This window comes from Entelurus aequoreus, linkage group LG06 (assembly GCF_033978785.1).
Source record: "Entelurus aequoreus isolate RoL-2023_Sb linkage group LG06, RoL_Eaeq_v1.1, whole genome shotgun sequence".
NCBI lineage: Eukaryota > Metazoa > Chordata > Actinopteri > Syngnathiformes > Syngnathidae > Entelurus > Entelurus aequoreus.
The window spans coordinates 49,277,744-49,349,832 of record NC_084736.1 but is presented as its reverse complement, the minus strand read 5'-3'; the positions used below and the strand labels follow the sequence as shown (position 1 = coordinate 49,349,832).

Genomic DNA, 72,089 nt, shown 5'->3' with positions numbered 1-72,089 from the left:
TTGTTGTGGGGCATTCATCCTTCAATGTTGCCATTTTCTAATACAAAGTAGCATACAGTTCTAACATATACCTGTCAGTAGACTCGCTATGGAAGCGCTAAAAATTATCGGTACAACAAAGATGATGGGGAGAAGACGCCGCATCCTGAAGAGACAGTCAAAAAGTTGTCTGTAAAACATAATCTATGCAACATTTTGACCAAAGAACCACCATCACATGTTATGTAGACCACAAGGATGTGTATTAAATGTAGAAACAAAAATCATAATATGACCCTTTCATGCGCCTTATAATCCTTTTATATGAAAATAGACCTGAATAGACCTGCTCATTGGCAGTGCGCCTTATAATCCGGTGCAGCCTATGGTCCGAAAAATAGGGTATATTACCATTAAATATGTAGAATATGCTTTAAAAAAATCTGCAACGTAGTCAAGCCGCAATGTTTAAAGTGAGATTTGGCATGGGACAACTGTCATTAAAGCACAGCTGGTGCAAACAGAGAACACAAATTCCAACCCACATGCTGAATAATGAGCACAAACAGAAAGGCCATTGTGTGGATGCAAATAACTAATCACCACTGCACATCAGTCTGTTCAACTTGTATTTGATAAGCAGATGTAGTACGTCATCACTGTCTGATGTTGTAACTTGAACACTACTTCAGCCCAGGCTTTGGATTTTCATGCAAACCTCTTTTCCTCAAACAGGCCTGGCAACCCCGAGGAAGCACCCACACTTACCAGACTTCTATATCGACGAAAGAGAGAGTTATTAGTCTGATGCTCAGCATTGAGCATTATATGTTTGGCTGTGGGTCGTTAATCTTAACTCTGCTGCAGTTAGGGTGCCTGATACCGGCGGAAGATTACCAAAACGCTCGGAGCATGGTTGTAAATCACAAGAGACACCCTGGACGCTTCATCCAAAGTTATACTGTACTGCATGGAAGTGCAAACTGTAGAGAAGTGATGGCACCAGATTGCACTGTTTTGTCTTTATATGCCACAGAGCAGTTATTCAATTGTACAATTGTAGTAATATTTGTTGGTTCTTAAGTTTATTATTTTATTTATTACTATTTTTTAACTTTTTATCCCTATAATTGTATGTTTTAATTATGAGTTTATATATATATATATATATATATATATATATATATACACTACCGTTCAAAAGTTTGGGGTCACATTGAAATGTCCTTATTTTTGAAGGAAAAGCACTGTACTTTTCAATGAAGATAACTTTAAACTAGTCTTAACTTTAAAGAAATACACTCTATACATTGCTAATGTGGTAAATTACTATTCTAGCTGCAAATGTCTGGTTTTTGGTGCAATATCTACATAGGTGTATAGAGGCCCATTTCCAGCAACTATCACTCCAGTGTTCTAATGGTACAATGTGTTTGCTCATTGGCTCAGAAGGCTAATTGATGATTAGAAAACCCTTGTGCAATCATGTTCACACATCTGAAAACAGTTTAGCTTGTTACAGAAGCTACAAAACTGACCTTCCTTTGAGCAGATTGAGTTTCTGGAGCATCACATTTGTGGGGTCAATTAAACGCTCAAAATGGCCAGAAAACTCGACAGTCTATTCTTGTTCTTAGAAATGAAGGCTATTCCACAAAATTGTTTGGGTGACCCCAAACTTTTGAACGGTAGTGTATATATATATATATTTATAAATATGTATATATATATATATATATATATATATATATATATATATATATATATATATATATATATATATATATATATATATAGAGTACATACATATATACATATACACAGTACAGGACAAAGGTTTGGACACCCCTTTTCATTCAATGGGTTTTCTTTATTTTCATGACTATTTACATTGTAGATTGTCACTGAAGGCATCACAACTATGAATGAACACATGTGGAGTTATGTACTTAACAAAAAAAGGTGAAATAACTGAAAATATGTTTTAAAGGGAAAAGCGGTAGAAAATGGATGGATGGATGGATGGATATATATGTATACGCTGAGATTATTATTCATGCGTTCGTTACGTCTCGTCTCGATTACTGTAACATATTATTTTCGGGTCTCCCTTTGTCTAGCATTAAAAGATTACAGTTGGTACAAAATGCGGCTGCTAGACTCTTGACAAGAACAAGAAAGTTTGATCATATACTGGCTCACCTGCACTGTGCACTTAAGATGCGACTTTAAGGTTTTACTACTTACGTATAAAATACTACACGGTCTAGCTCCATCCTATCTTGCTGACTGTATTGTACCATTTGTCCCGGCAAGAAATCTGCGTTCAAAGAACTCCGGCTTATTAGTGATTCCCAGAGCCCAAAAAAAAAGTCTGCGGGCTATAGAGCGTTTTCTCTTCGGGCTCCAGTACTCTGGAATGCCCTCCCGGTAAAAGTTAGAGATGTTACCTCAGTAGAAGCATTTAAGTCCCATCTTAAAACTCATTTGTATACTCTAGCCTTTAATTAGACCCCCTTTTTTAGACCAGTTGATCTGCAGTTTTCTTTTCTCTTTTGCCCCCTTGCCGGGTTATTCCGGTGACCATGGATGAGATGCTGGCTGTCCAGAGTTGGGACCCGGGGTGGACCGCTCGCCTGTGCATCGATTGGGGTCGTCTCTGCGCTACTGACCTGTCTCCGCTCGGGATGGTCTCCTGCTGGCCCCACTATGGACTGGACTCTCACTGTTATGTTGGATCCACTAGGGACTGTACTTAGAGGGGGGGTTACCCACATATGCGATCCTCCCCAAGGTTTCTCATAGTCATTCACATCGACGTCCCTTGTGTGGGCTCTGTGCCGAGGATGTCGTTGTGGCTTGTGCAGCCCTTTGAGACTTTTGTGATTTAGGGCTATATAAATAAACATTGATTGATTGATTGATTGATATACAGTCGTGGTCAAAAGTTTACATACACTTGTAAAGAACATAATGTCATGGCTGTCTTTAGTTTCCAATAATTTCTACAACTCTTATTTTTTTGTGATAAAAAGATTGGAGCACATACTTGTTGGTCACAAAAAACATTCATGAAGTTTGGTTCTTTTATGAATTTATTATGGGTCTACTGAAAATGTGAGCAAATCTGCTGGGTCAAAAGTATACATACAGCAATGTTAAAAGCCTACTGAAACCCACTACTACCGACCACGAAATCTTAACATTACAACACATGCCAATACGGCTGGGTTAACTTATAAAGTGCAATTTTAAATTTCTTACGGTTGAAAACGTCTATGTATGATAATGTATGCACGTGACGTCAATGGTTGAAGCGGAAGTATTGGGACACATTGTATCCCAATACAAACAGCTCTGTTTTCATCACAAAATTCCACAGTATTCTGGACATCTGTGTTGGTGAATCTTTTGCAATTTGTTCAATTAACAATGGAGACTGCAAAGAAGAAAGCTGTAGGTGGGATCGGTGTATTAGCGGCCGGCTGCAGCAACACAACCAGGAGGACTTTGAGTTGGATAGCAGACGCGCTATCCGATGCTAGCCGCCGACCGCATCGATGATCGAGTGAAGTCCTTCGTTGCGCCGTCGATCGCTGGAACGCAGGTGAGCACGGGTGTACATGAGCAGATGAGGGCTAGCGTAGGTGGAGAGCTAATGTTTTTAGCATAGCTCTGTCGAGGTCCCGTAGCTAAGTTAGCTTCAATGGCGTCGTTAGCAACAGCATTGTTAAGCTTCGCCAGGCTGGAAAGCATTAACCGTGTAGTTACAGGTCCAGGGTTTATTAGTATTGTTGATCTTCTGTCTATCCTTCCAGTCAGGGGCTTATTTATTTTGTTTCTATCTGCAGTTAAGCCCGATGCTATCACATTAGCTCCGTAGCTAAAGTGCTTCACTGATGTATTGTCGTGGGGATAAAAATCACTGTGAATGTCCATTTCGCGTTCTCGACTCTCATTTTCAAGAGGATATAGTATCCGAGGTGGCTTAAAATACAAATCCTTGATCCACAATAGAAAAAGGAGAAAGTGTGGAATCCAATGAGCCCTTTTACCTAAGTTACCGTCAGAGCGAAAAAAGATACGTCCTGCACTGCACTGTAGTCCTTCACTCTGACATTCCTCATCCACAAATCTTTCATCCTCGCTCAAATTAATGGGGTAATCGTCGCTTTCTCGGTCCGAATCGCTCTCGCTGCTGTTGTAAACAATGGGGAAATGTGAGGAGCCCTTCAACCTGCGACGTCACGCTACTTCCGGTACAGGCAAGGCTTTTTTTATCAGCGACCAAAAGTTGCGAACCTTATCGTCGATGTTCTCTACTAAATCCTTTCAGCAAAAATATGGCAATATTGCGAAATGATCAAGTATGACACATAGAATGGATCTGCTATCCCCGTTTAAATAAGAACATTTCATTTCAGTAGGCCTTTAATATTTGGTTACATGTCCCTTGGCAGGTTTCACTGCAATAAGGTGCTTTTGGTAGCCATCCACAAGCTTCTAGTTGAATTTTTGACCACTTCCTTGACAAAATTGGTGCAGTTCAGCTAAATGTGTTGGTTTTCTGACACTGACTTGTTTCTTCAGTATTGTCCACATGTTTAAGTCAGAACTTTGCGAAGGCCATTCTAAAACCTTAATTATAGCCTGATTTAGCCATTCCTTTACCACTTTTGACGTGTGTTTGGGGTCATCGTTGGAACATCCAACTGCGTCCAAGACCCAACCTCTGGGCTGATGATTTTAGGTTGTCCTGAAGAATTTGGAGGTAATCCTCCTTTTTCATTGTCCCATTTACTCTCTGTAAAGCACCAGTTCCATTGGCAGCAAAACAGGGCCAGAGCTTAATACTACCATAACCATGCTTGACGGTAGGTTTGGTGTTCCTGGGATTAAAGGCCTCACCTTTTCTCCTCCAAACATATTTCTGGGTATTGTGGCCAAACAGCTACATTTTTGTTTCATCTGACCACAGAACTTTCCTCCAGAAGGTCTTATCTTTGTCCATGTGATGTCAGATGAAACAAGAATTGAGCTGTTTGGCCACAATACCCAGCAATATGTTTGGATGATGAAAAGGTGAGGCCTTTAATATATGAGTGTATGTATAAATATATATAATATTTTCATGTCATCTTTTGATTAGGTTATTTTTAGGTTTTTTTTGTACATGTTTAGTTTTTAGAGTGGAGCCTTCAAAGGTGGTTGTTCCCTCAATCATCGATGCCATTCCATGTCTTAAAATTGTCAATGGTGAGTGTGTTTTCTTTTTTTCCTTTTTTGCATTTTAAATTGGTGTAAATCGCTTTGTGTTGCAACTTGCCTGTGTATAAAAAAGTAGTATCTCAATAAAGTTGTTGTTGCATTTGCTTTTTAGTCTTAGCACCGTGATGTGTGTTGTCTGTGCACTTTAAACACAAGAAAAGGTAAAACAGCACATCAGACAGAAGAGATAATTTTCCTGTTACTTAGTTCTTGCATTTGATATTTTAAAGAGCTGCATGATACAAAGGACCCGAGGTGGGCTTAGCTGTACCAAACACATAGTGACGCAGTGGCCATTACAGGAACATTCTCAACATTTAGATAAAAAATAAAAATACAAATCCGAGAGTATACATTTGTGCCATCACGGATATGATCTATTTCCTCTCCCACAAAAACACAACGAGAGATCGCCCAGCCTGTGATATCCACTGAGTCAGCATGTGTGGGATGCTGAAGGTGCAATAAACAACGCTAGATATAAACAGTATAAAATGAAGCACTCATTTATTATCTTGTATTCCATACTCTACATGTTTTTTTCTCCAAAATAGTGCTGACAAATTTAATGTAAAGTAGCTAAAATGTGAGTTCTGATAATGATACAACCTGTGATTATTCACCTAAATATAATTCTAAATGTGTCAATGTTCCCTTTATTTTAAAGTACAATGTAAATATTTTCAGATTTATGTTGGAATATCATTAGTGAATTATCATAAAAATACATCATTTTTATAATTGTTATTATTTTGAGTGCATCTACTGGGGGGTAAGCCCTGTCTTTAAAAACTAGTGATGCCCCTGTTTTGAACTTTAATCAATCAATCAATGTTTATTTATATAGCCCTGTGAACGACTCTCACTGTCGCCCGGGTTCGCAGGACCACCAAGGAAGGACATTCTGCAGGTTTAGACTTATTTTATTTTTTCAAATAAATCTGTGTCTTCTTTCGCCGGGCTCTTTTCAGCTCCAGCTCCACCTGCTCGCTCTTCCGCTTGCTTTCAGCCTTCCGCGTCGTCGTCGTTCTCTCGCTCTGTGTCGAGCGTGCTCCTCCTGCACCACTGGCTCTCCACCTCCTTCTGCCCTGTCGTTCTCGGCTGCCGTCCTTTTAAACACTGAGAGGGGATTAATTGATTGTGCCCAGCTGCCTGATCCCCGCACCTGCAGTCCATTTGGACGGCCACGCCTCCTCGCCGCCATCTTGGAGCGGGCTCCGGTGTGCCCTGCCTCGTTGTCAGACTGCCGGCCACGCCTCCTCGCCGCCATCTCGGAGTCGGCCCCAGCGGGACACGCCTCGCTGTCGGTCTGCCGGCCCCGCCTCCCCACAAGCCCTAAATCACAATTGTCTCAAAGGGCTGCACAAGCCACAACGACATCCTCGGTTCAGATTCCACATCAAATCAAGGGTCCCTGAATGCATTACAGTTATGTGCTATGAGATACACAAGTAAAGCTTAAACATAACTTTGTCTGATGCTGTGTATGAATGCATGAATTTGTGCTTTGATGACGTTGTGACGTCTGTGGGCTCAGGATCTTTCTGTGTGGAGTTTGCATGTTCTCCCCGTGACTGTGTGGGTTGCCTCCGGGTACTCCGGCTTCCTCCCACCTCCAAAGACATGCACCTTGGGAAAAGTTGATTGGCAACACTAAATTGGCCCTAGTGTGTGAATGTGAATGTGAATGTGAATGTGATTGTTGTCTGTCTATCTGTGTTGGCCCTGTGATGAGGTGGCGACTTGTCCAGGGTGTACCCTGCCTACCGCCCGAATGCAGCTGAGATAGGCTCCAGCGACCCCCGCCACCCCAAAAGGGACAAGTGGTAGAAAATGGATGGATGGATGGTGACGTCTGTTTTGAGTGAACAGTCAGGTGTTCTATTATGGCTTTGCCGCTCCCAGAAGGAATGAACACGTTTGTAGTTTTGCAAAGGGGGCCTATCACTCAATCAAAGTTTACTAATATAGCCCTTAATCACAAATGTCTCAAAGGACTGCACGACATCCTGAGCCCACATTAAAAAACTCAACCCAGTGAGAACAACGTGTAACCCTGGAAGGGACTGCAGATGTGGGGATAGCATATAGATGCTGAAGGGTGCAGAGACAAGAACTGAGCCCTGTGAAACTCTGCACGTTACCTTAACATACTCCAAGGTCACATTGTTATGAGAGACGCATTGCATCCTGTCAGTAAGATAGGAGTTAAACCAAGGAAAGGCTAAGTCTGACATACCAATACGTGTTTTGATACGTTCTAATAGAATGTTAGGATCGATGGAATCAAAAGCAGCACTGAGATCAAGGAGCAGCAACATGGATGAGGCAGTGCACTGTAGCTTGTGTTACACATTCCCAATTTGATTAAACAAAAACGTTGTTATCGAACTTTGACAGAAAAATGCATTTTATCTAATGTCGTATTTTCAGTCTGCAGGCTTACGCACACATGCAAAATACATCCACGGAAAATAAACGCCAGACACACGTCCCCTACATGGTATGACATACAACGGAGCAGGGCCCCTGGTGGCGGCAGTTTCGGCCCTCCCCCTCGTTGCAAGTCTGGAATTGTATGTCGTAATAAGTATATGTGCTTTTCCTGGTCTCAAACTAAGACTCCCCCCACCCACTTCTTTGTGTTTTTCTCACCTCATGATTACCATTTTCCTACGTTTTTCAGTGTTCCCGTTCTGTCCACCCTGTAACGGGTTTGTACAGAAAATTTAATTTTGTTGTACATTTTAAGTGCAATGACAATAAAGTTCCATCCAACTACTTTTATAAGGCAAAGGCCGTTATAGCATCTCCACATGGTTTGAAAATCTGTCTGTCAAACTCAAAACCCAACTTCAAAACCTTATCAAGAGGGCTGCTAAAATAATTGGCATGCAGCGCCCTTGTTCCCTTTAAGAAATATTAGACAAGACCGTGAGGAAGCAGGGTCTTAAAATCACCCGTGACCCACACCACATACTTCATAGTGAAATTGTGTTGATGCCAAATGGTAAACGGTACAGAACAGCAACATACAAACTCAACAGGTATAGATTTTCCTTTGTCCCACTGGCAATCAAAGTACTTAACAACAGAAAACTACTGTAATAACCAGATGCAATAATAAGGAGTGCAATATTGGGATTGGGCAATACAGGAGGTGTGCAATACGGGGGGAGTGTAATGTGTGATCTCATTACTAACTGATATACCTGCGCACTGTTCACTGTTGTCACTGTATTGTTGGATGAACTGTATGTATGTATGTATGTATGTATGTATGTATGTATGTAAAACGCTGTGTCTTAAAGGGAAACTTCTGTTTTTTTCAACCTGGGCCCTGTTTTCATAATTTTTTCTGTATATGTGAGTGCTGGATAAAACATTTTTTGAGGTCGCGCCAGTATTGAGCAGGGCAGGCAGCCTCCAGCCCAGCTAACGCTCGTACACAGGGCAACTGGCTCTCGTCAAAATTCGGCCTATAAACATGCATTTTTTTCACACTGACAGGCTCAGATAGTTACAATGAGTGTCCGACAACATACTAGAAAGGAGAAATTAACGTATGTCTCTACCTTTAGCTGGAGATCGCTGTTTGTTGTGAGCTGTGTCCAAATCTCACCACGCTACAAATCTCGTTCCGAAATCTCGCGATAACTCGCGACAAAACACCGGTGGAAAAACAGTTACCTGACTGAGGTGAAGAGAGATGACTGAAGTGATTTTCTGTTGGATTACCGAAGACTGTTATTTTAGTTTTATAGAAAAGGATAAAAGTAAAACAATGGTCTCTTCACCTCAGTCAGGTAACTGTTTTTCCACCGGTGTTTTGTCGCGAGTTATCGCGAGATTTCGGAACGAGATTTGTAGCGTGGTGAGATTTGGACACAGCTCACAACAAACAGCGATCTCCAGCTAAAGGTAGAGACATACGTTAATTTCTCCTTTCTAGTATGTTGTCGGACACTCATTGTAACTATCTGAGCCTGTCAGTGTGAAAAAAATGCATGTTTATAGGCCGAATTTTGACGAGAGCCAGTTGCCCTGTGTACGAGCGTTAGCTGGGCTGGAGGCTGCCTGCCCTGCTCAATACTGGCGCGACCTCAAAAAATGTTTTATCCAGCACTCACATATACAGAAAAAATTATGAAAACAGGGCCCAGGTTGAAAAAAACCGAAGTTTCCCTTTAATGTCCAAGACAAATTTCTCCTCGGAGACAATGAAGCTAATTATTATTATTATTATTATTACTTGATTTAAATGAAAGAAACATTGTTTTAATTTATTTTTCACGAAAACTGAGTGGTTGTGGCCCTAAACAACCATACCATACCATATCAACTTTATTTATGAAGCCCTTTAAAAACAACTACAGTTGAAAAACTAAGGGCTGTACACCACAAACAAGTAAACCCACAAAAAGCAGAGAAATACAGGCAAAGGACAGACTAAAATATATAATTTAAAACAGAGGTAAAACACACACACACACATATATATATATATATATATATATATATATATATATATATATATATATATATATATATATATATATATATATATATATATATATATATATAAAAACAGCAGATACAAATAATCTTAAGAGCAATTGGTTAGATAAAAGGCAGTTAAAAAGTTAAAAACAGTATAAACAGTTCAAAGTCTCATGCTGGCTTAAAAGCCAGTGATTAAAAATGGGTTTTAAGAAGGGTCCTGTCTCACATGGAGAGGGAGATCGTTCCAGAGTTTGGGCCCCATAGAGTGTTATGCCCTGGGCCCGACATCCACCAGATTCCATCGGTCACCAAGACCAGATTCAATAACGCATAAGCTGTGTTCATGCACCTGTCCCACTTCAAGGGTGCTGGCAGTGAGAGTGATTTATTGACTGGCCGCCCCACAATGTGGTGGTCTGCTGGCAGCAAGTCAATGAGGCAAATGTCTGAGTCTTACTACCTCAGAAACCTTTGCTCCTCCCTCGTGACCCTTTAGCTGTGTGGAACCATTCTGCCAATGACACGGGTCATCTACTAATCCTTCTCCCTGACAGAAGAACAAGTCATGTGTATTGTTGTAATATACTTTTTATTACGCTATAGCCACGGTCAGGTGACAGGAAACTCATCATGTTCTCTCTTTTTATTTTCGTTTATTTTTTTTCAAAAGTCCAAGGAATAGCCGAGATAAGAGGTGATGACTAGTCAACGGTCTGGCGTCTTCCTGCCTTTGACTTATTCAAGGACTGATTGCTAGACTGCAATCAGATGGCTGCGCCTCCAGGAACATCAAACATGGACATTGAAAATGAGGGAAGTGGCAGAAAGACTGACAATTATAATAAAAAACAATATATATATATATATATGTACATTAACATTTTTCTTAAACATAAGGCTGAGGCTCATTGTTTGGCCACGAGCGCCCCCTAGAGAGCCACCAGAAAATACCTGTTTCTCAGCTGTCGTCAGTATGGTCTGCAGCAGTACTCAGTTGTAATACACTTTCCCACCACTTGTGGCAGTAATGACAATATCAAACAAACGGAAAGAGTCTGGAACTAAAGTCATAGAGAAGTTTCTTAAGCGCAAAAAAATATGACTAAAATAGCGAAGCTGTATTTTTATTTGCACTTAAATTTTACTGACAGTTTATTTAAGAAACATGAATATTATTACAATATATTATAATATAATTAATTAATTATATTATTATCATCATCAATCAATCAAAGTTGATTTATTAGCACTTAATCACAAATGCCTGAAAGGGATTCACAACCTACAACAACATCCTTGACTCTGATCCCAATAGAGGAGTGGTCCACCCCGGGTCCCAACTTGGAACAGCTAGCGTGACCTCCATGGAAACTGATCTGTGGCCACCTGATAACCTCTCCACGCAGGAGAAAGGAGCAGAGCAGAAAAGAGAGGCGGCAGATCAACTGGTCTAAAAAAGGGGCCTATTTAAAAGCTAGTGTGTATAAATGAATTTTAAGATGGGACTTAAATGCTTCTACTGAGCATTCCAGAGTACCGGAGCCCAAATAGAAAACCCTCTAAATTCTGCAGACTTTTTTGGGGGTCTGGATATAACTAATAAGCCGGAGTTCTTTGAACGCTGATATCAGGCCGAGACATATGGCGATATATTATGGAGCTCGACGGTTTATTATTTTATACGTAAGTAATACAATATTAAAGTCGCATCTTAAGTGTACAGGAAGCCAGTGCAGGTGAGCCAGTATCGGCGTAATATGATCAAACTTTCTTATTCTTGTCAAAAGTCGCATTTTGTCCCACTTTGTGTTTACTTATTATATTATATTATAATATTATTATATTTATTAACAATATTATCAATTTAGGCAGTATATTTTTATTTTAGCACTGTGTATGTACATTCATTTTTCCTTAGTTTTTATAAATCATTTATTTTACAGTATATTTTATTAGTATTAATTGTTGTAATCATCGTGACCAAAGCCTTGGTAATAATCCTAATGATTAACACATGGTTTCATATCATTTGACAAGGTTTATCTTGTTCAACCGTAAGCAGGTTAGATATAATTTATAAATACGATTACAATCAGGGGTAATATTTAAGTGGGTCCCGGGCCCCTCTGTAGTGGAAAAGTTGGGCCCTGAGGGCAAAAAGGTTAAGAACCCTTGCTGTAGAGGCTCTACTAACTTTTACATACATTATTTTGTAAATGCAATGAATGCAACATATGTATACTCTATACTGTGCAATATTAAAACAGTTATGTATTTGTATGTATAAGTAAATATAATATGTGTGTATATATATACAGTAGTATATTCTGTCAGGAATAGGGGTGAAAAAAAAGCTTCAAAGCTTGACGAGTGGCGCTACCTGCTGTTAAAAGCACAACATTGCACCCGCTCGAGGCCCACAATTGATTATTTTCCTTCATCCTTGTCATTTTAAGAAATAAAATGCATTTTTATATCATAATCATTTTTTTATTTTTATTTCTTTGGTGAGTTAAAGCAGGAGGGAAACAAGGCGACCTCTTTTTAAAAACAAAAACACATCCCAGACATTCACAGTGTGACACAAAAAACAAAAATGTTATAAATAGAAAATAAAAGAGAATTGTATGTGCACATTAAGGCTGAGACATTCACAGGCAGACAAAAACAAATGTTTCTGTTAAACAAAACCACATAACTGTACATTATCATGTCTTTGGTACGCAACATTATTGCAGCTGAACAGGCTCTCTCTATTATTTGGTCCTTTGACATATTTTCAGTCTGAATGTACATGAAAGTATGAACAGATGAAAAGCACTGAAGAGTGAAATGATGGAATAGCCTGTGAGTGGAGAAGAAACGTTTAAAGAGTTGAAAAGTGAAATAAATTACATGCATCTGTGCTTAAACGGATGTCACGTTCAAGTCTTTGGGAGCGCTTCACAAAATACATTCTCTCGGTAACAGACGTCACAAAGTGTCGCTCAAAAGCAGCAGATGAGAGCAAGACTCTGGTGTATGAACATGAACAGCATTATGGTTATTGTAAACATGTCATGGCAAAAAAAAAAAAAAAAAAAAGATGTGCACTGATGGGTTTCAGTGCATTTATTGTGCTGTGCATCTCCATCTGGTATGCACGGTACCGTACTTAAAAAAAATAAAAATAAAAGTTGCTCAAAAAGATTCATTATGTCTTCTTATTCATGTACTTTTTCAAATGTTCTTGTAATCAGACCATATTTTCAGTATATTAGATGGAATTCTTAAAAATTCCATCTAATATAATACAGACCATATTTTCGATATATTAGATGGAATTTTTAAAAATTCCTTCTAATATAATGAAAATATGGTCTGATTACAGAGCATTTTAAAAATAAAAAATGTAAAAATAATAAAAGTTGCTCAAAAAGGTTCATTATGTCTTCTTATTCATATACTTTTTCAAATGTTCTTGTAATCAGACCATATTTTCGGTACTTCAGATGGAATTCTTAAAAATTCCACCTAATATACAAACCATATTTTCGGTATGTTTGATGGAAAAAAATTTAATTCAACATAATATACCGAAAATATGGTCTGATTACAAGAAAATTTGAAAAAAAAAAATAATAATAATAATAAAAGTTGCATTTATCCTCTCTATAAAAATATTTCCATTAAAAAAACACGACGATTGGAGTTCAGGTTGGCACTTTTCTGAGCTGCCTCGGCTAAAAGTTTGGTTCAAAATAAAAACTTTAAAAGGATCTGACTCTCTTTTATTTGGTATGATCATCACCGATGCATCCATCTTTGCTAAACGTGTCATTGACATAACATAAGCGCTATAAATTCCCATCTGCTTTTCATCTTCTCAGAATAAGGAACACTTATGGTGATTTTTAAAACAGCACAGCCGGAATACAAATGTGTTATGTAACTGCCAGCACAATTTAAAAACAACAACAAAAATATTTGTACTTGTTGGTATTTCCAGTAGCCAGCTGAAAGTATTTCTCCACGTCGTCTTTAGAAAACAGCGTCTCTTGATTGCAAGAAGTCATCTTCTTTAAAAGGCACTTGAAAAAAATCCAGAATGCAGGTCCTCTTGGATTGTTTGTAATCTCTTGTGTTCCAGAAGCACCAACTGTGCAGTGGGAATCACAGCCTCCTCCGCTTGTGTTCACTCGTATCTCTCCTGGCTCTGTAGCGCTGGTGATAGAGCGAGAAGGCCTGTTCTGGCCTCTGGTTGAAGTTGTTGACGCTGTAAAGACGTTTGTGTTGATGCTTTCTCATGAAGCTTCTCTGATAGTTGGACGCTGCAAGGGGAGACGGAAGACGTTAGCTCCAAAATGCGGCGTTATCTCTGCTGAATCCTCGCTCGACTTACGGTTAATGCAGGATATTTTAGGGGCGTCCCAGTGCCCGTCGCCGCGGCAACGGATCGTCGGAGGGTGCTTCTGAATGTAACCTGTCCGGCACTGGTACCTCACCAGGGAGTTGACCTCGTAGCGGTCACGTTGTGAACCAAAGGTCTGTGCGTTCTCCACTACTGGAGGCTGGCTGCATGCCACTGAGGAACATAAGCAACAATTAACTTAACATAAATCGGCACAGCTAAATAATTATTGTATTATTACTCAGACCAAAAAAAAATTCAAGACATCATCACTTGTGACACAAAAAATGATAGAATGAATACATTTTTGGTTATGACCTGCAGGGTTCAACAGGGGTCAATGCCGGGACCCCGATTGTTCAACAAATCCCTTTTTACTGGAGCTCTATTTTCAATTAATTTAAGAATAAAAATTACTCTTAATGTTATTAATCCTCCCCTAATGGGTTTTGATATATGACACAGCATTTATTGATTATTATTTTATAATGTTTTATTATTATTTGAGCAATGACCGTTTCAGAAAAAAAAAAAATTCCGCTAAAAATATTTCAAGTTCTATCAAATAGAAGGAGGCAACATCACACAGCAAACAACACACAGCATGTACAAAACCCAAAACCAGTGAAGTTGGCACCCTGTGTAAATCGTAAATAAAAACAGAATACAATGATTTGCAAATCATTTTCAACCTATATTCAATTGAATTGGTAAACGTTATTTTTTGCAAATATTAGCTCATTTGGAATTTGATGCCTGCAACATGTTTCAAAAAAGCTGGCACAAGTGACAAAAAAGACTGAGAAAGTTGAGGAATGCTCATCAAACACGTATTTGTAACATCCCACAGGTGAACAGGCTAATTGGGAACAGGTGGGTGCCAGGATTGGGTATCAAAGCAGCTTCCATGAAATGCTCACTCATTCACAAACAAGGATGGGGCGAGGGTCACCACTTTGTGAACAAATGCGTGTCGAACAGTTTAAGAACAACATTTCTCAACGAGCTATTGCAAGGAATTTAGGGATTTCACCATCTACGGTCTGTTATATCATCAAAAGGTTTAGAGAATCTGGAGAAATCATTCAAATTCCACCTGAAAAGCTTCAAAAATGTGTCTCCTCAGTTCCCAAACGTTTACTGAGTGTTGTAAAAAGGAAAGGCCATGTAACACAGTGGTAAAAATGCCCCTGTGCCAACTTTTTAGCAATGTGTTGCTGCCATTAAATTCTAAGTTAATGATTATTTGCAATAAAAAATGAAGTTTCTCAGTTTGAACATTATATATCTTGTCTTTGCAGTCTATTCATTGAATATAAGTTGAAAAGGATTTGCAAATCATTGTATTCTGTTTTTATTTACGATTTACATAACGTGCCAACTTCACTGGTTTTGGATTTTGTAAGTACACACTACTACTTTGGCGGAATAATGATCAATCAATATAATAATAATTAAATGATCTAATAATAATCCAATCCTATAATACCCCGTTTGTGGACAAGGAGACTACAGCCGTCGAAGCACATTCAATCTTGTCATTAACACACACTAAAACAGTCTAGTGAGAAGTGAGAATATTCAACAGAGCTGCAGAATCATTTCAATTCCATTTGCCAGATGTTTAAAGGTTTTGATGAAATGTATGCATTAATCAATTGTATTTATTAAAGAGTAATTATGTCCACAATTCAAAAATGTTCAGGCAAATTAATGAGTAACTATATTTCATGACTTTTTTAAAAATAATTTTCTATCTGTCTATCTGTGTTGGCCCTGCGATGAGGGGGCGACTTGTCCAGGGTGTACCTCGCCTTCCACCCGAATGCAGCTGAGATAGGCTCCAGCACCCCCCCGCGACCCCGAAAGGGACAAGCGGTAGAAAATGAATGGACGGATGGAATTTCCTATACACTGGTTATGATGCCGCCACAAAAATGTAGCCATGATGGGAAACAATACAATAAACATAGAACCAGAAATTACACTTACTGAAAATTTTACTTTGTTTTTTAATAAGAAATACTGCCGAAAGACTGCAAAGCCTTTATAGGACACTCATTAAAATACTTAGGAAACCAAAAATAAAATAATTTTCTTTCATTACAGTTAAAAGGGACCGCTGATGATTTCCGTCTATTCTGACTTATTGATGCCGGATGCTCGTGTGAGACAACGTCAAAGCCTTAGATCATAAGCTTCATGCATTTGGGTGTGAGCTCGCACGCAGTTTTGGATGCCTCTGTTTGCAGGGTTTTTAAGTCTGGCGACATTGTGATGTCACAGCGGGGGGTGAAAAAAGCTACAAGACAGAGGGGGAGGGGCTACGGAGTTTGAGAAAACACAAGAGAGGATAGGATGAAGTATTATTTTCATCTAATCTTAGCATGCACACATTACTACCGAAATTCTGGTAAAATCAGCTTTTAATAATACAGAGTCTGTATTCGAGTTGTACGGTATACCGGTACTAGTATAGTATTGCGGTTCTAATGAATCAAAAACGGTACTATACTCTGTTTGAAAAGTGCCCCTTCGCTATATTTATTTCTTTAACGGGCATGACGGCGCATCGTCACGTCATGACATTGCTGGTTTTACGAGCAGAGGAGCATGTTCGGCAGCGCACAATCATGGAGTACTTACAAGCAGACACAGTGTGTAGACAGAAAAGGGAGAATGGACGCATTTTGGCCTAAAAACTAAAGATAAAGGTGAAGTTATAACACTGAAACAGCCTCAGGAAGAGGTGCTTTAAGTCAGTGGTTCTCAAATGGGGGTACGCGTACCCCTGGGGGTACTTGAAGGTATGCCAAGGGGTACGTGAGATTGTTTTTAAATATTGTAAAAATAGCAACAATTCAAAAATCCTTTATAAATATATTTATTGAATAATACTTCAACAAAATATGAATGTAAGTTCATAAACTGAACATCAAATCAAGTAGGCTATTCCATTTATTACAATGCAACAATGCAATATTCAGTGTTGACAGCTAGATTTTTTGTGGACATGTTCCATAAATATTGATGTTAAAGATTTCTTTTTTTGTGAAGAAATGTTTAGAATTAAGTTCATGAATCCAGATGGATCTCTATTACAATCCCCGAAGAGGGCACTTTAAGTTTATGATTACTTCTATGTGTAGAAATCTTTATTTATAATTGAATCACTTGTTTATTTTTTAACAAGTTTTTAGTTATTTTTATATATTTTTTTCCAAATAGTTCAAGAAAGACCACTACAAATTAGCAATATTTTGCACTGTTATACAATTTACTGAATCAGAAACTGATGACATAGTGCTGTATTTTACTTCTTTATCTCTTTTTTTCAACCAAAAATGTTTTGCTCTGATTAGGGGGTACTTGAATTTAAAAAAAATTCACAGGGGGTACATCACTGAAAAAAGGTTGAGAACCACTGCTTTAAGACATGTCTAGCTAGTTAGCGGCTAACGTCCATCAGCCGTCGGCAGTGTTTTAGTTACTTCTAAATCACTAATCCTCGTCTCCATGGCGACAAGTAAAGTAAGTTTCTTACAAGTATCATCCCTGCAGGACGAGGAATAGCTAAACATGCTTCACACTGTAGGAGTATACAATAGCTCACCGGCGTCACAATGTAAACAAATGCCATGGGTGGATCTACACCTGACATCCACTGTAATGATACCAAGTACAAGATGGTATCTAGTCGATAATACTGTGATTACATCGATATTATTTATAGTCACAAAATCTTTTGTCCTTTTAAAAAAAAAAATCATATTATATTCATAAACTCAGGAACTACGTCCCTGGACACATGAAAACTTAAATTACCAATCCCGGTACCAACATACTGGTATCGAGACATACTCTAGTTTGTATTGATCGGAGAGTGTGCATGTGTCCCTAATGATGTGACCAGGTGAATCTATAAAACGTTAATGAAGTTTATTCACGACCGTGTCTGAAAAAAAAGAAATAGCAATGGCGTACCTTTTGAAGATACATATTCAAACAGTGTACATTTTCTGAAGAAAAATTACGATGCTTTCAGGTAGGGTGGGGTGTGGTTTCATTTGCCATCTGGGAACATCTCAAAAAATGCGTTATAAATGTGACTGTGAAGCAAGACCACTTGGAACCTTTTCATCATTGTCATTATCATCCACGACTTCTCCGTAATATTGCTGACTAGGCTTTTTCTGCCTCACCTGTGCCCTTCTTGCAAGTGAAGGTGAGGTGGTAGTTGCACGGCACGTCATTCCACTGGCCGTCCTCGTGCCAGATCATCACGACACAGTCCTCTCCTGAAGAGAAGAAGCTGTCAGGCTGCTGGGGCCTCCAGTTTTCGTAATGCTGCAATTAAAGACGCAATAAGGGAGAATGAGACGCAATGCAGAACATGGTCGTCATTGAGCTGCGATCTCCCCATTGGCCCAGAAGAGGGCGCAGCTGTGTGGTTAGAAGCCAGAGAAACAGCTGGAGTCACAATAACATGGATTTTTTTTTTTTAACAACAGTGGGTTTTTCGAGCATGCACTTTGGTATTCATGCAAAAAAGCACTGACATCATCAACACATTTGTGCACACTCAGCGTTACAAGTGCAACTTGTGCACATTGGAACAGCGCCCACACAGCTGGAGGGCTGCAGGCCATCCCGTGTGCACGTGATGCGACCTGCAGCCTTTCAGCACATTGTGGGACGCTTCAAAGACGTGACCCCTCCACACCCTCAAAGCCCATCCCCCGGTTTCTGCAACATGTCCCCGAGGCTGTCCTACTCTGTCATTATGCTTAACAAACACAGCCACTTCCTGCTCGCCGCACTTCTTAAGCTAACAAATGTAATCGACTGCACTGCAGGTCAGCATTTTCCTCAAAAATAATAATACAAAAGAAAAAACACCTTAATCAGAATCAGAATCATTGTTTGAGAACGGGTTCACAAACTAGGAATTTTTCTTGGTGCAATCGTTCGTGCAACATGAAACACATAACACAGAATAGGTAATAAAATTAGTGAGTATTAGAGGGAAAAACTTTTAAAATAAATATTTGTTGTATTTATGTAGAAAATAAATCCAAAATAAAAGTCTAAAAAGTGTTAAATCTAAACAATTGGATTATAATTCTCACACAATAACACTTTTATTTAATCAAAACATTGTGCTTGTAATGTTTATTTCATTGTAATGAGTTAATCATGAATAATCACAGGTTATTATTCCCAAGCATAATTTAAATTAAACTAAAAAATTGAACGGTTACTGTATGATTATTCAGACCCTACAGCAGGCCTGGGCAATTATTTTGACTCGGGGGCCAAATTTAGAGAAAAAAATGTGTCTGGGGACCGGTATATCTATGTTTAGGAACACTAATACAAAAACTCACAATAATGTCTGATTGAATTCTAAAAATGTTATGACAGACCGCCTGAAAAAACAGAATGGATTTTTTTTTTTTTTTTACTGAATGAGACACCGGCAGCACGGTGGTAGAGGGGTTAGTGCGTCTGCCTCACAATACAAAGGTCCTGAGTAGTCGTGAGTTCAATCCCGGCCTCGGGATCTTTCTGTGTGGAGTTTGCATGTTCTCCCCGTGACTGCGTGGGTTCCCTCCGGGTACTACGGCTTCCTCCCACCTCCAAAGGCATGCACCTGGGGATAGGTTGATTGGCAACACTAAAATTGGCCCTAGTGTGTGAATGTGAATGTTGTCTGTCTGTCTGTGTTGGCCCTGCGATGAGGTGGCGACTTGTCCAGGGTGTACCCCGCCTTCCGCCCGATTGTAGCTGAGATAGGCTCCAGCGCCCCCCGCGACCCCGAAGGGAATAAGCGGTAGAAAATGGATGGATGGATGGATGGATGAATGAGACACCCACAATGTACATGAAAATAAAGAATGGGGGATTTACAATATTAACTATGAACGATAAAACACGTGGCGAAGTTGGTAGAGTGGCCGTGCCAGCAATCGGAGGGTTGCTGGTTACTGTGGTTCAATCCCCACCTTCTACCATCCTAGTCACGTCCGTTGTGTCCTTGGGCAAGACACTTCACCCTTGCTCCTGATGGGTACTGGTTAGCGCCTTGCATGGCAGCTCCCGCCATCAGTGTGTGAATGTGTGTGTGAATGTGGAAATAGTGTCAAAGCGCTTTGAGAACTTTGAAGGTAGAAAAGCGCTATACAAGTTTAACCCATTTACCATTTACCATTAATATTGACAACATATGAATGTCACACCCCCTCTTGATTGACATATTCTAAAATCAAACGAAATGCAACAAACAGTGAAATATTAACGTGGAGGGTAAAAAAAAACCCACCTACAATCTGATATATCTGATACATCACTAAGCTTTAGAACTTTGTTGTAAAAATGTCCTTCCGCGTCTGTCCCTGACACCCGCATTTCAGGCTGGCCGCTCTGGAAACACTCGGTGGAAACGCTCCCACTCACACTGCTTGGTGCCTCGTCTGAGCTACTGTGACTTAGATTACCATAGTAACTAATTAGATCACCATAGTAACTAATTATATCACCATAGTAACTAGTGTTTCATGCAAAAGCGCAGATTCCAACCATTGAAATACTTTGTATAGTCCAAGACTTACGGTCATTTGAAAACATCACTGCACATCATAATGGCAGCGACAGTTTCCATCTTAAAGATCTAAAAAAATTATTTGGGAATGTCTGGCGGGCCAGATTGAAAAGTTTAACGGGCCTTAATTTGCCCAGGTCTGGCCTAAAGGGTTACAGTTTAGACTTCAACCAAAAAAATCCTAGAAAGTACAACCATCATCATTTGTGACACAAAGAAATGATAGAATTAATTACTTTTTGGTTATGACTTGTGGGGTTCCTCAAGGGTCAATCCCCGGGATCCCTATGGTTCAAACTGTACATACTGCCACTAGACCAGCCAGAGTTACAATGTGTCCTAGCACAACTATACAGATGACCATGTACTGTACTCGTGATGGGAAAAAGGAAATAACAATAAAACCAGAAATTGCACTAACTGTGACTTTTATTTGGTTATTAATAAGGAAGACTGTCAAAAGACTGCAAAGCCTTTATAAGACACTCATTAAAATACTTGGGATACAAACAAATAAGTAGCATAAAATAATTTTCTTTCATTTCAGCTATCAGAGATATGACAAAAAATGTGTCCTGTCGAACGATTATATTTTAAATATTTGCTTATCACACTTTTGAATTTGGATTAATTCTGATTAATCAAAGGTTGTTACTCACTTGCATAATTTAGAGTAATTTAAAAAAGAACTCAACATTTGGACACAAATGCAATTTTATTGTTAGAAAGAATGTCATGCAGTAACATTTTTGGAATGTTTTAATTTAATGCAGGTGATTTATTTGCTCAAAACCTGCAAACAGTTTTAATCTAAAATTCCATCTGGGTGTGTTTAGAAGTGAAATTTGCCATCAAGCACAAGAGTCAGAGTCTCCTCACTCGTCTTTGTACTTACTGTTTTATGAACTGACCTGATCACTGACCAAATAAGGATCATGTGCTGTGCAGTCAAAATAAACTGCATTATTAATCTGCATTTAATAAATTATTTAGATTAATGCAATAATTTTTTTGGGATTAGTCGCATAGGTTAACTTGTTTTTTGACACCCTAATCAAATATGACTTTTGATATTGTTTGTAAAGAAATCTATTTTACTTTTTATTAATTTCACGGGAATTTCCGATTACATTCAGGTTGGTTGTTTCATTTTCATTCTGGCCTTAATACTCCGCATATTATTTCAATACATCAAATGAAGATACATATTGTGTAGGTTTAATATGTTCATTATGTATTTTATTTTGAATATGAGTTCAGTTTTTAATATTTAGACACATTTTTCTATATAACAGATTTAGTCCCCCCCCCCCCCCCGAAAAAAGGACCATTCTGAAGAAGAGAGACAAAACATGTATAAAAAAAACTATCTATTAAATATCTAACTTGTCTGATTATAAGAAAGTGAAAAAAAATCAAGTGAAATACAGTAGGCTGCCTTGTGAATTAATGAAGTTAAATAATTCTTAAATGTATACTACACTGAAGTCTGTGTTGTTGTTCTTTCTATTTTCTCATTTATATATTATCTGTTTCAATGGATAGTATTGTGGTACCTTTTTTATGCATAATATTTTGCATGCATATCCTATATGTTTCAATGTTGTGTTATTGTCTTTTCTGGTAAACTTCAGGTACACACTAGCCACTAGTCTACTGCGTACTAAATCCACATATATACTGTATGTATATATATATATATATATATATATATATATATATATATATATATATATATATATATATATATATATATATATATATATATATATATATATATATATATATATATATATATATATATATATATATATATATATATATAAATGTGTATGTATATACTGTATGTGTATATGTATATATGTACATATATGTATACATATATATGTTTGTATATATATATATATATAGTTGGTAGAGTGGCTGTGCCAGCAATCGGAGTGTTGCTGGTTACTGGGGTTCAATTCCCACCTTCTACCTTCCTAGTCACGTCCGTTGTGTCCTTGGGCAAGACACTTCACCCTTTGCCTCTGATGGCTGCTGGTTAGCGCCTTGCATGGCAGCTCCCGCCATCAGTGTGTGAATGTGTGTGTGAATGGGTAAATGTGGAAATACTGTCAAAGCGCTTTGAGTACCTTGAAGGTAGAAAAGCGCTATACAAGTATAACCCATTTATTTATTTTAGCATTTATATATATATATATATATATATATATACATATATATGTGTATATATGTATATATATATATATATATATATATATATATATATATATATATATATATATATATATATATATGTATACATACATATAATACATATGTCTAATATATACATATATATATATATATATACATATATATATATATATATATATATATATATATATATATATATATATATATATATATATATATATATATATATATATATATATATATATATGTATATATATATATACATGGTATATATATATATGTATATACGGTATATATATATATATATACATATAGATGTATACATATTTTTATATACTGTATATATATATATATATATATATATATATATATATATATATATATATATATATATATATATATATATATATATATATATATATATATACATATATGGTGTTTGTTATGATTCTGAACCATATCTGCGGAAAATAAACAAAAGTGAGTAGTTTTAGCAGAATAAAAATCCGTTAGCTGAGGGTGACCACCCACTCAGACCCCCCAGACTATTGTGTCTCTTTCTGTCTTTCTGCAGGCAGGCACAGGTGCTGTCCATCTGTGTTGTCTTCCTGCCGAGTGGCCCCCTTCCAGGCACGACTTGTTTTTATTTTTATTTTAGAGGGGAGGGTGACTACTATACCATAGTATACCTGTCTGCGCCTGCCTTACTGCCTCCCCTCCCCAAGTGTCACTCACACCCTCATCGCCCCTCAGCTGAGAAAGACCCTCAATAGGTGGCTTATCTTTAAACCCTCAGGCTGCCTCTCCTGTCTGCGGAATAATCTTTGAAGTGAGTGCATCACTCCGTACGACACGAATGCACGTGGCAATTAGTCACTTTCCTGTCCAGTGACAGGGATCCCCAACACTGCTTTTACACACTGTACACACTCTCAGATACACCGGGAACATCTTCCACAGTGCTGCAATAAAGGCTGTTCTTCCCCTCATGAGCGCATCTGTCATTGACACCAAGTCCAAATATTTAGACTGCCGCTCTGCCACGTTTCAAACAAAAAAGTGGCGTGGGAGAGCAACTTTTCTTACCATAGGGCTGCCATCGGTCCATCGGAAGTCACCGTCAAACATCTTATCATTCAGACCAATCCACTGGTAGTCCTGGCCAAGACCTAGCAACCAGAATAGACAGCAGATTACATGTCTTGCCCTTATTAGGACTACACATGCAGAGATGGGGAAGAAGAAGGAATGGAATGGTGGGTAATCGTACGGTTGACAAACTGTTGCTCCTCATTGGAGAGGATGCTGGTCAGGTGAGCTCCATGCATGCGACACTCTCGCTCTGCTGAGTCCCACTCCTTCCTGCTGGGGAAATACTTGTAGCACTGGCCATGAAACTTGTGCCAGCCATATTCACACACCTCTGTGTCTGCAAAGACAGGAGACAAAAAGAGATTTAGGAACACAGGAATACTGTATTAGTTATTTCTAACCAGTATATCCATAGTGTTAAAACCTGCACATTCTCACCCTCGAGGCTCGTTGTTATTAGTATTTTAATACAATACATTGAGCTAGTTTCTATAAGCACTTAACCCCTTGGCGATATTCAATTGTAATTATGTTCAAAGCACAAACAGGACATAAAAGTCATAACAAGAAAGGCATAACAAACATTTAGTTATTTAAATTTTCTTTTCTTTTTTTTCATGTTTACCTTTTTGAAGGTCTTTTGAAATGTCACAGGTTTGAATTTTTTTAATAACTTTTTTAATTTTTTGTTTTGAAAACACATGCGGCATCATTTGATCAAAAGGCCTGAAAGGTTTATATATACACTACCGCTCAAAAGTTTGGGGTCACATTGAAATGTCCTTATTTTTGAAGGAAAAGCACTGTACTTTTCAATGAAGATAACTTTAAACTAGTCTTAACTTTAAAGAAATACACTCTATACATTGCTAATGTGGTAAATGACTATTCTAGCTGCAAATGTCTGGTTTTTGGTGCAATATCTACATAGGTGTATAGAGGCCCATTTCCAGCAACTATCACTCCAGTGTTCTAATGGTACAATGTGTTTGCTCATTGGCTCAGAAGGCTAATTGATGATTAGAAAACCCTTGTGCAATCATGTTCACACATCTGAAAACAGTTTAGCTCGTTACAGAAGCTACAAAACTGACCTTCCTTTGAGCAGATTGAGTTTCTGGAGCATCACATTTGTGGGGTCAATTAAACGCTCAAAATGGCCAGAAAAAGAGAACTTTCATCTGAAACTCGACAGTCTATTCTTGTTCTTAGAAATGAAGGCTATTCCACAAAATTGTTTGTGTGACCCCAAACTTTTGAACGGTAGTGTGTATATATATATATATATATATATATATATATATATATATATATATATATATATATATATATATATATATATATATATATATATATATATATATATATATATATATATTTTAATATATATATATATTTATATATATATATATATATATATATATACACATATATATATATATATATATATATATATACACATATATTTATATATGTGTGTATGTATATATATATACATATATATATATATATATATATATATATATATATATATATATATATATATATATATATATATATATATATATATATATATATATATATATATATATATATATATATACATGTTGGGGCTGCGAATCTTTTGGGTGTCCCACGATTCGATTCAATATCGATTCTTGGGGTCACGATTCGATTCAAAATCGATTTTTTTCGATTCAACGCGATTCTCGATTCAAAAGGATTCTCTATTCATTCAATACATAGGATTTCAGCAGGATCTACCCCAGTCTGCTGACATGCAAGCAGAGTAGTAGATTTTTGTAAAAAGCTTTTATAATTGTAAAGGACAATGTTTTATCAACTGATTGCAATAATGTAAATTTGTTTTAACTATTAAATGAACCAAAAATATGACTTACTTTATCTTTGTGAAAATATTGTCAAGCTTATGAGATGTGATGCAAGTGTAAGCCACTGTGACACTATTGTTCTTTTTTTTTTTTTTATAAATGTCTAATGATAATGTCAATGAGGGATTTTTAATCACTGCTATGTTGGAATTGTAACTAATATTGATACTGTTGTTGATAATATTCATTTTTGTTTCACTACTTTGGGTTTGTTCTGTGTCGTGTTTGTGTCTCCTCTCAATTGCTCTGTTTATTGCAGTTCTGAGTGTTGCTGGGTCGGGTTTGGTTTTGGAATTGGATTGCATTGTTATGGTTAAAAAAAATTGATTTTTTTAAAAATGAGAATCGATTCTGAATCGCACAACGTGAGAATCGAGATTTGAATTTGAATCGATTTTTTCCCACACCCCTAATACATATGTATATATATATGTATATATATATACATATATATGTATATGCGTGTGTCTATGTGTCTATATATTTTATATATATATATATATATATATATATATATATATATATATATATATATATATATATATATATATATATATATATATATATATATTTATATATATATATATATACATATATATACATATAAATACATACATATAGCCTCCGTGTTTTTTCCTGGCCTAACGAATATATATATATGTATTTTTTGGTATTTGTGCTTAGTGCTGAAGTTGATTAAGAGATTTGAGAAAAAAAAAATAACAAAAAAAAAAGGAATCCAAAATATTTTATGCCTTTTGAATAATGAAGGACTTATAGGCCTGTTTGGCTTTGGGGTATTGTTGAACACCTGTGATAGAATTGGACTTTGAAATTTAAAATTTTTGTGTTAAAAATATCTAAATAATCTACTATAATGGAGAAACACAACACAATATATAGCCAAAATACAGTAACAATTCAGCCCTTTTCCCCTGAGTGGTTACAAAGGTTAGCTGGTCGGTCAAAAGTTGATCTGACCAAAGATTGGACAGCAACATTGCGCTCACAGCTGGTGATCCCTTTGTTTCTGAACATCAACAACACCAATCTCAGTGTTCTGTTAGTTTGCTTCAGTGCATGAAATAACAGAGAAACACAAAGGTGGCTTTTTAGGGGGGTTGCAGTTTAACCAAGCATTTGTAAGACAGCAGCTTAATAAAGTACACAGTCTGAGTGCAATTCACTGTTAAGTGATCTTTTGCAAAATGAAGGGCGTAGAGTAGAAACTGTCCAAAAGTGCAGACACCCTAAAAAAAATATGCTTGGGTCAAAATAAAAATAAACATCATTCTGCCATTGGATGTCAAAAATATTTAGTTTATGTTTAATATGTGAATTTAAGCTTACATTCATTCATACTCTGGCCAAATTTTAAGTTAAAAGACATTTTTATTTGATGAATGGTTGTATGAGAGTTTATGACTTACCCTCCTCACAAAACTGTCCTGAGTAGCTCGGTAAGCAAACACATGTGAAGCACGCCACTCCATCAACGCATGTACCGCCATTGCGGCAAGGGTTGGACTGGCATTCATCAATATCTATTACAAAATAACAGAATTATTTGCAAGCCCTTTAAAAGTTTTTTTTTTTTACATTGGTATTTTTGGAGACCTTTTTCTGAGAAAATGTCTTACCTGTTTCACAATGATCACCGCCAAAACCAGGTGCACAGCTACATGCAGGAATGTGGCCGCTCATGTGGCAAGAGCCACCATTCAGACACTTGTTTACAGTACAAGAGTTAACTCCTGTGCAGAAAAGAAAACCAGAAATAAATTGAGAAAACATACATCTTTTATTCTAGCAACAACACTATATAGGAAATCAACAAACCTGAAATTTCAACAGCCTCTCCTAAAACGGTGTACCCCTGATCAAGGTTTGTATCAGGAGGTAAAGTTATGTCCATCGCTTTGATTGGTGATTCTCTTCCAATAGGAGATGACGGTGTGGTTGTGTGACTGTCCAGTTTGTCATCGTTGCCAGGGAATGATGCAACAAACAACCTGTTCTGTCTTTGCTTGTCACCTGGTGCCATTGTTGTGAATACGTTAGGGTCTTGGGGTTGTATTTGAGGTATTTCTATTGGTCCTGGAACTCCCTCTTCCCCAGCAGTTTTAAGAACTTTAGCAGACTCCAACTTTGGAGATGTGGTAGTAGTATCTACCTTGAAGACCGTCTGTATTTCATCAGATTTTAACTTTGCTGTGGTCATCCCATTTCTGGAAAGACTATCTGCACTGGTTGTGCTAGTTCTATAATCTAGGCTGTTGATGCTTTGTGAAGCATCTTCAGAGCCTGGAGAAGATGTTACCTTTAGCACTGCAGTACTTTTAGTACTGCTTACTGAGTCAAAAAGCTCATCAACTTGGTTAGTAGTGTGCATTGTTACTTTTGTTGGTTTTGTCCTGTCATTGTCATGTGGAATACTCTCCACTATGATGGGATTTGAAGTATCATAGTCTGGTGTCTCCTCACTTATACCTTCATTATTGATGTCAGGTGGAGACTGAGTTATTATTTCTGGTTCAGCCTTTTCACCACTTGAAACTTGTTCATCAGTAGGTTCAATTGACGCTATTTTAACTGAGGCAGATCCAGTTTCAACAGCTGAAGTAGGAACAAGGATGGTTGTTGATTCACTAAACAGACTTGTAGACATTGGACCAGTTGGTGATTCAACCTCGGAGGAGACATCTGTGTAGGGGCGATGGGTAAGTGCAACCTCCGAACGTGCTTGCTCCATTGATTCCTCAGAGGGTGTTGGGTTTTGTTGCAGAGGAAAAGTTGTGACAAATTGTACTGAAATACTTTCCTGTGAGGACTCTGATACAGGAAGGACATTGACATCTGAAAAATGCTTTTCAGGTATTGTTGTTGTCACAGCTTTAGGGTCCGTAGATGTTTCTCCAGAACTAGTTAGATCAGTGGGGTGCTCTGTGCTTGTTATGTCAATGTTCTGTGTCTCTTCTATGTGAACATCTGTCGATCCTGACTCGACAAAACTTTGTGCCTTAACCGTGCTTGTCACATTTGGGGACTGTGTCCAATATGTCTCTATCATGGGGCTCCCAGTAGTTTCAAAAAGGATGTTTTCATATGACATATGTTCTGTAGGCACTGTTTTTTCCACTGTTTTAGGGTCCGTAGAGGTTTCTCCAGAAACTGTCAGACCAGCAAGGTCCTGTGTGCTTGTTTTGTCATCATAGTGTGTCTCCTCACTGTCAACATCTATTAAATCTAACTCATTAAAACTTGTTGTTTTGTATAACTTAACAGTGCTCGTCACATCTGGAGACTGTGTTGAATATGTGCCTATCATTGGGGTTTCAGTAGATCCAGAAAGGACATTTTCATCTGAGATATGTCTAGGAGGCACTGTTGTTGCTCCTGTTTTAGTGTCTGGGGAGGGTTGTTCAGATTCTGTCAGACTAGTAGGGTCCTGTGTGGTTATTTCTATGTATTGGGTTTCCTCACTGTAAACATCCGTCATTCCTGACTCAATACTACCTGACGCCACAGTACTTATCACATCACGGGATTGTGTTGAAAATGTCTTTGTCCTGTGTGTCTCAGTAGACAGCTGATCGGGTATTTCTTTATATGACTGTGTCTGAGTTGACGCACCAAATGACATTGTTGGACGAGCCGAGCCTGCATTGTAAACGCTTGGTACTGTGACTCCTGAACCGTCTTCTTCTGCTGATGTGATAATACTTATCTCTGTTGATGCAGACATCTCCCCACTTTCTGAAGAGCTTGAACTTTCACCTCTTGTATCAGGTTCCCTTGTCGTTGGATTCACAGTCTCCCCAGTGACATTTAAAATGGCAGCCACTTTTGGAGTCACAGCACTTGACAGTGATGGTTCTGTTGGTGAGAGAGTACTTTCAGGTTGTTCTGAGAGTGATTCAGTTGTTTGCTGGAGGATTTGTTCCCCTGGACTTTCAGGGGATATTTCTATTGACACATCCATAGTTGATTCAGTCCGAGCAGCCTTTTCTTCTGGTTTTGCAGACTGAACAGTTTCTAGAGCTGTTGTTATGGATTCAACCTCAGGAGAGATTGATGCTTTGATATCTTCCATTTCATGTGAATGAGGTAAGGTACTTGCAACATCGGTAGTTAGAGGAACACTTGTTTCAACTTGTTTATCTTCTACTCCACCATGGGGAGGCACACTACTAGGTTCATAGTACTGACTTGAACTTTTAACGGGCAACATTGGGTCTGTTGTGGCTACAACACTCGTCTCAGCAATACTGGGATGATGAGTGAATGTAATCTCAGACCTGGCATGTTGGAAGGAAACCTCGAGCGGGGTAGTATCCACTACGGGGATAAAAGTGGTAACAAATTGAATTGATGGGTCAGGGTTAGTAGTACTTTCTACAGAAGATACTGTTAAAGTAGAAAATGAGTCATCTGTGAATGAAGAAGTGTCATAGTCTATTGTTAATACATCAGGGGAAGGTGAAACTATTTCTGACAAGTTTACATCTTCCAAAGTCTTTGTGGGATTCTGTGTACTAAACAGGGTAAATTCTATACTGGCGACAGTATTTCTACTCTCAGTTATTACTGGTGAAGCAGTTTTGGTATTTGAGATCTCATCTGCATCTAAAGGGTACAATGAGGTTGTAGAGAGACTATTGCCAGTGTTAATTTTGTCATGAGGAGCAACAGTTTGTATTGAAGGTTCTGAAACAAGGGTGTGGTCATGTGATTGTGTTTCTGTAAAGGAGGTGACAGTGGACTGCACAGTGCTGTAGAGACTTGAAGCAGCATTTTCTCTTTCCAACTTTCCACTCCCAAGCTCAGGGAAAGCATTTACAAATGATAATGTTGTCTGCCTTACGTAAACTGAGGTGTCAGTGACATCTTGTACAACAGTTGCTGTTGGTGTCACTGTACTATAGAGAGATGAGAAAACACTTTTAACACCTTCATCTGTGACAGTTTCATCAATTTCAGGCTTTTCTGTGCTGGACATTGAAGATGCTTGTGATGTTGGTTTTGTCCATACAGAAGATGTTACTGTGGTTTCAGCTCTGATCAGGTTGTCTACTGCAGAGCCTTCATCTAAGTCATAGCTACTTGATGACTCTTCATGAGACATTTGACTGTTTGGTTTTACTGAAGCAGGTTCAGTAGACACTGGCATGTGTGGTGCTGCAGTGACTGGGTGTACAGAGATGTTTGACGATGCAATCACATCAGAACTTGTGGCTGCAATGGCTGTGGATGAGATTAAGTTTGTTTCTTTATCGTCATCATCTACCTGCTTGAGATCTGTGTGTGATGTGGTCTTGTCATCTAATATTTTATGGCTTGATATTGTTGAGATGGTCATTGCTAGGCTCATTTGGGATGATATTTCGGTGTGTTCAGTGACTGTCTCCGTAGCATCTGATGTGGATGGGAAATATTCAGAGGAGGCTGAAGTGGCTGATGCATGTAAAGGCTCATGTGTAGAAGTGAAAACGAGGACAGCATCTGTTCCTGAACCCTCTGGTTCTGTCACCTCCAATTTTTGTGTCATTGTAATTGCTGTGACACCCCCTGCCTCTTCTGTCTGTATTGTTGGCTTGTATGGCGACGAGGCGACAATGGAAAGGGTATCTGCATCAATAATAATATCAGTGTTGGTGATGAGCTCTGGGGATGGACTTCCTTGTTGTGTACTTTTTGTAACTGAAGCAAACAGTTGGTCATCATCTGTATCTTCTGTAAAAATAATTGTGTTGCCGGTTGATGGTTTAGACACATGCAGGACCATGGTAGGTGTTTGTTCTTTTAGGCCAGCCTCTGGTTGGCTGCTAGGAGTAACGATAACAACCTGTTGGTCTGTATTGCTGTGATATACAACTGGAGGAACAGGGGTTGATAAAGTCGTGAATTCATCATTTTCATTGCTTGGGCTCACTGTCGTTAGGCCTCTTGCACTGTCAATTTCAATTGAATAGGGGAGGGCAGTTGTATAGACCGATTGTGTTGCATCCTTAGCTACAGTTATTTCATTAGTACCAGTGTTAAAAATGGGAGAATGTGTCATCTCAGGAATGTTAGTTAAGTCTATCTCTTGTGAGGAAACCTGTTCATCCGTGGTTGAAGTGGCTGCAACAAAGGTTTCGGTTTCCCCTGTTGCCTCATTAAATGTTACAGTCATCAAAGATGGATTAGCAGTTAACGTCTGGGTTGTTTGGTAACCAGAGCCCTCTTCTTCTGCCAATGTGAAATCTAACGTTGATTGATCAGTTTCGGATGTTACAACTGATTGGACAGAAGACACCAAATTGGATGTGCTGAAGAGGGAAGACACTGCAGTCACAGCAGACGGTGGACTGTTAGATGTGCCTGTTAATGGGATCTCTGTGGTGTTTAGTTGGTTGGTTGTGGTGTGGACGGAATGTGCTGTAACTATTTCACTATCAGTAGATAGATTTTCATGAGATGCTATTTTTGATGACATGGTAGTCCAAGCATCTGTTGGCACAATTTTGGAATGCTCTCCTGAGATTTCTTCTTCTTTTTTCTCTGATCTTGTTTGTGTCTCAGGTGAAAACAATGTGGGCCTACTGTACAAAGTGTCGGTGGACAAATTTGAACTGTGCTCAGTGACAGCACTTGGTGAAAGAGGGATTTGTTCTGTGGATGCTATAGTTGTGTCAAGCACTGAGGGTTTTGCTATTGGCAGAGACGTTGTTGGTATGTCAAAAAAGTCAGTACCGGAACTCTCTTCTTCCATTGGGGAATCATCAGTGAAGACACCACTTCCTTGATCAGTTAGGTAAATCTCATCACTCGTCATACTTGTAGACTTGGTTGATGGCACAAATTCCTTTGTGGACTGTTTGTTTGGTTGTGTTGACAAATCAGATGTGATCTCGTCAGTTTCCAACTCATCTGTTGTATCAATGGGTATATCCCCACCTGATCCATCTGAACTTGTCTCTAAGTCGTCCTCTTCAGGTGAATGCCCAGAGAGCTCCATGTCATCATAAGTGAAAGTTTCTTTTGAGGGGAACACAGCGAAAATTGGGGTTACCATGGGCTGAGTAGGGTCGAATACATGGGAATCACCTGAACTTTCTTCTTCAGTCTTCTTGAATGGAAATGATGGTCGGAATGTGGGTTTTGACTTGGTTGTTTGCTCTAAAGATGATTCTTCCTTTGGTGTTTCTAGAGAAATTTCAATTGTGATGGCAGACGTGGCATCTCCTGAGCTTCCAGCACTCTGGCTCTCAGATATCTGACTTTTTTCTGTTGCAGAAGATAGGGGTGATGTGTTTTCACCTTCAAATGAGGGCACTGATGTTGGTTTCTCTGTACTAAACAGAGATGAAACTAAGGTCACTTGAGGTTTTAAAACTGTATTTGTTTGAGTTTCTGCTGATGGTGTTATTAATTGATTCTTTGTGGTAAATAATACAGATTCTGTAAGAACTTGGCTTGCTGTCTCTGTCGTATGAACATTAGCTGGAGGAACTGTTGATTCAGGGTTCTCCGTGCTGAACATGGTTAAAACTGGAGTGCTGTGCAAAGGACCTGAACCTTCTTCATTTGTAAATAATGAGTCTGAAACAAACAATGTGCTGGCGGGATCAACAGTTGTTATGGCAGTAGGCACTGCTTCTAGTAAGTCAATGTCTGTGCTGATGCTGTGTTTTGAAGGTGCTGGGGACTTAGTGCTGGAAAGACTTAAGTGTGTCACTCCAGATCCCTCTTCCACATTGGTTACATCTGTGTTGGAAACTTCTGTACTGTCAATTGAAATTGTTGTCACTGGATTTTGTATGATGCTGTACACAGATGTTGATGAAACATTGTCAGTGGCAAGGTGAGATGGAGGTTCTTCGGTGAATGCAGTGGAGATGTTCACAGATAATGTTTCAGGAGTTATTATGGGTTGTTCTGTGTTTCTTTGTGTAGCAGGTAAACTTGGACTCTCAGTGCTTTCCTGAGAATAATCTGTAGTAACCAGAGATGCTGTGCTTCCTCTTCCACTTGTTGCATATAATGCTGTTGATAGTGCTGGTTTTGTTGTACTAAACAACGAAGAAATGATTGTGGATGTTTGCTCAGTGGCTTTGGTAAAGTCAGGGTTTTGCTCAATAAATTCTGTGTCATCAATGATTTGAATGGAAGGCTTTAGGGAGATTGGAGATTTAGTAGCTGTTTGTGAGGTGCCAATCACGATAGCTGAGTGGCCGCTGTATTCCATTGTACTGTCTGTAGTTGGCAAAAAAGACAAGCTCGAAGATTCCTTTTGTAAAATTTCAGTTGTTTGTCCATTTGAGCTGTCATGTTCTGTCAGAATAATTGCAGAATTTACGTCAAATTCATTTATGATTGGAATAGCTGAAGGATTTTCAGTTCTGTGTAGGTTTTGAGTTTGTGTAACTGTTGACTGTGTAAGCGTTGCAGCGGTGGTTCTTAGCAGTGCAGACAGGCTGAAGAGATAAGACCCAGTAGTTGCATCAGTAGAGCCTTCCACGTGATCAGATGTGTATATTGTGGGCTCCAGTGTTTTTTTCTCAGGGTTAAGTGAATCATTAGTAACAGTCTCTTCAATGGAAAGATCTAAGTTGCTCTTGTCATCTGTAGTGGGTCCAAATGTCGCTATTATATTTTCTGTATGACTTGCTTCAACAGTTTCTTGCATTTCATTTAACATTGTTGTTAGTTTTTCTGTGCTGTGTGAGGTAGACACTACAGTGGCAACAACATGGTCAGTTAATTCTGTGGGTACTGCTTTAAGTGTGCTAGACATAGATGAGACAGAGGTTGTGTCACTTATTGGAAGTTTAGAATAATCCAAAGTGTGGTCACCAGAGCTGTCAAAATCTTGAATGATTTCAGATTTGATGGTTGTTCTACTGAGAGAAGGAATAGAATCGACAATGTGGGTTGGGCTACTAATGTCACTCTTGATGTCTGGAAGAGTAAATGACAAAACAGAGGAGTTGAGTAAAGATTCTGCAGTAGAACTTGTTACAGAAGAAATGGGAGTGGAAGTTGGTTTGTTTGAGTTTGAAAACACCGTAGGTTTAGTTGTTTGGCCACGTTCTACTCTTTCAATTGTCTCAGTGTTGGAGGCAAAAGATGGGAAAGATGTTGGCGCAAATGGATCTTGGGTTTCATCACCTGACCCTTCATGGTCACCTGAGGTTGAGAAAAAGCTAGGCCCACTTGTATACAATTGTTCATCTCTCTGAGCTGAAGTCACATACTTTAGAATTTCAGGAGAGACTGAATAAGGTTTACTAGTACTGTGGATGGATGACACATGTATTGATGTCTTAAAACTTGCACTTGTTTGATCATCTTGTGATGCTGTCACTGCTGGTGTCTCTGTACTAAACATTGATGAAAATGTTGTGACTGTTGACTGCTTCAATAGTTCATCTGTACTGTCTCCAGAATTCTCAGTGTCTGGGGTAGTGAAGTAGGGTACTATTGCAGGTTTGGTATTTGATTCACTGTGGGAAGGAACAGACTCAACAATCATGGTGCCACTAGCAATGTTTTTATCAATGTCCTCATAGTCTGAAAGAGTAGACGACATATCTGTTGTTGGTTTCTCCGTACTATACAAAGATGATGCAGCAGTAACAGCTAACTTGGCGAAAGCACTTGTTCCACCACCATCTGCTGCTTTCACTGCTGGTGTCTCTGTACTAAACAGTGAAGAAACAGTAGGTTTGATGATATTTGGCTTTCCAGTAAACTCATCACTAACATCTCCTGAACTCTGTGTCTGTGTTGTAGTGACAAGAGTGACTGATGACAACTTTGTTTCATGGCTATCTGTTGTTTTACTTGGCATTGTATCTGTGCTGTACAAAGAAAAAACTTTTGGAACAGTTTTGTTTTCCAGAAGTGGTTGTTCTGTTGGTTTTACTGTGCTAAACAATGAGGAAGAAGTAAGAGATGCAGACAGTGTTCTTTCTTCACCCGAGCTCTCTTCCTCTATCCCTGGTAATGTCGGAACTGTCTTCTGTGGTAATGATGGTGCTGTTGTCACTGCTGGCATGTCCGTGCCAAAGATTGCAGAGGATGTTGCTGCTGAAATGAGGGAATCTTCATTAAGATTAAATAGTTCTCCAGAACCTTCACTTGTGCTGACTGATACTGAATCTGAATGAAATGAAAGGGTAGTTTGTCGCTCTTGTATGACATCCGTACTGTCTCCATAACCATTTGTGTCTGTAGTCGTGACAACTGATAACATTCCAGGCTGGATGGTTGATACACTGATGGAAGGGACAGACTCAACCATCATAGTCTCACTGCTCAGAATTTCACTATCCGTTACTGAAACTGTAGAGTATAAAATAGATGAATCTGTTGGAGACATTTGGACAGAGGCCACTGAAACAAAAGGTTCTTTTGTAACCGATGTCATTGTAGTTTCATGGCTTGCTGTTTCATGTGACATTGATTCAGTGCTGGTTTCATGTGACATTGATTCAGTGCTGTATAAGGAAGATGAACCTGAGGCATCAGTGTCCTTTTCATCAAGTGGTAGTTGTGTTTGTTTCTCTGTGCTAAACAAGGAGGAAGCTGCTGTAGTTGCAATGACTTTGTTCTGTATCTTGGTAATTTGTTCATTTGAGCTCTTTGCAGCTGAGGGTGTTGTGGTGTCAGTTCTATCTAATGAGAAAGTGGTGGCTGAAATGAACGATTCTCCAGTGAGATCCACAGTGTCTCCAGAACTTTCTGTAACAGTGCCACTTGCAAATGATGATTTTGTTTCAGGTGTTATACTTGATCCAATGACGGATGAAATGGAATTAGTGCTCAAATATTCAATCTCATTTTTTGTGACAGTAGATGATACAAAATGATGTCCAGATGTTAGTGCCTCAGTGATGGAGGGGGTAGCAGTAATGACAGAAGATGTCTGATGGAACATTTCTGGGGTTTGGTCACCTGAACTATCTTCATCTGTTGGGATCTGAATGAAAGATGAAACTGGGTCTTTTTCTTCAAGAGGCAGTTGTGCTGTTGGTTTTTTTGTGCTAAACATTGAGGATGAAGCTGCTGGAGATCCAGTGACCTGTTTGGGTATCTTATTCATTGGATCAACAGTAATGTCTTCCGAACCTTCTGTAAAAAAGGTACTGACAAATGATAATGATTTAGTTCCAGGTGAGATACCAACACTAGTGAAGGATTGAATGGAATCAGTGACCGCGACCTCAGTCTCTGAAACAGTCAATAAACTCACATGAGATTCTGTTGTTGATGCTTCTGTGATGTATAGAGTAGATGTAACTCTGGGAGATTGCTGAATGACCTTGTCTTGGGTCTCTTCACCTGAACCATCTTGATCTACTGGAATCCTTACTGAGGTTTCCTCAGTCCTGTCTGGATTTAATGATGTGTGCATTCCAGCAGACACTTGATTTGATTCAGTACTGTAGAGGGACGAAAAAGTAGTCACAGGTTTTTTAAAAATGTCTTTGGTTACATCCTCGTGGAATTTGGTCACTGCTGGAGTCTTTGTACTGAACAACGAAGAAATAGAAGGTGTTGTTGACTCTTTACTAAACTCACCAGTGCCATCTCCAGAACTTTCTGTATGTGTGATAGTAAAGGATGGCTGCACTCCAGAACCTTCAGTGAAAGTTGCACTGATTGATGACAATTCTGTTTCAGAGGTTGTGTTTGAGTCAATGACAGATGGAGAAGATACATTTGGAATGGTTTCTGTTGGTGTTTCAGTGCTGTAAAGGGGAGATATGGCAATCACCAATGACATGTCTTGGGTTTGATGACCTGAACCATCTTGATATTCTGGGATCTTAATAGAGGTTATGTTATTAGTCTTAATTGTACTTGATATATGCATTTCAGGAGACATTTGAGTTGGTTTCCTAGTACTATAAATTAATGATGTAGCAGTAACTGATGTTTCTGATGTTTCATCTTTATGTGAACTAAGCACTGCTGGTGTATCTGTACTAAACACTGATGAAACAGTAGGTTTTATGGATTTTGACTCCCCAGTAAAGTCATCAATTATGTCTCCAGAACTTTCTATGTCTTGTGTGGTAAAAAAGGAGGACATTTCAGGTTTGATGGTTGCTTCAGTGAATGAGGGAACAGACTCCACCATTATAATCTCACTGGCCATACCTTCATCCAAAATATATGCAACTGTGGAGGATACAATAGAAGAAACACTTGGAGACACTGTTCTTGTGTCTGTTTGTTTCTCTGTGATAACAAGTGAGGAACCCTCTGAGGATGTTGTGACTTTTGTGGGCATCTCAGTGATATGTTTGCCTGTGGTCTCTGTAGCATAACTTGTCTCTTGTGGTGCTGATGAGTCCACTGTAAGTGGTTTATTAGATTCTGATGTCAATCCTGGGGTCTCAGTGGGAGTAGTTGCAGAAATGAATGACTCTCTAGTAAAATATACAGAGGTGTCTCCAGAACTTTCTGTGAAAGTTGCACTAACTGATAATGATTCGGCTTCAGGTGTCATACTTGACCCAATGACAGGTCGAATAAACTCAGTGCTCGCATTTTCAACCTTGATTTCTGACATGGTAGATGATACAATAGCAGGCCCTGTTATTAATGCCTCAGTGGTGTGGGGAACCGTAGACGCAGCAGTGACGGAAGAAGTCTGAAGAAAAATGTCCTGGGTTTCATCACATGAACCCTCTTGATCACCTGGGATCGGAACCTGTTTCTCCGTTGTTAATACTACTTCATTAGTATTTGTTGTTCTGAATGTTTGCATTTCAGGAGACATTTGGTTTAGTTTCTCAGTGCTGTAAAGGGATGATGCAGCAGTAACTGATGTTTTAGAAATGGAAATTGTTCCATCGTCTTGTGATGTTGTCACTGATGGTGTCTCTGTACTAAACATTGAAGGAACTGTTGTTTTGAGTTTTGGCTCACTGGTTAACTCATCTGTGTTGTCTCCGGAACTCTCTGTGTCTGTGGCAGAGGAGAATGATACCAGCCCAGGTTGGGTGGTTGATATACTCAATGAAGGAACAGACTCAACCATTGAACTCATATGGCCACTCATTGTAGTCAGAACTCCATTTCCAATGTCTAAAACATTTGGATCTGTTACATAAATGTTTGTGTTTTCAGCATCAAGCAATGTAGATGTCTCAGTGCTAAACAACAAGGAGGATGTAGGAGATGCTGTCTGGATTGGATCACCTGCCCCATTTTTATCTGATGTAGGGAAAGTAGAGCTTGCCTCTAGGTGTATGGATACTTCATCTTTCTCCTGTATTTCCATAAATCCTAAAGTTGTTTTTTCAGTGCTTAGGGGTGATGTAGAAGTGGTAGATGTCTTTGGAATGTCATTTGTTCCATCTTCATGTGATGCTGTTACTGCTGGTGTCACTGTACTAAACATTGAAGTTATAGTAGTTATGATGTTTGATTCTTCGGCAACCACATCAATGTTGTCTCCGGAGGATTTGGGGTCTGTGGTAGCGACCAGTGATTCTGTACCAGGTTCAATGGTTGACGCAATCATCATTGTCACGTTGTTCCTAACATCATCATAATCAGAAACAAGAGTTGATGATTCTTCTGTTTCATCTGTTACTGCCTTGAGTTCTTTTTCGGGTCTGGATGAAGTAACTATATCCCCTGTTTCTGAAAGAGTTGAGAAAATACTTGTAACCATACTTGGAGGAATTATTGTGCTCTCCCCTGTTTCTTCAGCAGTTACTGAAGACTCTCCTGAAGCTGTTTTAGTTGCTGTTGAAGCTTCTGTGTTATAAATAAAAACTGTAGTATGTTCAGGGGACTCTGAATTCATTAGTAATGTGGGTGCTGTTGTGTTGGAGTCAAATTCTTCAGGATTATGGACCTCTTTCTCTTCCTCTCTATCTTGAGTGGAGATCTCGGAGGGACTTGTTGTAGTTTTCCCATGAGCATCATCAGTCAAATGTGGGTACACGGACAAATGAGTACCTTGAGAGAAGTCTCCAGCAGCTATAGGGACTTGTGTGCTTTGTATTTCCTCCAATGTATTCACAACAAAATATCTGTCTGTGTGAAGTTCAGCTACGGAAGGAGAAGGAGTTCCATCCTCCGCCTTTTCTGTATGAGTCACTTGTAAGTCACTCTGCATAGTTGCGGGCATCCCCCCTGACACGCCTACCTCTGTTGGTGCAATGGTGGTGATGACATTAGAGATGTCCTTATCTGTTACTGTTGTTTGGGTGTCCTCTGCTTTTTTGGTTGTATGTGCATCAGCTGTTGATACAGTCGGACGCATATTAGCAGAACTACTTGTCACATCCCACATCCCCTGTGTGGTTGTCATTCCGGCTTTTTGTGTGGTTTGAATTGGTGTGGGGACAGCCAATGTTGAGGTTCTGTGTTTCTGTGTGATGCCCTCTTCATGTTCAGGGAAAATTGGAGGAGGATTTGTTTCAACTTTTGGAACAATGTCATAGTCAGGATCATCCGGGTTCAGTATTTCTGTGCTTGAAAGGATCCCATCTGTTGATGTGGTGACGCTATCGCCTGTTAAGTCTAACCAGCTGTTATCAAACATTGTAGTTACTTCTTCGCTTGCTTCGAAAGTTGTCACATTTGTCATAATATGTGTAACTTTGGCTTCATTGTCCTCGGGACCCAACGGATTGAGCGTGATCTCAAGTTTGTCATTAATTAAACTAAATGGAGCGGTAGTTACAGAGGTAGATGATGAATCTGGATTGCCACTCTGCAAGGTGGGCTCACCATCTACCATAGATGGAGTGGGATTATTAGGTATCACTTGTAGCACAGGGGAATGAGGGTCTTGTGACTGAAGGACCTGGTCAACTGTGAGTAGAAAAAAAATAGGAAAACTGTGGTAAATTAAGTATTTTAAATTCACATGAGTTAAACACAACTAACAACTCAAATAAAAAGAAATTAAACAATTTAATATTACTTGAAGAAAAATGCATTACATTTCTAATCCCGGGAAAGGTATATAATGTTATGCTATTTACTAAGCAGCCATAAATATTGGTACATTATTGGTACACACACTTAGATTATACACAAGCACTAAAACTGTTTTCATTAATAATTCATCAGTAGGATATTGATCATCACCATCTGTCAAACTCAGATTAGTAAATTTCAATGCTATTATCGTGTACATTGTGGTTAAAAGCTTTAATTTATCCAATTTGGTAATCCAACAATAGCATTATTACTCTACACTACACGGAAGCCAACCATTTAGTATGATAAAATAGCTTTATAACCCTGTTTTATAAAATGATCAATTGTAATCTGACAAGTGAGCTAGATGCGAAAGAGTCTAATTGATATATGCAGGTCAAAATCTATAATTTAGTTTAATGTAGTGAATGATCTAGTTAGTCATTGGGAGCCATTATTACATGTACCAGTGTTGGCGTTAATGGCGTTTTTTGTCTTTTTACGCATTGAAATCAGAGAGGACGCACAATTCTGGAAGCCTGCACGTCCCCTGGACGCAGATTTTTTTAATTATTTTTTTTACTGATTATCGCTTTCCGCCGGTGTTTTGTTTTGTTTATATTTGCCGGGTCAAATTGGTAATTATTAATTACTGGTTGACTTCAAAGTATTGCACTTTCCGGTACAATTTCTTAAATTTTGATTCTCCGAAAGTTTTATCGATCACAAATACTGCATTTCCGGTATTAGAACTCCTGGGTGTTATTGTTTTCATCATGGCGAGCAACAAACCCAAGAGGCAAAGCTTCAATGAAAAGTGGCTTCAGGGGCCAATTTTCAGCAAATGGCTCACTTATGAAGATAAAAAGATGTTTTGCACGCCATGTAAACGGGCTAAGAAAAAGAACACTTTTATGACCAGGTGCACTGATTTTCAAAGATCCAGCCTCACCAGGCACCAAGAAACACCCTCCAATTTGGGTCCCTACAATTCCGCTCTTTGGTCGGAATGACGAGGCCGTTGATTTGTTACAACTCTTTATTGGTGTTTTCTACAAAGCCAAGCGGACATCCACCATTCTATTAACACTCCAGACCATGCTAGCGCTCCCTCTCCTAATTTGCCCACTCACTTACACACGTCACTCACCCCACATACCGCCATTCTTAAAGGGGAACACACAGCTTATGGCCATCACGAAGCCAGAGATGAAATGCTCGAGGCATTGAGTGCCACTGTATTAAATGACATTGAAACTAACTTTGCAAACTCTAAGTTTGTTGGCATTATTTGCCATGAAAGTGTAGATGTGGCGGTTTTTAAACGACTGATGATCTACATACAGGGTGAGAATAATCAATTAAATGTGTCATATGAGTGTATGCCCTGGCACACCATTATCATCATTTCGTGACCGAAGCCAAAAACTTTTTACACTTTTTTACTGAAATAAAAACACCTACAACTTATTAAATAAAAATATATTAAAAAATACCAACAGCGGTAAAGTTTAGATCCAAGAAGGAAAGAAGAACGTGAATGAACGTTTATAACTGAATACATTTACATATGCATAAACATTTGTTTTCTTTTGTATTATTTTTTTATGAATGAAGTAACGTTTATGACAAACTTTTTCCAAAACACAATATAGAATGTGAGATATAACAGGATAAAGCATACATGTATCATTTGTTTTCAAAACAGTTACAAAAAAAGTGGGACCCCAAAAATGTACTGTGGGACCCCATTTTTATGACTTCATGGGGTCCATAGGACCCCATTTTGAAAAATTCCTAGCGCCAACATTGATGTACTAATACTGTATGTCTCTATTTGGACTCCTTCCAAAATAGTAATATGATTTAAAATGTCTGCTGTCCAATGACAGTCATATGTGCTTTGCTTTTTAAGTGTTGATCTAAAACAAGGTTACCCAAATGCATCATTCACTTTCTTTGCAATGGTCTTTTTTGATTCATGCTTGTTAAAATCGATTATTGTATGCGGTGTTTCTTTCATCATTAGTTTATGTATAGTCTTGTTAACTTTGCTATAAAACATTAAAGGTAAAAAAAACTAAAAAGGTTGGTATACAACATTGTGAATACAAGCGTAATGGCTAAGCCCTCTCTCTTTCTGTTGTTGTTTCCCACAAATGATTGCAAATGGTGATTGAAAAAGATTATTGGTTGCACCGACGAACACCTGTAGCAGCTGTTTAAAGCTCAGATCAGGCCTGGGAACGCAAGCAAGGGACCCACATGACTGAGCCACACACGCACACCTTATTCACAAATAATCCCTGTCTCTCTTCGCTGGGCCCAGAGCCAACGTTTCAACAGAATCTGGCCACCACAACCACTAACCATCACTGTGTTTTATTTTCTAGACTGTCTGTGTCTTATCTAAACATTTGGCTTCCTTGGGTCCTAAAATGACCTTCAAGACATATTGCTAAACATCACATTTTCTCAATGACATTAATGGAAGAAGTACTATAAATACATATTGCATCCAGATATTTGTGCAATTTCTGAATTAACGGAAAAAAGATCTATCTCTTCAGGTGTCAGGTGCAATGGGACCACAGCTCCAGTTGTAAAGAATCCAACAAATCATAATCTGGAAACTGTTACAAAGAAGACGCTTTACTTTTCTAACAGTGCACTTGTTTTAAGTGAGTGAATTATATTTATATAGCGCTTTTCTCTAGTGACTCAAAGCGCTTTACATAGCGAAATCTTTACATTTAAACCAGCGTGGGTGGCACTGGGAGCAGGTGGGTAAAGTGTCTTGCCCAGGGACACAACGGCAGTGACTAGGATGGCGTAAGCGGGGATCAAACCTGGAACCTTCAAGTTCCAGGTTTAGTTGCTGTCATGGCCACTCTACCAACCGAGCTATACCGTTTGACTATGGAATATTCGGTAACACTTTAGTATGGGGAACATATTTACCATTAATTAGTTACTTATTAACATGCAAATTAGTAACATATTGGCTCTTAATTAGTCACTATTAAGTACTTATTAATGCCTTATTCCGCATGGCCTTATTATACAACAACCCTAACACTAACCCTCTAACCATAACCCTAACCAAATAACTCTAAAGTAAGTCTTTGTTACTTACAATAGGTTCCCGTAGTGTCCAAATAACTCTTAATTATGTCTTTGTTACTTACAATATGTTCCCCATACTAAAGTGTTACAGAATATTCAATTATTCATAAAGAATTGAGTGCATATCACTGGTATATTTTGCTCTGTTACCACGCAACCAGACGAGACACACCCCCTGTCATGACGTTTCTTTCCAAAAAACGTTTCCCACAAATCCTATGAGAGTTATAAGTGTGTGTCATCTGAGCCACATGACATGATGTAGCAGTAAAAGTGTCTGTAATCGCCCACTTTTGGTCACGCAGGTGGTTTCAAGCTATCCTGGCAGCGAGGGGAGACCGTGAGCTATGACATCACCACTTGAGCTCAGGCCCAGTGAAAGCTGAGCACAGGCTTATTAGTGGCCACCTAAGTATGCGTTTGATTGAGTAGGCTTTCCAGAAAGTGAGTAACTGTTCTTAAAAAAGTCACAAACTGGATGTTATCACAAACATACATCCATGAAATATATCTAAGCAGACTCCATCTCTACTGTGTACTGACTCAGACACAGGCTGACACAGATCAAGATTTAGGCTGGAAACTGTCTGTTACATTAATCATACCAACAATTTGAGTAGGAATACCATGGAATAAAGTTTCCAAAGTTGCTAAATGAGACAAATGGCTTTTCTAATTCAGAAACCAATGGGGTCATTGTTGATGTCAGAGTAGCTGTGATGGGTCCCAGATCATAACAGTGAGAAGAGACACACCTGCTGTTTAAGATTAGATCATGTGATTGCAGCCCTGCAAACAGCTCCCGGTTCAGCAAAACAGGTTCAAAGACTCGGTTATCGACCACTTTTCTGTCATAGCTGTGTTGTCATAATTATATTAAAAAACACGTCATTGTTGACCTCCGTCTAATTTAATCCCACGGTAAATTGCTTTTATTTGTCAAATATACAACATTTGAATAGGTGGCCGAAATTTGGAATAGATTCTGACTCCTTGTCACGTTAGTTGAGTTGAGCTTTTATCTTTTAATTAATTTTATTATTTATTTCGGTTTATTGCAAACATCTGCAAGTGTAAGTACGTAGTTGTCAGCTTCTCCCATCAGAGTACGCCACAAAGAGTCACCTGCATTGACGGCTGCAGCTATCGAATATTTCAGTAATCGAGTAAACGATTAATTAATTTGGTCGATTAATTGAGTAATCGAAAAAAAAACTGTTTTAAGCCTAAATGTGTCTTTCAGGGAACATTTTTGGAATAAAAAAGATTTCTCTGATGACCTTTTTTGTTATGAATGCAAATAGCATTAAAATTGCAATTATAACATCATTATGTTTTACTTATCAAAACATTTTGGACAGTGCAGACATTTCATCAAGATGTCTGTCTTGTTGTATTTTAAATGATCGCAAAACATTTGACAGCTTCTCTCATTTTCTTTGGGTCCTTTGCTCTCTTTCCCCCTCGTCATTTTTTTAAATTCGAGCCTTCTTTTTGCCAGTGCACTCTCTATTGGAGCAGTCTTAAAAAACACCATCCGGGTGTTTTAGGTTTCAGGCTCTCCATGCGGTCTAGATTTTATACACTTTTATACATCATTTAGGCAATGAAATACAAATTTAAGTTTTTTTTAAAATGATTTAATCGATCAATCGTTGCCACCTCACTTGCATGACACCTGCATTTGCATGCCGTTTTTGAAGTAAATCTCCTTGGGTCCTGCCCATGAAAGCTCCAGTGCCTGGGTGTTGTGACACTGGCCAGGATTTAAACCCGCGCTGACGGATGAAAGGGGGACGCCTAAAACTACACTACTGGTGCAAACTACTGCAATTCATCAACTTGCGAAGGGGCTCCTCATCCTAAGTAGTCCTTCAGGACACAATATGTTAGGACTGTAAACATTATTTGGATTTTTGAATAACCTCATAAAAGCTAGTAAAATAAAAGCCAGTGATAAGATCTATTTGCAGACATCTAAATCCTGCAAGTCACAGCTTCCCTTCATGTGCAGCTTGTACACAGAAACACACAACCTACACATCTCAGACATCTAAGACCAAGAGGATGAAAACAGATTCAGAGACTAGTCTTACCTGACGTGTTCTCCTTCTGCATGACTGTGGTGTCCTTGATGAACTCTGTGACCGTTTTTCCCGGAGCGACGGTGCTGCTGGAACCGCCTGCAGCTGAAACTATCGGAGCGGATGTGAAGAACTCTGCATCAATGTCTGTGGAAGTGAGAGCATCACTGCTTTGTTCCAACACCTGAGCTGTGGACTCATCAAAGACACTTGAGGACACGTCCTCTGGTGACGTCGGACTGACATCGATGAGAATGGGAACGCCTGTCCAGGTTGCAGACAGGGTTTCCTCCGGTGTCATGAGGTCCTGCGTGTGCTGTGTGGTGGTTTCCGGTGGCGTGTCGGTGGTGGTGGTGGTGGGGATGTCTGTTTCATCCGTGCTCAGGAAGATGTCATGTGATGCGGGCTGTGTCGGTGGCAGTGATTCCACGAGTAAATCTGTCTCCATCTCATCACCATCATATAACGGAAATGTGGTCGCTGAATCAGTTGACGCGGTCACATCAGTTGATTCCTTTTCTGCAGAATCCACAATAGTTTCTTCAGTCTTCCCCTCAGCAAACATGGGCTCTGTGCTAAGGGTTGCGTCTGGCAAGGCCACATCGGGTGTAACGGTGTTGATCTCAATCACGGAATAATCGTCCAGCGCTTCGTTTGCTTCCGATTCCGTTACGTCAGTGCTTCCGGTTGTGACGTGGAGCTCGGGTAAGGAGTCGCCCCGTTGAGGAACAGACTCAACATAGGTCACGTTGTCATCTATGAATTCATCGACATCAAAGTCCGGATCCACCGGTGCAAAGTCATCAATGTCTTCATGTTCGTCCATGATGGTCGGTGCCACGGTGGTGAATAACTCTTCTTCTGTGCCGGCTGGAGTGGGTGGAGGTGGAGCCATACTGGTAGAAAACATGGACGGAGGATTTGTCGTCTCTGCTCCATTATCGGATTCAGTTTCAGGAGTTTGGGTTTCAGTAAGCACACTGCTCTCGAGTAAAGGAATGGTGGAGGAGGTGAAGGTGGCGCTGGTGGCATTGACCACTAACAAATCCACGGACGAAGTTTGGTTGATCATCGGTTTCCTTTCTGTAAACACACACATATATAGACATTAAACATAATCGATAGCAATAATTGTACATATTGTACTTAATACAGAGATACTGTCTGGGACTCTGGGAACATCTATGACTAAATAGTTTAGGGCTGCAGCTATCAAGTTATCTATCAATGACTTAGTTTGATTATGGATAAAACACCTTGAAGCCTCAATGCATATTTTAGGGGAAATAGTTAAATTAAAGATGTTTCTGCTTTGCATGACTTTCATTCTTTCATTCTAATAAATGCACATCAGCTTTATTGAAAATGCAATTTTAACATGCAATAATAAAAAATTCCCTGTCCACCGCCACACGAATCACGGCACCCACACACTGCCTCTCAACAGAAAATAAAACAAAGCTTTTTTTCTATTCTAAGCCCTAAAATAGTTCAAAGAAAGGGGAAGTGAAAGAAAATCACTCGTAATAATAACCAACCTACAGTAATGTTGTCACATAAAGCGATGGCACAAGTGTTAATTAATAGGTCATTTATCATACATCAGTATTACTAACTTTTCCTTAAATAAAATTGATCATTGTTGTTGCTTGATAGCAATAGCGACTTCGTTTAGACAAAAACTTTGTCTCTCTAAACATTTCCGCGAGTGTCTAAGACAACCAATGTGATTATTTGAAGAACAGAATCTAAACATTTAGTTCCAGCACTTTACTGTGTAAACTGTCTATCTTTCCGCCATTCATTAGTGCTTGAACCTTTTCAGCTTTCTGTCACGAGATGTCAAATACAAACAATGCAATCACAAAATGATTAGCAAGATTAAATACCCAAAATCAAATAAAAAAAAACTATTTCTGTCTAATTTAAATATTTTTTTTGGAATATAATAAAACAATCTGAGTAATATTACATATTGTAAGTAAAATAACAACAGATCAGTCAAATTAGACGTGTAGACCATGGGTGTCCAAAGTGCAGCCCAGGGGCCAGCTAACAGCTAACGGCTCTCACGTTCTAAAATTACTATTTCTAAAAAAAAAAAAAAGAAAACACATTTGAAGTGCAATTAAAGAGCAGACAGGCTAATAAAACAATAATAGGTTTGTGTTGATGCTAATAAAACAAAGCTAAAATGCAGGCAATTTTTTTTCTTTAATCAAATATAAAAATGTCAACAATATTAAAATGTCCCTCTCAACCTGTTCTGCTTGCAAATTAAGTTATAGATAATACATGTAAACTTGAGGTTAGCAAATTACCAAAAACATAGTAAAAAAATTAATTATTAGTCAAATATGATCATATTTGACATTGATTTAAAATATTTAATATTTTAATATTGTTTCGATTTTGTGTTTCTTTTACGATATATAGATACATACATACATATATATATATATACATACATATATATATATATATATATATATATATATATATATATATATATATATATATATATATATATATATATATATATATATATATATATATATATATATATATATATATATATATATATATATATATATGTAGTCAGATCCGCGTGTGTATGTTTTAAATTGTCTGTCCGTATTATGATTTGTCTGTGTGTAAAAAAACATCTGTCTGTTCGTATGTTTGTGTGAATATTCGACGCGTGTGAAGCAGGAAGCTTCTATTCTTACAAGAAAAGGCAAGCGAGGTTTAAGACTCTTTTTACACGTTCAAATCGCTGTTCAGACAGACAACTCGTAAATGTGTCGCAAAAGTCACGTGTAAATAGACAGCCAATAGAGAGTTCCTGCTTCACACACGTCTAAATAAGCACACACACACATTTGTTTTACAAAATATAGACCGTTATTTTTTTTTACACACAGACGAATCATAAAACGGACAGACAGTTTAGAACACACACACGTAGATCTGATTACACATACACATATTGGTATACAGACACACACATTAAATTACACACACAGGTTGGTATACATTACACACACATTAGACTACACACACACAGATTGGTATACAGACACACATCTTAGATTACACATGCACAGATTGGTATACAGACACACGCATTAGATTACACACACACAGATTGGTATACAAACACACACATTAGATTACACACACACAGATTGGTATACAGACAGACACATTAGATTACACACACAGGTTGGTATACAGACAGACACATTAGATTACACACACACAGTTTGGTATAGAGACACACACATTATATTACACACACAGATTGGAATACACGCTTGCAAATAATTTAGTGACAATAATACTTCCATAAAAACAGAGGCTGCTTTCAAAGGGAGCACATTATCTCATTGAAGTGAGGCTTTTGTTCCGTCCGAGCCGGCCCAAGAACCAATCAGACACCAACCACACCCTCTTTTTCTCATTTCACCCTGTCTTTGTGTGTAGTCTACGCGATGGCGCTATACATAGTTTACGTAATAATTCCTTTCTACATATGACTGAGGGCAGGAAATGTGGGCTCCGCCATACGAGGGTACTTGAAAAGCACTTAGATGGATGCGTAAAGACAACATGGCCGAGAGAGCCGACATGGGATACACAGAATGAGAGCTGTTTGTGTGCCCTCTGAACCCCATGGGGACTTATCACTAGGGATGATGTTTGATAAGGAATTATCGAGTTCGAGCCTATTATCGAATCCTCTTATCGAACCGATTCCTTATCGATTCTCTTATCGAGTCCAGATAGGTTGTTGTATATGGAAAAAAACACACAATATTTGGTTTAACAAAAGCTCACTTTTATTATATAATAAAAAAATAAAATCTAATAAATAAATAAATATTGACTGTTACCCACCTAAAAAAATAAAATAAAATAAATAAATATTGACTGTTGTTACCCAAAGTATATTAAGTGGGATTTATCAGAGAAACAAATATATACAGTAACACAAAAACAACCTGTCTCTGTGATCACTATAGGTGTATAAATAATAATATAGTGTTAAATAAAATCAGTCCCTTGGGAACAAAACTGAAAATAATATAGCTCTCCAAAAAGTGCAATTCTGCTGCTATTTGACATAACTGTTTGTTATGATGCTTTGACATTTTTGCACTTTATTTCTTTATTGAAAGAAAATTCTATGAAGAGAAAAGTTGTTTGCAAATGTGGTTACAATGCTAAAAAAATGAAAAGTTAAAGCTAAAAAAAGAAATACACTTTATTGAGTTAACATTATTTCTTTATAGGGGGAAAAATGTTATGAGCTAGAGAATATAACAACTACACTACCCAGCATGCAACGAGAGTTACGAGCATGCGCGGTAGCCCCAAAAAGTGTTGTTGCATGTTGCCACGCTGTGAAAGTAAATGTCAAGAACTCAGCCAACACGCCTCGTCTGCATTATTTATAATTAGACAGACAACACATATACAGTGTGATTTTGTTTTGTTTACAAGGAAAGAAAAACAAAAGTTAAAAAAGGGAGATGTGTTGTATATATATGTATGTGCTGCAGTTGCTTCAAGAACGTTGCGACAGCTGCCGTAAAGGAGGTGCGTTGCTAGCCTGGTTGCTATGTTTCCGGTTGGTCGTAAAAGTGTTCGTCATGTGTTTTACCCTGCTAAAATCTCTCAGTAAAGTTATTCGATGGATTATACCTTTTGTTTTGAACTTTATTACACCTTGGAGCGCTTTTTCCCGTCAATTGTTTTCCTGCTTTCGCTATCTGCGCCAAATGACTGAGCTACGTGACGTCATTTCTTGTGATGTCCCACGGAGCATTTCTGGTCGGGACGGGATTCGAATAAAGAATCAACTCTTTTCCTTTACTATAGTGGTCTCGATAACGGGTACTGGTTCTCAAAAAGGGATTTGAGTCCGAGGACTCGGTTCTTTTCTTATCAAACAACCGGGAAAACCGGTTTCGAGTGTCATCCCTACTTATCACCGCGAGAGTCGGGCTCGCTCAGGAGCGCCAAATGGCCCGGCAGGGGAAGGCTTATCTGCCCGAGCTCCCATTTGTAAAGCTGGAAAGGCCGGGTCAAGGGTCGCCGAGGATGACTGAATTTAGAAGTCCAGCAGTAGCTTTTGTCCATTATCCATATGTCTGCTCTGATAAGTACAAGTGAGAATGATGGGGCGCAAAAGTCTGACAGCGGAAACGAGGGGAGAAAGGCAAAAGAGGGAGTAAGATAGTGAGACTAAAAGAGCTGACAGGTGAGGGGATCTGCAGGGTCTCCTAATGGACGCTATCATCGCTTGTTTGCTTTGCCCCGCGGGTGCTGCTGATTAGTTAAGAATCGCCACCGTCTGCTCATTTTCAGTGAACCGTGACGTGTCACTGGTATTGAGATGCATTGTGGTCGTCTCCTCGCTTCCCGTGGCACAACAATGACCTTATTTGTACGCATACTTGAGTCTGTTCAAAGGCCAGTCCTTAAGATCATGTAAGAAATGTCACAATCGGGATGAATTAGCTCCCGAGCTAATCACGGAGACATTGCTTGAATCGTACTTGAGTGCGTTAACCAGGGGTGTCAAACCTACGGATTAGGCCCGCAAACAGGTTTTATCCGGCACGCGTGATGAGTTTGCCAAGTATTAAAATTAATTGTTTTTGGTTTTTTTTTATCAATCAATCAATCAATGTTTACTTATATAGCCCTAAATCACAAGTGTCTCAAAGGGCTGCACAAGCCACGAAGACATCCTCGGCTCAGATCCCACATCAGGGCAAGAAAAAACACAACTCAATGGGATGACAATGGGGACCGCAGATGGGGACCGCAGATGGGGACCCCCCCCCCCCCTCCCCCCTCCGGGCGACCGGTGCAATGGACGAAAGAAACTGCAGTTCAAATTGTGTCCACTTGATGTCACAATAGCAATTCTGTTAGGCAAGCAAACGGTTTATACCGGGGCCAAGCAAGAGGTACACAGTAAATGGGGACTGACTCTCGCCAGATCCTTGTAGTTCGCTGAGCTCCACACAAGGATCTGGGACTTCTCAATAGGAGATGTATTTCAGAAGGTGGGGCCTTGTAAAAAAAATCCTTGTATGTGATTGGATAAACCACTTGTCCATTAACTTGAATGACGTGCTACTTCAACCACTCACATCGGAATCAACCCGTGACGCTGATGAGAGCGACACTGGAAAATCCAAAACAAAACAGCCGACATATTGGATAACGACAGAGCGAAATGTTAGATAACTTTTTTACGTCACATCTATGAAATCCCGCCCGGCGATCCTGATTGGTTCATTATTTTTTGCTATCTTGAAGGAGTTTGCATTGCCCTTTATCACAGATTCTTGTGTGGAGCTCAGCGAACTACAAGGATCTGGCAAGAGTCAAGTTATCCTCCTAGACCCACAAGTAACTTAAAACCTGCCGTTTTAAGTCTTCTGCTTCAAACACATGGTCATTTGGCACCCTAGTTTCCCTAAAATGTCCCTGTCAAACACGAGAAAAAGTGAACTTAACCCTTTTGAATAGTTTTTACCTCTGTTTATTACGGTTTGTTGAGTTAGCTCTGGATTGATACGTGGACATGACAAAGAAGGTATTTCATAGAAGAGTTGTTGTTGTGTTTTTTGTTCAATCCCAGAAAGACTGTGACTTTAAAGTTGAATCCTGGCTTTGTAGATACACTGATACAAAGTCTAAGGTCATTGTGTTTTTGAAACTGCACCAATTTCCTCAGAATTTTCTACGATTTTGAAGTGTTTTGTCCAGAGGATTATTTTTGATTTGTACATTTTCACAACGTGCTCGTTCTATTTTTGGCCAAAGTAAAACAAAGAAAAAAACTTGAAGTTGTCTTTATTTTTAGGTTATCATGCCATGATTCTAACAGTCCGGCTCACTCGGGAATAGATTTTCTTCCATGCAGCCCCTGAGCTAAAATTACTTTGACACCCCTGGCGTAAACAGTTTTAGAAAAAGCAGAAGGACATATACTGTATATCTTAAATAATGGCCATGCAGGGTGGCAGTTCATTTTAAAGTAAAGAGTTAAGTTTGCAGCCTAAAATCATTTTAAGTGAGACAACTGGACACTTGCTCAGCCTTGTTATTTCATGTTGCTCTAATGGGGAAATAGGTCAATACCAGTGACGTGCGGTGAGGTTCAAGACGGGTGAGGCACTTTTGATTTTGCCATGAAAAAGTGTCATGAAATTCTTCTTTATAAAACGAAAAAAAACGTTTGAAGTCTTATCTTTAATTGGTATGTCAGGCACATGCACGTATCCCTTTCCAGGGAAAGCTCTTATGATCAAAGTAATATTCACAAGTCGGGATACCTTCAGTTTTGTCTTATAATCTAATTTGAAAATGTTTTTGAGCTTGTTTCTATGGTCCTCCATCTTGGTGGTCACATGGATTCGTTCAGCAGAACATTACAATATATTTCATTTTGTTTGAGTAAATAGTTGTTTCTTGAACAAAAGTGGGAAAAGATGGTATGGTAACAACAAACCAGCCCATTTCATGCTGACTCAGTGTGTGTGGCGGTTGAGGGTACTACAGAAGTGATGTGCGGTTCGATACCGAAATATCGATACTGCCGATACCAGATAATTATGCTGTAATATCGATTCTCAAATCTAAATATCGATACTTTTGATACCTCACTGATATGAAATAATTTGTATCATTAAGAGGGACACAGTGTAAAAAGGTAACTAAACTTGTGAATGAAGCAATGTGTCGATGTTAATAGTTATTAATTCATTTGAATCCTTTCATTGTTAATTCCTCTATATATGGTTTGAAACACCATTTTCGTGTACTTTGTATGATTTTGTTTAGTTTTTTTCTGTTGTATTAGCTTAGCTACATTTTTATTCATGCGACTATCTCAATATATCTCAGAGTTTTAAATAAATGAGTAACTCTGGTTCTGTATTCTTTATGCTATGAGATATGTTGTTAAACACACGAAGTATATTTGCACAAAGTAAACACCAAATCTTGCTTTTTTTTCCCCTTAAGTGACACCAGATCAGATTGTTTTGCCAGTCCAAATGCTCCAAAGTGCTTCAAAGCTGATCTTTTGGCATCAGGTGGTAGTCAGGATCCAATTGAAATCTGATCTTTTCAAATGTGACTTCAGTATCAACGGCAATGCGACCTGAATGCGATTTTTTCATCAGGTTTGGACGAGCTACGTCATTCGTGTGCGTGGGAAAAGACGCAGCCCGCCAGCGAAGTGGATATTTCATCGCAACACCCGGTTTCAGTGAACAGAGTATTTTTCGGCGACTTAATTTTTAGGGCATCACTAATTAATAGTGCGCAAATAATGGGCTGTATGTAATTTATGAATATATATTTAAATTCTGAAGACATAGCAATTGTTGAAGGACCGGAATTGGCGTATTTGCTTACATGTTACATACTAGGGTTGGTCGGTATGCCGGTATTAGTATAGTACCGCATTACTAATGAATCATATTTGGTACTATACCGCCTCTGAAAAGTACCGGTCCACCACCACCACCCCGCACCCCGGTCGTCATGACGTCGTGTCATTGCTGGTTTACAAGCAGACACAGTGTGTAGACAGAAAAGGGAGAACAGATGCATTTTGGCTTAAAAACTAAAGATAAAGGTGAAATTATAACACTGAAACGCCCCCCGGAAGAGGTGCTTTAAGCCATGGCTAGCTAGCTAGCGGCTAAAGTTCAGCCGCAGTCAGCAGTGTTTTAGCTACTTCTAAATCACTAATCCTCGTCTCCATGGCGACAAATAAAGTAAGTTTCTTACAGGTATCATCCCTGCAGGACGAGGAATAGCTAAACATGCTTCACTACACACCGTAGCTCACCGGCGTCAAAATGTAAACAAACGCTATTGGTGGATCTACACCTGACATCCACTGTAATGATACCAAAGTAAAGGAGCCTATCTAGTTGAAATGATTACGTCGATATTTTTTGGCATCACAACATCTTTATTTATTTTTTAATGTATATTATGTTTATAAACTCAGGAAATATGTCCCTGTACACATGAGGACTTTGAATATGACCAATGTATGATCCTGTAACTACTTGGTATCGGATTGATACCCAAATGTGTGATATCATCCAAAACTAATATAAATTATCTAACAACAGAAGAATAAATGATTATTACATTTTAACAGAAGTGTAGATAGAACATGTTAAAAGAGAAAGTAAGCAGATATTAACAGTAAATGAACAAGCAGATTAATAATTCATTTTCTACCACTTGTCCTTAATAATTTTGACAAAATAATAGAATGATAAATGGCACAATATGTTACTGCATATGTCAGCAGACTAAATTGGGAGCCTTTGTTTGTTTACTTACTACTAAAAGACAAATTGTCTTGTATGTTCACTATTTTATTTAAGGACAAACTTGCAATAAGAAACATATGTTTAATGTACCCTAAAATGTTTTTGTTGAAATAAAGCCAATAATGCAATTTTTTGTGGTCCCCTTTATTTAGACAAGTATCGAAAAGTACCGAAAAGTATCGAAATAATTTTGGTACCGGTACCAGTACCAAAATATTGGTATCAGGACAACACTATTACATACATTGCGAAAGTTATTTACATAAGTGAGTTGAAAAATAAAGCTAACGTTGATTCACGCTGATGTCCGTGTTGCCTCTACTTAACAACCATAAAAAGATTGAACCCTTCCAAATACATTACACTATATACATACATACATCACATTACTTTCATTTATTTTCACGTAAAAAAAATACTAATTTTTAAGGCGTGGCGACTTTTATTTTATTTTGTAGTAATAGTAGTAGTAGCGACTTCCTTGTTCATTTACGGAATATGGTCAACTTCTTTTGTTTTCACTTTGTCCAACTGTGCCTGCAGGTGATGTCGAGGTCACATTGGGGCCACATTGGGGCCACATTGGGGCCTGTGCGCGCTTACACTGGAGTCTGACAAAGATCACATTTTACTTGTAGTGTAAACAGTCAGCTGGAAAATAATCAGATTCTTTTTAAATGTGTAAACGTAGTTTATATCAGCTTCCTGCACTCTACAAGTGAAACTCAAAACATTTTAATATCGTGCAAAGGTTCGTTTAATCCAGCATCCATCCCATCCATCCATTTTCTATCGCTTGTCCAGCAATTAGATTTAAAAGCTGAAATTGACATATGCTACAGGCTTATAACATGTAACTCCATATATTTTAAGTCTACTTTTGATATAATGTTGATCATTATGGCTTACAGGCAGCTTATAAAAACAATGAATTGCAAATTTCAGAAAATGTGTTTTTAAATAAAAAAAAATGTAAACCAAGATTATTAAAATAATGACAAATGAAACAAGCGGTAGAAAATGTATGGATGTATGGATGGATGTTTCACTTTGTATGTAATGAGTTTATATCACATATTAGTTTCACATTGAAATAGAATTGCTGAAATGAATGGACTTTAGCACAACATTCTAATTGCGCCATTGTATGTGATCAGGAAATGCGCACATTTCGAAATGTTAACACATGGAAATGTTGAAAATGCATTTATAAGAGTTTGTTGGACGAATACCAATATTTATTTTATGATTTTTTTTTTTTTTTTAACAAGTGAGGGTCTGCCCTACCTGCCTCCATTGACCGCATGGTCCTGGTAATTCCCAACAAGTGACCAACGAGGTTATTACGTAGAAAACATAGTTTGGTTTTGTTCATATTTGTGAATGTATAGAGATGTAAAAGGAAAAAAAAATTATAGGGTGGGGACTGAATAGAAAATGAGATCATAGTCTGGACATTTTTACAGAAACGTCTGAGCTTTCAGTCACTGTCTTAAATGATGCCAAATATGAACGCACATGTTGAAAGCGCCATCACTTAAAGGTAACGCCATGTTCCATGACACTGAGTCAACACGGTGACGTGAATCTTACCTTTGAAACAGTAAGCTCCCAGCTTAGTCATTGGTTCCGGGAAACCGGTTTGGTTCCTATAGCGATACATGGTCCTGACACCCAGCTTGCCTCCGCCGCACTGGACTTTGGGTACAGCAACAGGATGTCGGGCACTGCCGTCGGAAAGCCAGCCGTAGTCACACCGGTCTAGGCCCCGTCGCCAGGCGGCATGAAGCTGGCCGGTGTTTGCCAGCTCGCTGTTCCTCTTCTTACATTCTTCTCTTGCCTCATCAAAAGTCATTTTATAGATTACAGGAGCGAAGAACACCTCACCTGGAATGAACATGACAAATCAAGAAAGGGGTTAACAAATGCTGTACAGTATATAGGATAATAATAATAATACTAATAATCAGTGTGGAGAAGACAGAGCTTTGATACACTTTTAAATCGATTGGTAACATTTGGCCTTCCTAGTGAAATACGTAAACAAAATTAGCTAAAATTAAAAAATCAAGCAAAAGGCATAGTGCCAAAATGTTGATATTAATAAGTAGAACTAATAGTAACAGAAATATATATTTTTAAATAGTTATAGATTAATACCTCAATTTACGAGCACATGGCGTTGGACGACCGAGTTCGTAACTCAAAACACTGTCAAATAAGCCCGTTATTTTTTTTCATTTTTTTTTTTCATTTTATTTTTATTGACATCCAGCATCAGACATTCTTATCCATTACATCATATTCACATACATGTTATATCTGTTGTCTGCCCTAAATGTCCAAATGTTTTTTGTTTATATCCCAACCACACCACCCACCACCGCCCCGAAAAGAAAGTAACAGCAAAAAAACAACAACAAAGTAATATCTACAAATACAACAATTAAATAAACACGACCGAGCTCGTAACTCAAAACACTGTCAAATAAGCCCGTTAATCAGCAAATTAATTAAGATCAATGTAATCCCTGACTTGCCCTGCCTTAACGCCATACTTTTAACATGAAACATACCTCCTGAAAACAAACGTTCAGATAAAAATATTGTTTAAAAACAATACAATAGAATGAACTATAAGCAACTAAAGTCGTTTTGGAAAATAATGTAATAATATTGTGCAGCATTGTCCTTGGAGAGCAGACTTTTGCACGCGTCTACTGCGGGTCGATTCTCAGTCGTGTCACAATAGAACTGTTGTTGCTGTATATGTTGCACACTGACATTTTTTAATGACGGACCACTTGCATGTTCGAAATAAGCTCAAACTCAAACTCAAACTCAAACAGGTAAGAGTTGACAGGAAGCTCAATAGTCCAATGTTTTAGTCAGGACGAAACAGAACGTAGTGAAACACGTCAAACACAGTATCGGCAGCTTCTCCATATTTTCATGGATAAATGCCCATCCTTTGGACGTTTTTGGCTGCCTACCGCGGAGGCTGGCTGCGGCTTTGTGTGTTTGGGACTCACAGTGCTGTTATCGGGCTGACTTGTTGGGTTGGCTAACAAATAGGATATATTTTAAATAGTTTATTTGTCTGATTCGGTTGTCCGCTTCTTCTCCTTCACACTTACTTTCGCCATAGCGGTGGTTGGAAGGCAGGATTGTGTCGATCTGAAGACAGCCACTACTTGAACCGTGGTGGCGAGGAGGGTCGTAATTTAAATTATGCTCGCAACTTAATGCAAATGTATGTCAAAATACTTGTAAATTGAGGTACCTCTTTATTGTATTATTATGCAATCAAGATGATGGAGTCATCACCAACTTTGGAGAATTGTAATGATTTCCAATGTGTGATTTTGCCTTTAGTCTAACTGATATTGGTCATTTGTGCAAGCATGAGGTATTATCAAGTCAGCTGTGGGCCGTCATCAAATTGCTGTTATAAGAGTGTATAACAGACAGAAAACTTGTTTTCATTGAGTCCAGGGTGTAACATCTCAACCAATCTTATTATGGATCCATTCTGCAGATTTACAACACCATTGGCATCCACCTATGACTGTTGTCCATCCTTAATTCTCGTAAGTCCATAAGGTGATTGCAATTCATAATGTGATAATGTGATTATTATCAGATCGTCAACGTCTGGTTCCCCAAAACAGATGAAGAACAATACACAATCAGTCAACATCTTAATACGATTTCAAGAAGGGAAAAAAAGATGATTAGTGGATTGAATAGCACAGAGGAAAATCTCCCTGGTGGCTGTGGGGTTGGGTTTTGTTCTCTGGCTGACACCACTGTGTGCATCTGTTCACACTAATGATGCAAATGTCACCATTTAAAACAACTTCTTGTTATTCACTCCGTATTGCATTACAAATAAATCAGCCTCATATTATTATGTACTGCACGGGAACATGTGGGCTGGACAACTAGTATAAACTTCCGGAACAGAAAGGAGACTGATTTGGGCCGAAGACTTCAAGAGTCATTAAAGAGTCTTCTGCGAGTTGCAGTGAACTTATCAGCAGTCTCAGTCTGGAACATTAGTGAGAAAAAACACTGGCTGAGAACGAAAGATCCTCAGAAGGAATGCCAGAGACTTTTACAACAGGCTTTATCACTTTTTTTTTTATTGTCAGCTAACCACTATGAAGAGTCAATATTGGCTTCATCCTAAAGTTCTCTGTTCTTTAGTAAAAATTTGCTAAAAATGGAGTGACTTACCATAAAGGCTGTCCACATAACAATACACATCATAGGTTTCTGTGGGTCTCCTGATTCCATATGACCTCACACCTGGTTTTGCCCTAAGGTTGCCATAGCAGCCCTTCCTGGGCGTTTTAATCGGGTATCTGTATAGAGGAATGACAAAAAGTCAATTTTATTTCACTTGAATATAAGGCTAAATGCAGATATGTTGATTTTTACTCCAACACACCTCACTGTCTGGTCAGCAATCCATCCAGCGTCACACTGGTCAAACCCATCTTCGTAAGCCGCTTTCAGCTGGTCGTAGGAGGCGATGCTTGCTCCGACTCTATGGCAAGCCTCCACAGCACTCTGGTAGTTAAACGTGTACCTGCTGTCTTTGGAACGGTAGTGAAAGACGACACCTGGACACACAAAATTACAGTAAATATGCAGCATATTGAATGGAATCCAGAACTGATCAGGTTAATTTGAGGTCTCCAGTTGTTGGGTTCACTTTGGAAAGGCTATACAGATGATGTGTGATGAACTCCGCCTGACACCACCTTTTGTGCACCGACAAAAGGCACAAACATTTTCAAACAACACGAACCAAAATGACCTAGAAATCCCACTCATGCTTTGAACATCGCAAAAAACATGAGCTATATATGTAAGGGTGAAAACATATTGCATGTCATTCGATTTTTTTCTTTGCTCTCTAATTATGTGCATATATCATATACATAATTCAACTCTTTTGTAATTGTGTTGAAGGATATTATAAGGGAAGGCAAACAATTTCACTAAATGTCACAATGGAATGCAACAGGCTATAACAGCCCCTTACTAAAGGAAGCGCTACAGGCTGATAGTGTTGGATTGAGTACACCAAAAACCTGGAATCAATGAAGATAACAGTTGGATTGACCATGTACTTTGTGGGTCTACAGCAAGTTAGAGGAAGGCCATTTACAAGTAGTCATGGACAATCACTCGTTATGAAACTAAACAGCCTTCATTCAATAGTTAGATCAGCGTTTTCTGTTCCACCAGGCGGAACAGTTCAGTTCAGTTCACCATGGTATGGTTTGGAATAGGTAAACCTTCAGGTAATCCTTCTTAAATTTATTTTAAGATTTGGCCCTGCAGTGAGGTGGTGACTTGTCCAGGGTGTACCCCACCTGCTGCCCGAATGCAGCTGAGATAGGCTCCAGCACCCCTGCAACCCCGAAAGGGAAAAGCGGTAGAAAGTGGGTGGATGGATGCAATCTCCCGAGCAACGTTTCTTGTCTCCAATCCCGATTAATGTGTTTGGTTTCGGATCAGATCTGATTTCGGATCCAGATGAGATACTTTGATAATATATTATACAACTGTAAATGTTTCATAAAGTAAATACAATAAAAACAATTGTAAACGTGTCAAATTACATTTAGAATTTGCCAGTATTTTTGTAAATCAGATGATATATTAAATATGTGGTATTGAATGCTACATACACTATTTTCTAACAAAATAAAATGGCTAGTGCACAACAACTAAACAAAAGCAAATACTACTATTGGCTCCCATTTACATTTTTTGGTTTTTGTCCTCAAAACTTTCCTGAATCCAAAGACTTACTCTTTGAGAATGTAAACAATAACAAAAATCACACCAACATTTTGTGTTGTAATAAGAACGAGATTAAAAAAAATATCGCTCTAATTACTTTAGTATCATTTATAGACTGATTCTAGACTTGGTATTGATAGTATCGACATCTGGATTTATCACCCATTCTTTACATTGAAACTTCATTGGTTAGCTTCTTGTGGTGTCCTGCTTGTGTGTAGCATGCTTAGCCATTCATATTCCTACTGGGGAAGTTGGAAGTTTATTTTCCGTCATGATGGTGAGGATTAGTATCTTAGAAGCCACTTTGCTCTGTGGATAAACGACGCAATCGTTGCGGGTTTCTCTCAAATTAGAGCCGGTGTTCTGGCAAGCACCCTCCTGGAATTCATGGCACTCCGGCATGTGTGTAACAAGGAATATGGAAATGCAATTGTGTCTCATTGAGCGTGCATCCCTTTTGAAGGAATCTTTCACGTGAGGGTCAGCCATGTACACACTGGTACACAGCTGCGGTAGCTCATCAGCCGGTTGTCGATCACTTAAAAAAGACAAATATCGACTTAATCCCATGTCAGAATATCTCTGTAAGGCGTCCAGCTCTCTGTTAATCAAATAATTGTCATCAGTGGCAGCAAGTGTACCATTGCATACCACTGTGAAGGGACGCTGAAACGTTAGGAAATTCTAACATGTTGGACCCTGCACAAAAGAAACGTAATGATCCAAACAGAACGGAGCAGTGTGACCTACTAGAGAAAAGATAATTGAATCTTACCATCCACTTTAAGGTTAACTGTGTCTTGGGTGTCTTCAATTCCGTACATGACCTCACAGCGATAGGTGCCAGCATCGCTCGCAAGTAGCTTCACCATTGTCAACGAGGCATCTCCCACATCCTCAGGATGACTGGGCACGGATACCCGGTTCCTGTAGCTGGAGCCAATCTTGATGACCCCATTTTGAGCTACCAGCACTGTTGACTCTACCCCATCCTCTATTTTGGTCCATTTGATGCGCAAGTGGTCTTTGGAATGAATAGCGACAGCTTTCCGGTGGACGACTGGCGCAGAGGTGGGGATAGTTGAGAAGAAGCAGGGAAGGGTCACCTTCCCTGAGAGGGACCCGGTGACTGGCTTGATGATTGATAGTGTGCTGGGAACTGAAAGGCAAAACAAAACAAAACAAGTTACAGCACCTTAAGGAAGAAATGGGAAAATGTGAAGTTTCTGGAAAACATGCCGAAAAAACCACAAACAAACAAACAAACCTCTATCTTAAGTGACGTTAGACAAAACTAGTTGTGAGACTTCAGCTCAGTGAGCATCTTAAGAGTAATGTGACATGGGCTTTTATAAGGAATGGAGGAAAACTGTAGTGTTAACCATTGAACAGGAAACGGCACTTCTTGCAACATAGAAAAGCGCCACAGTACAATAGGAGAATATCAGTTAAAACACCCATTCATTTTACCAAGCGGATCATAAGGTAAATAACATGCACCTGGAAGCATGAAAGCTAGTGACGAGCATGAAAACAAGTAAACATTGTCAAGGTTGGCTAGTTTATGTTGGTTTTATTTAGGGATGGGTACTGAATTCTATAGTTTTATAGGTGCCAACTGAAGTCCGATTCACGCAAATTCAAACGGTGCCACATTTCGATATCTACAGTATGTTGCATGTGACGTCACGTCCGGTTGCAGACTGGCCACCACCCAGCCAGACTGCCTTTAGGTAAAGTTACAACTATCCATGCCAACAAAGTAAGAAGTCGCTCGAAAGTACAGTAAGGCTTCACTTTTCAAAATGTGCTAGCTCAATGCTAATTTATATTAGATTTGTCATCGATATGCTACCGATTAACATTAGCGATTTTACATACCAATTTAAACACCTCCAAGTTGTGTGATGAAAACACAACTAAGGCACATGTTACAATCAAACAGCTGTTTTGTAATGAGTACTATACTTACAGGTTCAACAAAAGAAAATACTGGCACAATCAACTTAATAGCAACACCCCGTTGTCTATACACTACTGCCATCTAATGTTTTGGAATTGCAACTGCAAGCAAAGTCTACTGTATGATACAGTACAGTACAGTACAGTACTTGTAAATGAGACACCCAAGTGTAAGAAAACAAGATAATTGTACAACACATCAATGGAAAAAAAACAACTATTAATATTTATTAACACAACAAAACACACACTAAAGTATCGCATTTTGGTACCTTGAGTACCAGTTCAAATCCCAGCCAGGTACCTGAAATCGGTACCGTATCGATCTGAATGTGAAAGGTACCCGTCCCTAGTTGTATTATACACACGTTAGCTGCTCTCTATACCTTTATGACAGTTATGAATACTAATACTTGTTACAAAGAAAAAAAAGGATGTATATAGCAGCTTTTTGAGGCACGAACAAATTCATGTACTTCAGGTTATCAATTGAGTTCGACTTTAGACGTTCCTCTGACGTATTTCTATGTATTATCCCCAAGATACAACTAACTTTACCGAACGAGCAAAGACCAAAAAGTAACGGTTTCCAAACTGTTAAAGTCAGCCATCAAACACCCTAAAGTTCGCGACGATGTTAGTTTGCATTGACACCTTGTGAAAACACCGCCCAAACTGTCAAAATCATCATGCATCTTAGAATTGCTAAACGCGCACAGCATCCTTTAAATTATACCCAATTTAATCCTGACGATATGTGCAGCATACACGAAATTAGTGGGCGGAACACCCCGTGTGAGACAGTTCATTCATTCATTCCTTCTTTTTCCACAGTGGGGTACACCCTGGACATTGGCCAGCCAATCAGAGGACACATATAGACAAACAAACCTTCACACTCACATGCACTGATGGACAATTTGGACCAGGGGTCTGCAACCTTTGTTCTTCCAAATTTATAAAATGAAAATCGCTTGAGATCTACTTAATTTTGTAACATTTATTTGTACAGCTTATTTATTTCAACCCAAACAAGGGCATATGCTAGTTTTGCCAATCCGTTAAAGTGGTCTTTTCTGGCTTCTAAATGCTGTTACAATGTCGGATACTCGTGTTAAACAGCGTCAAATAATAAGGTTAATGCATTTCGGTGTGAGCTTGCACTCAATTTTGGATGTCTCTGTCCGCGGGGTTTTGCAGTTAGGCTACGTTGTGACGTCAGAGTGAGGTGGACATACTTATCTATTAGGATAACGTGTGATTTCTATATAATCTAGACTTGCACATAATAACACCAACGTGCAACATGCAGTGACATACAGTAAATGCTGCAAAAATCCCCTTTTGGTAAGCTGAGCCACTATTGATCGGGGAGTGTGCGGGTGGACCTGATGTTGTGGCCGGGTGAATCTACATAATGTTGATAAAGTTTATTTTTGACGGTGTCTGGAAAAACAAGAGTTGACAACTTTAAGATACCTTTGGAGAGGGTGGGTCGTGGTTTCAATTGCAATCTGGATATGCCTCCAGAGTGGAACATCTTGCAGACAGACTCAAAAAACGGGCAAAACAATTTACACTAAATTTACATTAACGTCTATCCAATACATATTATTTAGACCAGGTTTTTTTTTATAGCCTTTTCTACCTTGGGGCCCAACTTTTCCACTACAGCGGGGACAGGGCCCACTCAACACTCAATTAGTCATCTTACTCTTGATTTTAATAGTATTAAAAAATGTGTATTATTCGTATTTTTATTTTATATATATATATATATATATATATATATATATATATATATATATATATATATATATATATATATATATATATATATATATATATATATATATATATATATATATATATATATATATATATATATATAAATCCCCGCCTTCCACCCGATTGTAGCTGAGATAGGCTCCAGCGCCCCCCGCGACCCCGAAGGGAATAAGCGGTAGAAAATGGATGGATGGATATATATAAATATTAAATTGTATTAATTGTTATTATTTATTCTATTATTTATCTGATTATTTATTACATTATTTTTTATGTTTGTTATCGTATCTAATAATTATATCTAACCTGCTTGAAATGTACAACCTTGTCAAATGATATCAAACATTGTGTTAATCCCAAAGAATATAATTTATTTAACACATAAACTTTAGGCTTAGGTCAGGCTGATTATAAAAATAAATACTCACTAAATATACTGCATAAGAAAGGACTCATAAATAACTGACCAAAAATCAATTTTAATATAATCATGTTTCGTAAAAATAAATAAGTAATAATAAGTATGTTTTTAACTAAACGGTCAATAAAATTAAAGTGCAAAAGAAAATACTGCTTCACCACTTTAGTCATAATTTTTGCACTTAGGAAACTTCTCTATGACTTTAAGCTCCAGACTTCTTATGTTTAATATTGTCACTACTGCCACACGTGGTGGAAAAGTGTATTACAACTGAGTACCGCTGCGGCTTATACGGACCACAGCTGAGAAACAGATATGTTTGGCCCAACAATGGTTAAGAAACACTGAACTAGACCACAAGGAAGTGTTTTAAATGTAGATTAAAAACCTCATAGATCCCTTTGAACAAAATGTTGGTATCCACAACTCACATTTTGTATTACAAAACATGTTGTTCATCTGCATTTTGTATTTCATGATGCATTTATTTTTAGTTCAGTTTTTTTAATTTGTATATCTGATGCTACATTTTGTGGTGAATTAGAATGACTGGCAACATTTAAATTAAAATACTTAGAAGCAGATTTTTGTGTTATTTTGTGGTAATTGGTCATTAATTATAGAGGTATGGCGTCTGAATTGAACTTTTATACAAACATTATTTGACCCTTTGGTGAGCTACTCAAAATCCGCTGGCGAGCTACTGGTTAGAGACCCCTGTATTAGACTCTCAATTGACACAACATGCATGTTTTGGACAGTTTCTCAGATAGACCACAGACAATGATGTCATAATTACATAGAGCTCCCACATGTTATAGACAGCTGCAAAAAAAAAACAAAGCATTGTCTTGAACCAGACAGGGTGACTGCTGCTACTACGCTACTTTGCAGTCGGACATGAAGCAAAGATGTCAGACAGACAACCAAACATAACATGACAAAAGGCTGAATCACGCTGACTCATGTGGCGGGGAGGGGATTTATTTTTTTTCCAAAGGGGTTGTGAGTCGGGGGAAGCGGAGGTAGAGGAGAGTTTAGGAGGAATAATGCAGGGAATGCTCTGGAAGCAGTGGTGGGACTGCCTTGGAGGCATGAAAGGGCCTTATTAGGATGAGGGGTGAAACCAGCTGTTAGTTCCAGACCGGTAGCTCGCCCTAATTGAAAGGTGTCCCCTCCATCCTCAGAGACAGACAGGGACTGGGGAGCAAGCAGAGCCTAGGGGGCCAACGGGCCCCCAGGTGTAAAGGTCCTCAGCCACACCGTCACACCTTGAGAACCATCTCACAGGTGGGTTTAAAGAACAGAGGTGGGACGTTTACATGTCAGTTAGGGGAAGACAAGGGAATATGAATGGAAGAGTGTTAAAAAGAAAGTACGGAGGTAAAGAATCAGGAGGAGACAGTCTGCACTTCAAACTTACCGCTTGCAGTTGCTGCTTGACAGAGACAATATAGCCACAGGATTTGCTTTATAAGTAGTATCATCTGTTGGCAGAAAACGACAAAAAAAGTGCCTTTAGAAACATTAATTTTGGACACTATTCCAATTTAAACATGATTTAAAACCTCATTTAAAAGGATTCCATTTGGTATTTGCAGGACTAGAATAGCTTTCCCTATGAAATACATTATAGTCTTGTTTGTTAACCATAGAGCGCCCCCTAGAGGTCCGCAAAAATAAATCTTCTTCTCCCGCATGCCGTAAGGCAGTGGTGTCCAAAGTGTGGCCCGGGGGCCATTTGCGGACCGCAGCTCAAGTTTTTTTTGGCCCGCGGCATATTGTCGAAATAAAATCGGACAAAAAAACAACCAGAAAAATGTAAGCATAATAAGCAAATATGGTAGCTAATTCTAATACTAATAATTAATACGAAGCAGACACATTGTTTTGTCTAAAAATGTATGCTCGTTTTAGATATTTTTTTTGTTTTTTTTACAAAATAAAATATCAAAACGGCCCCCGCATGCTTTGACTTGTCAGTGTGCGGCCCTTTGTGGAAAAAGTTTGCTATTACTAAGTACCCTTACGCCGTAAGGGTACGCAGTTGTAATACCCTTTTCACCCACTTGTGGCAGTAATGACAATATCAAACAAAACGGAAGAAGTCCGGAGCTAAAGTGATAGAGAAGTGTCTTAAGCGCAAAAATGATGACTAAAGTGTTGAAGCTGTATTTTAATTTGCACTTTAGTTTTATTGACAGTTCAGTTAAACAAAACTACTCATTATTAATCTAGTTTACTTATTTTAGTACAACATGACTTTATTTTGCGTCAGTTATTTACGAGTCCCTTCTTATGCAGTATATTTGATTTGTACTTATTTCTCTAATTAGCCTGACCTAAGCCTAACGTCCATATGTTAAATAGAATAATATCAGTTGTGTTTAACACATGGTTTCATATTATTTGACAAGGTTGTAAACTGTGAGTAGGTTAGATATAATTATTGAAAACGATTAAAATCAATTACTAATTTAGTGTTAATATTTGAGTGGGTCCTGGGTCCCTTTGTAGTGGATAATATGGCAAGAAACATGTTAAGAACCCCTGGTCTGGGGGGCCAAATTTTACATTATTTTTTATCTCTTTCAAGCTCGCATGATCGCTGATGGCATGTCCACAAGGCTAACTAGTTATTGTCTACCATTATGTAGTTGTAAGGGGGGGGGTACTAAACTCCTCTCTCATGCTGCTGCTGTAGGCTTAAAATCGCTGTGTTTGGCCCTCGGCCCATTGGTACATTTTCACTTTGGCCCTTGGAGGCGAAACATTTGGACAGCCCATGCACTATAGTCATTACTTAAGGATTCAATTTGCTATTTGCAGTCATTTTCTGGGTGGTTGCACTAAGCCTTCCTGTGGGGTCAGACTGCACAGGAGGACTTGTAACACCCCCCACAACCTCATTTACACTGTTTAAACAGTGGTGCTGGTGGTGATTTGTTGTTGTTGTAAATTACTCCTCTCTATAAATCTGTCTCCGAAATGACATTTTTAAGACTTCGGTAATGAATTTGAGTACGAATAAATCATGCAACATGATGATGACAAAAAACGAGTGGCACATTTTTCGGATATTATTTTGGAAGTGCAGAGGGAAAAAAGCCTCAATATGCTCAAAATACATGCATGGTCTTTATGAAAATATTATACACACAGGCCTACAATAATTAAGGAAAAACAAATTGTGGTGACTTTTCTGGCAAAAATGTGATTTTTTTTTTTTATATTTGTTTACTTTTTGGTGGATGCAAGTGCAATCAGACTGATGAATGACACTTTTTTAATTTAATAAGTTATCACCAAGTGCTGATGTAAAGCTATTGCAATAAATGTCCTGCAACACTGATGAAGGTTATCTGAGGACAGCATCGTTTTGTGCTTCCCTATTAAATTCACAACTTAAATCATACAACGTGGGGGAAAAAACTATAAAAAAAACCCCAGAAATTTACAGCATTTAACAGTATTTTATTTAGTTTTTTACAGTAAAATGCTGTAATAAAAAATTACTGTAACATTACAACAAATGACTGTAAAAACGGTGACACCCTAAAATTTCCCAGGAATTACTTTCACAGTAAAATATTTTTGTTAAATGTATTGGGTAAATAATTTAATATTAATAAATATTTTAAATAAATATTACTGTGAATATAATGTAACTGTTAACCAGTCATTTTTTTTGTGGTATGCTAAATAGATAATTCCATGCGTTAATGCGCACGGAAAGATAACACATTTTGTCTTTTCAATAAACAATTTAATAAATCAGTATCTTTGTAGCACAAGTGTGATGATAAAAGTAAAAAAAAATAATAATACTTACGTTCAAGCTGTTTTATTCCACAAACTGGGGAAAGTGTATCCTTATATCCAGTAACTCCCAGTGCGCAACATGCGTGCGTAAAAGTGTTCCAAATGTGTCCCGCGTCTCTCCTTGATGCTGCACACCAGAGCGGCGTAGACCGGCGGCTCCAAGATGGACAGACCTGGTCGTGGACGGAGAGACAGGAATGGGTGAAGTGCCGGCGCGCAACAAGTTGAGGCGAGCTTGACGCGCACTGTTATTTCCTTGGGTGCTCAGAGAGGAGGAGCAGCGTGCCCATCTGAAAGTGAATGAGACACCTTGGAGGAGGGGGAACTCCTAATTTGGCTCTGCGCCTCTGAAGAGCATCCTCAAGCAATCGGACTGGAAATTGCACGTTTGACACAGGTGACACAGGTGTCCCTTTGGGGTGCGCCCCTACTCACACTATTGCGCACCGCCTGCAGGATGCTGCCTTGACTACATTAATAGATTTGATGAAACCAAACCCCACACGCGTCTCATATTGTTTGGAAAACACACACAATCAACAAGAAATGAGCGTTTTCAATGAAAGCTGTGTTTGCGCGCACCGCTCACCCAAGGGTGCGCAATGGAAACAAGGTGGTTCAGTCATGGCTCTGCTTCCAAATTGAGTCACAACGCCTTGTTGTTGCCAGCAACACAATTCTGTCAGTGCCGGCAGGCAGTTCTCATGTCATGCATCCTCTCGTCAATATTCATTTAATAGGCATCAATCAGGGTGCTTTATGGTTATGATAAGGTAATTACTAGTGGGTCTATTATGAATAGCCAATTAGATTAGTGCAATTACTTAAGTGTTGAGCTTTTCCACAGGGGGGAGAGGCTGGACCACAGTTTATCAACTCTTGCCTAATAAGCAGCATGATAGGCTACTGAGAGGGGGAGTGTGTGTGTGTGTGTGTGTGTGTGTGTGTGTGTGTGTGTGTGTGTGTGTGTGTGTGTGTGTGTGTGTGTGTGTGTGTGTGTGTGTGTGTGTGTGTGTGTGTGTGTGTGTGTGTGTGTGTGTGTGTGTGTGTGTGTGTGTGTGTGTGTGTGTGTGTGTGTGTGTGTTGTCTGGCAGTGATTTTATATCAGTTTGGGATAAGACCTGTCTCCACCAATTGGAGATATACGGAGGTTAATTTGTGTCTTTGTTACGAAAACTTCTTTTTTTTTTGACACTGAATTTATGTACCTGCATTTTTTTTTACATCAAATTAGGCTGCCAATTTTATTGATTATAAATGTGTGTGTTTAATAATTCAGTTTGTTAAAATGCATTGTTCTCAAATTCAGCGTGTAAAAATTAAGTGTAAAAAAAATGTCAGTGTAAAAAGATTCAGTGTAAAAAAAAATTCAGTGTGTAAAAATTCAGTGTAAAAAAATGTTATGCAAAAAAATTCAGTGAATAAAAATTCAGTGTGTAAAAAATTCAGTGTAAAAAAATTCAGTGTAAAAAAAATCATTGTGTGTAAAAATTCAGTGTAAAAATTGTATGTGTAAAAATTCAGTGTAAAAAGATTGTTTAAAAAAAAAGTCAGTGTGTAAAAATTCAGTGTAAAAAAATCCAATGTGTAAAAATAAAGTCAGTGTGTAAAAATTCAATGTGTAAAAATTCAGTTTAAAAAAAATTACTGTGTAAAAATATTCAGTGTAAAAAAATTAATTGTATAAAAATGCTTCTACTCTGAAATGTTTTCCTTGAATTTTTACACATTGAATTTTACAACCCTCGATTTTAACAAACTGGATTTTTAAACACACAAGTTTTGCTCGCAATTTTTTCCATCCATCCGCCTACTTTCTTCCGCTTATCCGAGGTTGGGTCGCGGGGGCAGCGGCCTAAGCAAAGAAGCTTCGCTCTTCCCAGCCACTTCGTCCAGCTCCTGTCGGGGGATCCGGAGACGTTCCCATGCCAGGTGGGAGACATAGTCCCCCCAACTTGTCCTGGGTCTTACCCGTGGCCTCCTACTGGTCGGACATGCCATAAACACCTCCCCAAGTAGGCGTTCGGTGGTGCGGGGGGGGACAGATGCCTGAACCACCAAATTTTGCTGGCAAATTTTTATTCAATAAAATGGTCAGCATAATTTAATGGTACAAAATGCGGCTGCTAGCCTTTTGACAAGAACAAGAAAGTTTGATCATATTACACCTATACTGGCTCACCTGTACTGGCTTCCTGTGCACTTAAGATGCAACATTAAGTATACAATACTAAATGGTCTAGCTCCATCCTATCTTGCTGATTGTATTGTACCATATGTCCCGGCAAGAAATCTGCGTTCATTGTCATCCCATTGGGTTGAGTTTTTTCTTGCCCTGATGTGGGATCTGAGCAGAGGATGTGGTTGTGGCTTGTGCAGCCCTTTGAGACACCTGTGATTTAGGGCTATATAAATAAACTTTGATTGATTGATTGATTGATAATTTGTTGTAAAAAATAAAAAATAAAATAGCTCATTGAGAGAATACCAAGAGTGTGCAAAGCAGTAATCAGAGCAGATGGTGGCTATTTTGAAGAAACTATAATATAAAACATGTTTTTAGTTATTTCACCTTTTTTGTTAAGTACATAACTCCACATGTGTTCATTCATAGTGTTGATGCCTTCTGTGACAATCTACAATGTAAATAGTCATGAAAATATAGAAAACGCATTGAATGAGAAGGTGTGTCCAAACTTTTCTGCTTGCTACTTGCTAATAATATCAATGGTCAGGAAAATGCTACATGCTAACGTAGCATTACAAATTGTCTGCTTTTTTTGGACTTACTGAATCATTGTTTCTACCGCTGGCATAAA

The 72,089-nt window shown here is 38.6% G+C and overlaps 1 protein-coding gene across 2 annotated transcripts; it reads right to left on the bottom strand.

The window, feature by feature from the left end:
* Nucleotides 1–12,141: 12,141 nt before the first annotated feature.
* On the bottom strand, nt 12,142–69,460 carry LOC133652319 (versican core protein-like). 2 transcript variants are annotated; one of them, XM_062050927.1, is made up of 13 exons: nt 69,281–69,460; nt 66,872–66,935; nt 62,053–62,436; nt 59,908–60,082; nt 59,694–59,821; nt 57,048–57,341; nt 27,565–27,678; nt 27,355–27,468; nt 24,211–24,369; nt 24,027–24,109; nt 18,343–18,487; nt 14,132–14,314; nt 12,142–14,060 (listed from the first exon to the last, which is right to left on the bottom strand). In XM_062050927.1, exons 2-13 carry the CDS (start codon nt 66,933–66,935, stop codon nt 13,903–13,905), a joined length of 2,001 nt encoding a protein of 666 aa, XP_061906911.1. In that variant the 5' UTR covers nt 69,281–69,460; the 3' UTR covers nt 12,142–13,902. The 2 variants fall into 2 exon arrangements, with proteins under 2 accessions (XP_061906911.1, XP_061906910.1); XM_062050926.1 differs by lacking the exons at nt 57,048–57,341; nt 59,694–59,821; nt 59,908–60,082; ... (1 more) ...; nt 66,872–66,935; nt 69,281–69,460 and adding an exon at nt 27,764–37,669.
* Between the last annotated feature and the right edge of the window lie 2,629 nt (nt 69,461–72,089).

Bases quoted from the DNA above. Each gene is read 5' to 3' on its own strand.
- LOC133652319 (XM_062050926.1), bottom strand. From the start codon at position 37,325: ATGCACACATCATTAAATCCAGACAGGACTGAGGAAACCTCAGTAAGG. The intron at 27,469-27,564 runs GTAAGACATTTT...ATTTTGTAATAG, and splicing joins CGGTGATCATTGTGAAACAG to ATATTGATGAATGCCAGTCC. The intron at 24,370-27,354 runs GTAAGTCATAAA...CTGTCTTTGCAG, and splicing joins AGGACAGTTTTGTGAGGAGG to ACACAGAGGTGTGTGAATAT.